Source organism: Pelobates fuscus, chromosome 9 (genome assembly GCF_036172605.1).
Source record: "Pelobates fuscus isolate aPelFus1 chromosome 9, aPelFus1.pri, whole genome shotgun sequence".
NCBI lineage: Eukaryota > Metazoa > Chordata > Amphibia > Anura > Pelobatidae > Pelobates > Pelobates fuscus.
This window is the reverse complement of record NC_086325.1, coordinates 23824382-23896470: the sequence shown is the minus strand read 5'-3', so window position 1 is coordinate 23896470 and position 72089 is coordinate 23824382. Positions and strand designations below refer to the sequence as shown.

At 42.6% G+C, this 72089-nt stretch overlaps 3 protein-coding genes across 3 annotated transcripts in view; all 3 read left to right on the top strand.

Moving 5' to 3' along the window:
• LOC134572532 (class II histocompatibility antigen, M alpha chain) overlaps positions 1 to 10821 on the top strand; it is a 17801-nt gene extending 6980 nt beyond the window's left edge. Inside the window, exons 3-6 of the mRNA XM_063431548.1 lie at positions 350 to 607; positions 2305 to 2610; positions 3740 to 3868; positions 9647 to 10821. Coding sequence (XP_063287618.1) covers positions 350 to 607; positions 2305 to 2610; positions 3740 to 3868; positions 9647 to 9651 — 698 coding nt within the window. The 3' untranslated portion in view covers positions 9652 to 10821. The remainder of the gene's footprint in view (positions 1 to 349; positions 608 to 2304; positions 2611 to 3739; positions 3869 to 9646) is intronic.
• A 3646-nt stretch (positions 10822 to 14467) lies between these two features.
• Positions 14468 to 44296, top strand: LOC134573511 (class II histocompatibility antigen, M beta 1 chain-like). Its single transcript, XM_063433285.1, has 6 exons — positions 14468 to 14776; positions 21210 to 21497; positions 23551 to 23826; positions 24697 to 24813; positions 25222 to 25270; positions 43390 to 44296. The coding sequence occupies exons 1-5, from the start codon at positions 14719 to 14721 to the stop codon at positions 25257 to 25259; spliced, it is 777 nt and encodes a 258-aa protein (XP_063289355.1). The 5' UTR covers positions 14468 to 14718; the 3' UTR covers positions 25260 to 25270; positions 43390 to 44296.
• An 877-nt stretch (positions 44297 to 45173) lies between these two features.
• On the top strand, positions 45174 to 67400 carry LOC134572524 (class II histocompatibility antigen, M beta 1 chain-like). Its single transcript, XM_063431529.1, has 6 exons — positions 45174 to 45564; positions 49266 to 49538; positions 49929 to 50207; positions 55059 to 55175; positions 65176 to 65222; positions 66609 to 67400. The coding sequence occupies exons 1-5, from the start codon at positions 45507 to 45509 to the stop codon at positions 65199 to 65201; spliced, it is 753 nt and encodes a 250-aa protein (XP_063287599.1). The 5' UTR covers positions 45174 to 45506; the 3' UTR covers positions 65202 to 65222; positions 66609 to 67400.
• Positions 67401 to 72089: the final 4689 nt, after the last annotated feature.

Here is a 72089-nt window from a genome sequence, read left to right as displayed (position 1 = left end):
CAATACCATTGGACGCTCAGAAACCATTATCAGTAGAAAAGAAATGCAGGATTGAGGCCGGTTCAATATGCTTACCAGAAGAATTGTTTCTTCAGTTCCAAAATGGTCAATCACAATGTCAGTCATATTTGTAGTTTTATCTCTAACTAGAAGTGAATAAATGGCTGATTTGGCACTTTTCATAGAAAGAGTGAGACAGAGTTTTTGTGTGTGTGTGTGTGTATTGTAAAGCCATTTCATACATTTATTCCTTGTCCACTGTGTTGTTTAGTTTTGTGTCATATTTCTACATCTGTCCCTCTTTCCCTCCACACTACTAATTTCTCTCATTTTTTTTCTTTTCCTCCAGTTGGCCATCTCTTGTCAGACGTTCTGTTTTGCCAGCCTCAAGCCCCACATTTTGGCCTGCTGAAAATGTTTAAAGACGATCAGATGTTTACGTATAATTTTTCTGATCACTCAGCAATCCCTCAAAAAGCAGAGTTCGAGAAGTGGGCTGGCCAGAGCTTTCCAAATCCTACAAATATATCCTATGAACTAAAGCTATGTCAAACATTTCTGGAGGTGTTGACTGAAGTACTGGAGAACATCACACCAGAGGCCAAAGGTCAGACATTCCATACTAACATTCCATAATGCAGTATATGTAATTAACATTTCACACAATAAATATATATTTTTTTAGGAATTCCAATTGCATTATTTTTTTATTCATTTAATATTGTATATTTTAATGTCAAATAATCCAACAAATATATCATTTGTGAAATTTGGTAAAGAACCACTATATGTGCCACCTTCTGCTGCCCTTGGTATTGCTGGCATATCCACCACCATTTATCTTCTTAATACGGCCTCACCTGTTGTCCATGACTGAAGGGGAATGGCATTCACCCCCATTTATCATGGCATAGCCCCCACACTCTGCCCAAGTGTGTGCCCCAATAATTATCATTTAGCCCACCTGTGGCATATCCCCCTATACCTTTACAAGGCCCCAAAACTGCTAATGGGTTGGGGGCTTTATCTGTTCTGTCTCTAATTAATTTCATTTTACAACTATTGGAGTGTGAGCGTGAATAAAACGTTACCAGAGACAGGCCGCCACATTTTACCAAAATAATAATACATACCTCCAAACTTTGGTTCGGCTAAAATCAGGATGGGGAGGTTTTCTTAGGGATCGTCACCAATGACACAAGTTGAATCACTAGTGATGCACCAAACTGGGCTTACCAGGAATGTAGGTGGGTCCACCCACTAGAGGGAAGCACACCACGCTTATGCACAGCATCCTGTCTTGATAACGTTATGGGTGTAAGGATTTTTTTAACACACACATAACCCTTGCACTGTCTTAGTTTTTTTTTTTTTAAGTTAATTTATTATGCAAATTTTACTTAAAATCGATTTTTTGGTGTTCATGAATCAGATTGAAATTTGGTGTTTTGATAAATTTGCAAATCCTACATTATCTGTTGAATTAATATTGATATTAGACACTGAATTCTTAACTTTTTATTTAGTGCCAGATCAAAATATATACAGCATATGTACAAAAGTATCATATTGTCTGGAGACAGATAGATAAAAATGTTAAAGGGGAGGAAAACCAGGGACTGCAGGTAAGCAATAGAGAATACAGATAACAATAAAGGCATCTGGAATCAGGTCCACCACATAGGTATGTAGGTTGACTTTATGGCCACAATTTCTCCAACAAAGTTTGTTATCGGTTTTACCCATTGTGTACCATTTAAACTACATTTTAGCCTCTTGTTCCTTCTAGGTGACACAAATTGAAACCCTTGATGTAGGTTCCCTTAACTCCTCCCAGGTTCCTCCTTCTCAAATCCCCCCTCGGTCCAACTCCCACTGATGCACATATGTTAAATTACCCAAGGCCTTACATTTTAATCAGTTGAGATGGTATATGTCAGAAACGATTGACCCTTTCTGAACCTCCTTCATATAGTTCCTCGAAAAAAGAAAGTTTTCTTTGTTTACGGTTGGGCAGATTTTAGATGGTACTGAACAACTAAATCATATTCTCCTGAAACAACCACATTTCTGCCTGATTTGCAGTAAGTAAATATGACAGTTGCAAATCTAGTTACATCTAGTTACATTCTGTTTAGTGAATAGCTATGATATGCTATTGGTAGTGATAAAAGTATCAAAGTATTTAACCATAAAATATAAAATATAAAAGTATTACCATAAAATATATATTTAGCTTTTACCAATCGGGTACAGTTTCACTAACTCTCCCTTGCATCAACTGTTCCTCTTTTCACTTCACAGCTGATACACAAGTGACCGTATTAACTGCACATCCGGTCACCGTGGGTTCGCCGAACACGTTAATTTGCTTCGTTGGTAATATGTATCCGCCTGTGTTAACCATCACGTGGTATAAGAATGACCAGGAGGTGACAGAAGGGATAACCTACTCTGGGTACTCTGCAGTGCTAGATCCTCACTCCCAGACCTTCAGCCGAAACTACCAGACCTTCTCATACCTAAACTTCACTCCTCACAGTGACGATACATACACCTGCATTGCGCATGGTGGAGGACAAAACGCAACTTCAACTGTTGGATACTGGGGTAAGGACACCACTGGTATATGAAGGGGAAAACTCACAATCCTAGCTCTGTTCAGTTTGAGTTAGATGTACTGAAAAGTCATTAACCAAAAGATGAATATTTTATAAATACTGACTACTTTGTGCCATCAAGCCATTATTTATTCAGATTAGGGTTGCCCACAGATTGCAGATTGAGGTGTTATTTTTCTGTGGGTTTGTGACATTAAAGTTCACTTATTTGGGAGCAAAACATCATTTCATTCATGCAGACTTCTAGATTTTTTCTAGATTACAGAAGAAGAACTATTATTATTAAATATATGACATTAAATAAACATGCAATATATCACCTATTAACAAACCCACATATGATATAGCTATTTCACTCTGTCAGACTGAACACAGTGATTTCCTGAAGGTAACAAACAGGCCAGGAGAAGGGACAGGACTGGGGATAGAGAATGGATGACACACACACACCGCTTACCAGACTGTACAAACAAACACTGCTACATATACTGCAACCGAGACTGTTACACACACACAATACTATACATGCTACTACCAAGACTGTTACACACAAACACACACTTACACACTCTCTGCACAAACACACACATACACTCTGCACCAACACACACTTACACACTCTCTACACAGACACTTACGCACACACACACACACATACATACACACACACATACACACACACTCTACACAAACACTATTACAAAGACAGACACTTACACACACACACACTCTACACAAACACACTATTACACAGACATACATACCTGTACACATAGACATTCTCTCAGCCATTTTCACATAAGCTGCTACACATATACACTCACTACAGACACACACACACTCACTCTATGTGTGTATATACAGCAATCTTTTTTTTATCATATTTAAACGGTCACTTTTTAAAACGTAAGTTGTTCAGGCACTCATGATGTATATCCAGCCCTGGGTAACATGAGTTGTTTCTTCTTTGCATTGTGACATTCTCTGTTTCGGCTATTTAAAGTGACACTGCCTGAACTCCTTTGGGAAATGCAGGGATCACAGCTTCTGTGTGTAATAGTATAACAGGCTGTATGTGGAGCTCGCACACAGTTCACAATGTTTATTGTAATTTCTAGTTGCGGACAGCACCGTCCCATCTGATATACTGGAGAACGTTCTGTGTGGTTTGGGTATTGGCCTGGGAGTCCTGTTCCTCATTGTGGGGATTGTGTTCTTCTACCTGGCTTCTAGAGAAACAAACACTGGTAAGTAGGAATGCTACACTGACTCCTTATTACAATATGTATCCTTTTTTAAAATAACAGTTTAACAACTACATTGTCTCCTCCCAATATCTAATATAATAATACCTGTATCTGTATTGTATAGCTGTGAACCCTGTATTTATCCACTAAAATTAGACAGGTTCACTATTTTACAATAACACAGTCTAGCTGCCACAACAATATACCTGTATGTTTTATTGCATGTGTACAGTCACTAGTTGAATATGTAGCTGTAGTTCTTCTTGTACCTTATTTGACACTCTTTCCTGAAAAGATCACAAACATAATTTAAACCATATTATTGTGACAGGAAGCTGTAAGGTGGAGGTTTGAGACTATTTAACAAAATATTGTATGCCAATGATGTTTATTGATATAGCATTCTGGGTAAAATGTTGTTTAAAGGGACACTCTAACCAAAATACCCATTACAAACCATTTAAAGTCAAACCTCTTCCTAGGGCCCCCTACTCAGTCACATTGAGAATCCAAAATTACTGCTATATTTATTTTCCACTTGACAAGTTTTATTGATTTCAAACAAATATAAATGTACAATATGACAAGCCAGCGTAAAGTCATACAGGTGATTGAGCGATAGTTTTTGTTTGTATCATATAATGTTGCCGATCAATGTAATAAATACAGAGAATACTCAAATCCCTTCTGTATTTTCAATATTAATTCTGTCCAACCTGGATTCTATTGGTGGCTGCAAGTGCTTGGTTTAACCCTCCCCAGCACTAATTATGTGGAGAAAAAGACAGGAATTTATTAAAAAAAAACGGAGTTTGACGGCAAATGGAAATGGAACTGGACATTTCGGAGCAAAATACCCAAAATGGAAAAATAGCCAACCTGGCAATTTTGTTAGATTTTGCCTGAAATTTGCAATTCATGGTTTGTGAAATAAACTTGAGAGTGACCATAACCACTTCCATGTTACTCATTGTAACACATAGCAGCTTCATGGTGTTATAAAGACTAAAACAATTCCTGTACGTTTCCCTACATTTTGCATACTCAGATTACAAAGGAAAAATATGTTAAAAAAAAAATTGTAATACAATCAAGGTTATTCACTATAGTGAGAATTGCCTGGGTTTCAAAGTGAATTCAAAGTGAAATAAAACATTTAGGTCCACATTGTCACATTAGAAAAATCCTCCAAATTAGTTCTGTTTTCAGTTTGGCTACTTTGGCCTTACATTTGAACCATTTGAATTCTAGTTTGAATACCTGCAATTCTCCTTCTGGTGAATATACTTAAATATCAATGGTTGTATGTGCTGCTAACTGCGTCCTTATGTAAATGTGTAAAAAGTGCACGTCCTTTACACTGTAACTCAGCTGATCTGCAATACCTTTATCAACTATGTTCTTCCTTCTCTATGCCTTGACACACTGTACCAAGATCGTTCTAAGACGTTAAGAATTATGTCCTGAAACATGCACATATGGCACTATTATTATACAAGAGGTATAAAGCAAACTGTAGATCAAAATCTGTAAATCCATGTGATGGTCTTCTGGTATAAATATAGAGGAACAACAGGCAATTAAAATGAGGAAGTAACCTATACAGAGATGTCAACACCAAACCGCATGCTTCCAGACATCTGATTTTGTGTCGAAAGATCATCAGCGTGCCATATACAAGTTCTGGTTTATTCACTAAATAGTAGCAGTAAGTAAGCATAATTTTGCAGCATTTAGGCTCAAATACCCTGGTTAGGATCTGTTCCTAGCTCTGCAGTTTTACATTTTCTTTAAAGGTGGTTATTTAATCTAAATGCATTAACTTGGGTGTCAACCCATATATAACGCAGCAATTAGTGAATAAACACTGAGAGTTGGTAAGTGGTGTCCCTCAGGGTTCTATTTTGGGACCGCTTCTATTTTACTAATTAATAAATGATCTTGAAATAGGCATTGAAAGTCATGTATCAGTGTTTGCAGATAACACAATACTATGTAAAGTGATAAGATGTGAGCAGGATATTGCTTTGCTGCAGAGGGGTTTAGATAGACTGGGGGACTGGGCACTAAAATGGCAGATGAAATTTAATGTAAATGCAAAGTTATGCACTTTGGCGTAAAGAATGGACAAGCAACTCATACCCTTAATTGGAGTGAATTAGGGATAAGAAGACACGAGAAGGATTTGGGAATTGTTATAGACAACAAACTAGGCAACAATGTGCAATGTCAGTCAGCAGTGGCTAAGGCCAGAAAGGTTTTGTCATGTATGAAAAAGGGCTGAGAATATAATTTTGCTTCATTAAAAATAGCTGGTAAGACATATTGAATATGCTGTGCAAATTTTGGGCACCTATTCTAAAGAACACAAGTCTAGATAATCACTGAGTTAAGAGGTTTTTGTTTACATATGATATAGATAGAAAGGTGCTGCACCTCTGTAACACCCACCTCTAGCCCACCCATACTCCATTCCTCTCTTCTTTTATTTGCTCTGCTTGGGGACAATTCCACAAACCGGGCAATTCCCTTTTGTGACACCAACACGGTGGATTAATTGCCAGCATGGCACTGCCTGACCAGACAGATATCATTCACTCATTTCCTATACTCCCTAATAGCATTGGCTAGTTGGATACCATAAGAAATGCAGAGCATGCAAAGTGATTGCTTTGCTTGGAGAGGAAAAGGACCGCTTGTGGGAGGTCTCTTCCTGTAAGACGGTCTCTTCTACTCTCCCAATCGCTCAGTTCAGAGTCTACAACAGGGGTGCCCAGAAAGTAGATCCGCAGATATTTTGAATCTACAACTCCCATGATGCTTTGCATGCATTTAGAATGCTTTTAGAATGACAAAGCCTCATGGAGGTTGTAGTTTTAAAACATCTGGGGATCTACTTTCTGGGCACCCCTGTTGTAGACTCAGGGCCGGTGCAAGGATTTTTGCCGCCCTAGGCAAAAGAAAGATTGCCCCCCCCCCTCTCTGCCACGCCCCCCGCCCCCTGTGACGTCGCAATGCCCCATCCATATGATCTGCCATATGAACTAACGCCAGTGCTGCACACAGTGTGTGTTTACATTAAAAAGCCTGCAGGGACAAACTATAGACACCAGAACCACTTTATTAAGCTGAAATGGTTCTGGGGACTACAGTGTCCCTTTAATGTGAGGTAAATTAGAGATTAGTATCACTAATAATATATTAGATTGCCTACTTACAATCAGATGAGGATGGTGATGGGCTCAGGCTGCAGTTTGGTTCCACTGGTCTGGTGTAGAACAGGATCTCTGGAGGCTGTTTGTAACTGTGGTCACAAAATTCAATGTTCTGGGAGAACGGGAAGAAGCTCCATTTTTTGGGGCCCCTTACATAGCTCAAGGTCTGGGCCCCAGGGCCTGACGGTGTGTATGCCCATAAGGCCCACTCATAAGTCCACTTCATGTTCCACCCATGAGTTCGCTCACAGGGAGTGGAGTGTGTAGGGGATGTGTTATGTGTTACTGTAGAGAATCTAATGTGTGTGCTTATGGAATGTAGTGTATAGGGATACCAGTTTGTGTAGGTGATGCAGTGTGTTTGTGTGTAGTGGAAGCAGTGTGTTTTTGTGTAAGGGATAGAAAGCAGTGTGTGTTTGTGTATAAGGGATGTATTGTGTGTGTGTTAGGGATGCATTGTGTGAATCTGTGTTTGTATGCATAAGGGATGCAAGGTGTGTTTCTGTGTATGTAAGGGATGCAGTGTGTGTGTCTTTAAAGGGTTCATTGAGTGTGTGTAAGAGATGCATTGTGTTTCTGTATCTGTGTAAGAGAAGCAGTGTGTGTTTGCATGTGTGTGTAAGGGATGCATTGTGTGTTTCTGTGTATATGTGCAAAGGATGCATTGTCTTTATGTGTAAGGGTTGCATTGTGTGTGTGTAATGGATGCATTGTGTGTTTCTCTGTGTGTAAGGGAAGCATGTTGTGTTTCTGTGTGTAAAGGGATGCATTGTGTGTGTGTGTGTGTGTGTGTGTGCGTAGGGGGGTAAAGAGCTCCCTGTCCTGCCCCCTGTCCTATAGAGCTCTCCCTTCCATCCCTTAGAGATCTCCCCTGCCCCTTAGTGGTCTCTCCTCTCCCCCCCACCTCCCTTAGTGGTCTCCTTTTCTCCCCGACTTTCCATTAGTGATCTCTCGTCTCCCCTTTAGTGGTCTCTGCTCTCCTCTGCCTCCCCTTTCCATTAGTGGTCTCTCCTCCCCCCCTCCCCTCCCTGCAATCTCCCCCCCCCCTAATCTTCTCCTCACCTCCCCTGTAGCGTGGCCGAGCTCCTCTCCGGTCCGCGGTACAGAAGTTTCTGTTTCCTGTACCCGGCCGGACTGACAGGAAATGCACACTGAGTGTGCACTTCCTGTCAGTCTGGCCGGGACCGCAGACCGGAGAGGAGCTCGGCCACGCTACAGGGAAGGGGAGGTGAGGCAGTGCGGCAGCCGCCTGAGCGCTCTTTATAGAGCACTCAGGCGGCTGTAGAATTTAAAGGGCCGGCGATGGGGGCGCAGGGCGCCCCCTCCTATATGGTGCCCTAGGCGGCTGCCTAGTTCGCCTTATAGGAAGCGCCGGCCCTGTGTAGACTCTGAACTGAGCGATTGGGAGAGTAGAAGAGACCGTCCTACAGGAAGAGACCTCCCACAAGCGGTCCTTTTCCTCTCCAAGCAAAGCAATCACTTTGCATGCTCTGCATTTCTTATGGTATCCAACTAGCCAATGCTATTAGGGAGTATAGGAAATGAGTTAATGATATCTGTCTGGTCAGGCAGTGCCATGCTGGCAATGAATCCACCGTGTTGGTGTCACAAAGGGGAATTGCCCGGTTTGTGGAATTGTCCCCAAGCAGAGCAAATAAAAGAAGAGAGGAATGGAGTATGAGTGGGCTAGAGGTGGGTGTTAAAGATGTGCAGCACCTTTCTATCTATATCATATGTAAACAAAGACCTATTAACTCAGTGATTATCTAGATCACTATAGAATTTTGTAATAAGGACATAGTAGCACTGGATCGGAGGTGAGGGAATATCTCACAATATTGCTTTGATTACATCATGTATCTCTGATATTTGATGTATTCAGAGCATTGGGGGTGATTTATGTTAAAAGGAACATGTCATGACAGGATCACTTTAAGTTTGCACGCCAGCCAGGTCGTTAGAGTCTCAGCACATGGAGAGTAAAGAAGCATTTTACTAATGGTGCATAAATTCTATCACAAATCAGAATTTAGGTGTCACATCTCCTAGCGTTCTATCAAATTTCATAACTAGCGTTACATCCCAAACTATTTTGTGTCTGCTGGGCGATTTTAGCATTTTTCTGACTTGTAAGAAACTCTTAACTCAATGATTATCTAGGTGAAGATATGTTATTGTAAAATGAGTTTGAAAGTTTTTACTTCTGCAGAAAAATCATGTCATATGGTATTCAGATAAATGTTTACACAGAATTGTGTATATTTCTCTCACGTTAGTACATAGGTTCTGATAAATGTCAGAAACAAGGATATTATTTTTAAGATTCATTTTAATTCAGACTTTCTATCTCTTTGTTATACTGACATGTGTGAGAGTTGGAGATGAATTCATTCACACACATAGACTGTCTTTTAATTCCTGCACCTTCTCTTTGTAGTAGCTGAATATCTGTGACAACCAATGCATTCATGGTTCTTCTACCCCATAGCAGATTGCAAAACATTTTAAATATGTTGATAACATTGTACATAAACTAATCTTGTCTCTTTTTACCACTACGCAGATTGAGCCAATGGGACTTGACAGAACCTCCTATTTCTAGATGAGTCAGTGTCCTGATGACTGTTATCCCTGAAGGTGTATGCTCAATGATTCTGACCTCAATGGACAAGCCATTATCCACTGTTAGCCAACATCAGAAATGTTGTACTTGATTTCTTGACGAACACGTTCCCGTCCACCAAGCTGCACTGAGTTATACTTTGGACTTTCACACAAACTGTTAATGAATTAAATGAAGGGTAAATTAATTCAGGGATAAATTAAAGGTATTTTAATTCAAAGCATTATGAAATGATGAATAGACCCACACAGTGTGTCTGATATGAGCTTAGCTTTTTAGCAGTGAGTTCATTTTCCCATTTCCACATTCTTCGTGTCTTGCTTTACCGCTGAGTATTTGGGAGAGTGCATGTGAAGATGTTAGTGACACTCACAGATTGTATTGCAGCAGAGATAATATTAGAAATGTATAACATGTGAGATTAAACTGTGACCAGGAGAAGGATACATTATACAGCAAGATCTAGTAAAACGCAGTGGATCTATGGAGGGTGCCATACATCAGGGCACTGGTTTTCATGCTGGTGTGCTCCATACCACCTAAATTATGTGCCATGAAAACATCTGCTTCAGGAATATAAAAAGCTGAAAACAATCCTTTAATATGTATTTTTTAATATGTCATTAAAATTATTCTCATCTGGCAATTAAAGTTAGTACATCAATTTAGCTTAAAGCATGTGCTATACATGTTGGGAATATCTCTCCAGCAAGGATACCAATAAGTGTGACATTTATGAGGGACCCAAAGTAAAAACAAATAAAGTATGCAGGCCATGCAAATATGTTCTCTCACCGATGCATGTCTTGGTCCAAAACAGGCTGAGAATTACTACACTAGTAGTTTCTCTTTACTGTGCACAAACCATTGATAAGGCTGCTCTTGATTGACAGATAAATAACTGAGAGGTATCTATCTATTCATTCCTCTGTGTTTAGAATGTTTATGAATTGTATGTGGATTTCTGACTCGTATGCAAAGTGAAATGTGGGTCTTTACTGAGTGCTTGTGCATTTAGGTGATACTGTCGTGTGTGGATAGATGGTACTACTACTGAGGTATGGCTTATATGCAATTTCCAATTCTTTCATTTCTAATAAAATGGCCTTTGACAATATTGTCTGTCTTGTTTTTGATTGTTTTTTTTCCTGTTGGCAAGGAGCAAATGCTGTACAATATATACACAGGTTAATGGTGAATCGATGGCTTTTAAAGAAACACTTCAAGAATCATATCCAAGTGTTTGAAGTGGTTATGGTGCCAGGAGTGACCTGGCGCTGTCTCAGAGGAAGAATTCAAACAATTTAAGAATGTTTTGACAACTTAACTTAAGGTCCTGTTGGGTCCAGCACCACCCCCATGCAAGAAGCTTACAGTTAGCTACATTAGGCCAACTCAAAGCTCCATCAGCTTTATTCTCTCAGCCAATGAACCCCGTGCGGCCGTAGATAGCTCAGGGACAGGAGCTTCTGGCAGCAGGAATTGTGGCTGGGGGTTCCCAACTGGATCCAGGTAGTTGTTAAATTGATCTCAAAAGGTTTTGATGCTTACTCTGAGAGAGTGCAAAACCCTTTTGGTGCCTTAACCACTATAGCAAAGTTCAAAGTCAGTCAATTCCCTAGGCAATGAGTCTGAGAAAGCCATCTTTGACAAAGAGTCAGATGAGTATGTAGCAGACATGTTAATGACGTGGATGTCACTGTGGGTTTTAAAAGTCATACTTCCATTCTGGGATAAAATATGATGATTTTAAGGTCAATCAATGTCTTGGAGATGTCAGCAAACCAAGCCATTTGATCCTGCTGCGAAAGAAGGATTATGGAGTAGCGGCATAGGGAGGGGTGAATATGTAGAAAGCTAATTTCCACTTTATACCAGATATATCATATAGAGAAAACAAAGTGATGGTTGACCACCAAGACTGTTCCCACCAGCCGGTCCACCCATGGTAATAACCTCAACAAACCAGTAATACTTCCATCCTCCAGATCCACATAAAATTTAAAACAATTAGGGAGTCTCCAACACATTAAGTGAGATGAATGAGAAGTCTAGTAGTTTTTTTCTAAATCAGTTAAAGAAATACCACTTCCATTTTTTGGGCAGGAGAGTATTGAGTACTTCCGGAAATTCTGTTTATGTGTCTTCAATTCACTTTTGATAAATATGTTCAATTTCAGCAGAAATGAAAGAACTAGAATAACATGGACAATTCCCCAGCTTTCACTCCTGTAGTGATGCTCATAAACCATACAAACCTCCAACTGAAGACATTCAAAGATTTTGTAGAGCTGCGCCTTAACCCATCAAATTAATTATCCAGCAGTTCTTGCAGAAGTCTTTCTTCTCTGGCACCTCACATGTCATTAGGCCCAGGGTGGTGGGGTGGTTTATTTATATTCTTTTTTCTTTTATCAAGGATGACAATTGATTGATTCCATAATTGTAATAGATTTTTTTGTTTTATTTAAAAAATAAGGCAAAAAATAACAACTTGCAAGTCATATCCAGGTGAATACATACAGTCAGTTTTCATGCTCTATATCGCTAAACAGTTAATGACCAAAATGAACACAACTGAGCATGTAGACATTTTAATTATGGCCAGACATGACAAACCAGCCCTACTAGGGTGTACTTGGGCAAACCTGGCATATCTCTTGTGCACATCTGTACTCACAGCACATAAATACATACAGCACATAAATACATAATTGTGGTATTTATTATTGGGCAACTTCTTGATGTCCTCATAAACTATAAATATTGAATATTTTAAGTTCCTCTGTACTAACTTTCACTGAGACGCAAGGTCCTCAAATTGTAGGTCTATTCCTGATGCAAAACCTTATGTTAGGCACAGTGCAGTAAAAATCCCCTAACTTCCCACACAACGTATCTGTACATACAACTTCTCCTTTTAGTTTCTCTTTGACAACCAGTGGAAAAATCCAATATCGAGCCTGTCTGACCGGTTAGGTGACTTTAGCAGAAGGAGCAGTTGGCACTGTGCCTTGACCAACCCTGTTACTGACACCCGGAATTAATAAAAGCTGCAGGTGGCATGATGGAATTTGATGTGTCTGACTGAAATATAAATGTTTAAATGGAGAGGGAGGGACGAGAAACTAAGTGCTGACATGAATGAAGGGGAGATGGCTAACATGTAGTGACATGGAGAAGTCCTATTTCTAGCCTTATCACTTTTTGTTTGTTCTTTTATATGTTGTATGTTGATGTATTATCATGTTGTTTTGTAAATAAAATTGTGTTTATATTGATAGTAAATTTGGTGTGCATCCTAGTTTATATGTAGTTATTGGTATTTTGATGCTCAGGGAAGTATACACTGATGGTTGGATATATTTTGAATATATTTTAATTTATTGAATTCTCCTATGCAAACCTTGATTGGGGTGGGATAAAGTGACATGAAGAAGGGTAAGAGACATGGGTGACATTCAAACTGAGGTTATTGGGGGGGGGGGGAGGCGGGGTGAGCAGACATGGAAGAGAATAAAGAAGAGAAACTATTATGAAGGAAGATGCAAGATTCACACAGGAAAGAGACAGCAAGCAAACAAAATGAGTTAACACGAGGGGGTGTGAGCGGATAACTGACACGAGGACAGAATGGGGGCCTGGAACTTCAGAGGGAGAAATTAAAATAGGGTGTCAACATAATATGGCTGAATTGTAAATAGATTATAAAATGTTTTAAATCTTTTTTCAGTCAAAGGGGTACCTTAACCCCTTAATGACACAACTTCTGGAATAAAAGGGAATCATGACGGAATATATCCGTCGTCTGTCCTTAAGGGGTTAAGGACAATAACCACTGCAGTTTGCTGTAGTGAACTGTTCATAAATGGTTTGACACTTACCTGGCTGTATCAGGTGCCGCAATCAGTCTGGTCTGCCTTGCTATGCTGTAGTGAAAATCCATACCTTCACATTAGCATGCCAGCTTTGGACATAATTCATTAACTGAGAGCTGTCAGCTGATGGTCTCAGTCAATGAATATTGTACACCATTGGTATGCATGGGTACGTTATAGCACGACGTTGCAGGCCGGAAGGATTTTGGTGCCACGCAGAGCTAGGTAAGTGTCAAAATGATGTAAATGTTTTGACAGCTTACCCAGAGGCAGCGCCAGGCACCATAACCACCATAACCACAAGGACATGATGCAGTGGTGATAATGCTTACAGAGTATTTGTTTAATGACTGCACTTTATTATATGATTTACGATAATATTTATTCTGTATAGAAGACGTGTCATCATCAACCCTTTTTTTGACAAGTGCCCAACTAATACACAATGGCTTTAGCTTGGCGACTTATTCTTCAATTGTAAAATTAGCTCAGTGACCTTTCCTTGTGATATAATACATAACAAAATGAATTATACATATAACGCTCATTAAACTGTCACCAGTGGCAAAGTGGGTCTCCTCTGCATTGGGGAGGGCAGTGTGGCTACAGTAAAACATTATGTACAGTTTCCTGGGGCCTGATGAAAATAATGATCTCCTCCAAACAGAGTTGAACCCAATGAAATCATACGGGGAACATACGGGGAACAACATTTGAGTTCTGACCAAATAATTAAGACCCAAAGTAGGGGAATGTGGTTTATTGCCTAATACTGATAGTAACTAGCAGAATGTAACAGGTATTAAGAAACATTGGAATTGTAGCTGTCACAATGAGTTTTTTTTGTTTGTTTTTTAATAATGTGTCAATTTGTAGTTGAATACAGACTGGTCACTTTTCTGCACATTGGATAGAGCCATTTGGGCACAAAGATATAGGATACAGACTGGCAGGAATCCAAGTCATGATCAGTTGGACCATTGGCCATTGGCCAGGTATTGGTTCTGTACAGGTGTAGAGACATTTCTATCTGGCAACTGATGATGCTCCGTCTGCTGACTTCCCATTGGCTGCAGTCTTTGTCAGTTCTGAGAACATCAATTCCTGAGTGTTATATTTCTCCAGACTGCAAACATGAAGGGAGGCTGGGCAGTGCTCCTGCTCTGTACCTGTGTGTGCTACTCAGTTACAGGTATTGTATATATTTATAGCTTATTATAATATTAACAGGGAACATTTCTGGGGTGAATGGATGAATAACATCAGCATATTTACATACAGCTGTACAACTTAAATTCATAATATTTAAAACATGTAATATTTCCTGTTCACCTGTCATTTATTGCATGTCAATGCACAGATCAAACATTATGTTGTAGGGTATAGTAGACAGTATAATAATAATATTAATAATAATATGTTTGCTTAATATTAATGCCAATTAACAAAAATGTCTTGCATGGAAATATCTTTCACATTACACATGTATTTATAAATGGCCAGTAAATATAATGTATACATTGATTTAACCCTCTTTAAAAAGAACCAGTATTCCACATTATTGCATAATGTGTGTTTTATTAATGGTGTCAACAAAAATGTTGGTTTAAAAAAACAGAAAAAAACTTTATTCACATCATAAAATTTACAACTCGGAGAACAACTGGCAGTCAGTGAAAACCAATTAGGCAACATTGAATAGCAAGATATTTGTTACATAACATGAGCGGTGCATGGCACTAAATACAAAAACTGACCTCAGGTAGTTACAAATTGGCTTACTGTGCATGGTGACGTCATTATGAAGGTTAAAGGGACACTATAGTCACCTGAACACCTTTAGCTCAATGAAGCAGTTTTGGTGTATAGAACATGCCCCTGCAGCCTCATTGCTCAATCCTCTGCCATTTAGGAGTTAAATCCCTTTGTTTATGAACCCTAGACACACCTCCCTGCATGTGACTTGCACAGCCTTCCATAAACACTTCCTGTAAAGAGAGCCCTATTTAGGCTTTCTTTATTGCAAGTTCTGTTTAATTAGGATTTTCTTATCCCCTGCTGTGTTAATAGCTTGCCAGACCCTGCAAGAGCCTCCTGTGTGTGATTAAAGTTCAATTTAGAGATTGAGATACAATTATTTAAGGTAAATTACATCTGTTTGAAAGGGAAACCAGTTTTTTTTTCATGCAGGCTCTGTCAATCATAGCCAGGGGAGGTGTGGCTAGGGCTGCATAAACAGAAACAAAGTGATTTAACTCCTAAATGGCAGTGAATTGAGCAGTGAAATTGCAGGGGAATGATCTATACACGAAAACTGCTTTATTTAGCTAAAGTAATTTAGGTGACTATAGTGTCCCTTTAATGTCAGGGACAATTTTAATTCAGCTAAAGTACAGATAATATAAATATCTAAGGCATTTTGAAACTCTGTAGTTCCTATTTTATGGTTTCATTGCATGCAAAGAAAATAAAATAAACAGAACAGAAATTCAGACAATCTCTGTTCTAATTAACACCTTCAATACCACACCACTTGCCATGTCACAATACATTGAACTTTTTTTTTATGAGAAAGTAATGTTAGGATAATATGAAGTAAAAATTAACATCTTTATTAAGATTTAGACAGCACCCAGTGCCCATGGGTGGGGGAGGGGGAACAGTACCAGCACTTTCTTTATAATTTACAGGCCCCATCTCCACACAGTGGGGCCATTTTAGTGACTTGCTCCCAGTGATTAGTTTTATTAACAGTGAGCAGCCACTTGCTGATCACTGTTTAGTAGATATGTCAGTGGGTGTTTTAAACCTCCCCATTGTTCAATGAATGTCATATTGACTGTTTAGTTGATAGGCTCTTGGGGGCATAAGAGAGGTTTTATTTATTCCTATAGCCTTTTTTTATTTTTGTGATGGAGCTCCTGTACTCCGATCGAGTACATCTGCCTAGCCTGCTTCCTAGCTGCTTGCCAGAAACCTGAAACGTTTCAGACCCCATTCGCGAGAGCTTGGCTGAGATCCTGACTGGCTGCAACACTCCTTTCATGTAGGTATCATTCCCTCTGCGTATTCTGCTGCAACCCTTTTTCCAGGCAGGTATCGACCCCTCTGCCTATTCCGCTATAGCCCTTCTTCCAGGCAGGTATTGTCCCCTCTGCCTATTCCGCTACAGTCCTTCTTCCAGGCAGGTATTATCCCCTCTGCCTATTCCACTACAGCCCTTCTTCAAGGGAGTTATCAACCTCTCTGCCTATTCCGCTGCAGCCCTTCTTCCAGGCATGTATCGTCCCCTCTGCCTATTCCGCTGCAGCCCTTCTTCCAGGCATGTATCGTCCCCTTTGCCTATTCCGCTACAGCCCTTCTTCCAGGCAGGTATCGTCCCCTATGCCTATTCCGCTGCAGCCCTTCTACCACGCAGGTATCCACCTCTGTCTGCATTGTGATTGCTATCACTTGGGGCTCTCGGGCCTAGAGCTCTTTATTTATCCAGGGTTAGAGGGGTTGTGCAGTCAGCCAACAGGTCTGAAGACTGTTACAGGGATTCCTAGAAATCCACACAGGACACCAAGTTCCAAAAGGAACTAACATACAAAACCTTATTTTTCTCAAAACTGGCCCAAATGCTCCTTACATGTAACTTATTGTAACAAGTCAATAAAAATACAAATAATCAAATCATATCAGACAACATACAGGGACTTACAATATTATAATTACATATTTATAAAAGGGGTGGGGAAGACATAAATTAACACAAAATATCTCTCCTGCCTGCAGAATTAGCAATATGTAAATCTACCTGAATATGTAAATTAAAAGCCTTGTTATTCAGGCAGTGCATATAGCTGTTGCTACCATCAAAGGGCAGATATTAAATGCAGTAATTCAGCTTTTGTAATTATTACACTTGTGGACAAATTCCTTTCAGCTGCACTAATCAAATACCTGTCAGTCTGTCTTCCACCTCCGGCAGGTCCTCTCACAGCCCTGGCTGTCAGAGCGTTGCCTTCAATGCAGCACAATGTCGGGGCTCACGAGAGAGGTAGAGGACTTGCCGGAGGTGGTAGCCGGAGTTTCCTGGGCCCACCTTTTCACTATTCAAGCCAGCAAGCTGGTAGCTTGTGCTGTGCCAATGGACCACCAGAGAATATAGTGTCACCCCCCCCCCCCCTCCTGGTCACAGCTAAGAGGCATGGAGGAGGGAATAAACTTAAATATAATTTACAATTAAACTGCTCTCCCCCCACAGAACACAACCCTGTCCTATCACACAAATTTATAAACACACACACACACACACACTGCGCCCACTATGCAAATACACATACTGCATCCACTACACACACTGCATCCACTCTACACACATAGTGCATCACACACATACACTGTATCACTGTGGGCGGACCTGGGGGTGGCCCCGTGGGCAGATTCTGAGGTTGGCCCTGTCGGAAGACTTGGGGTGGGCCCTGTGTGCAGACTTGGGGGTTCACACTATGGGAAGACTTGGGGGTGGGCCCTGTAGGCGGATGTGGGGGTGAGTACTGTGGGAAGACTTGGGGGAGGACCCTGTGGGGAAACTCAGAGGGGGCACTGTGGGAAGACATGGGGGAGGCCCCAGTGGAAAGACATGGGGGAGGGCCCTTGGGCGGACTTGGTATTGGGCCTCGTGGGCAGATGTGGGGGTGGATCCTGTGGGAAGACTTGAGGGACAGAGGTGGCCCTGTGGGTGGACCTCGGGCCCAGGGCCGGCCTTAGGCCATTAGGCGCCCTGTGCGAAAGTCTTCACGGCGCCCTCTTCCACCAAGTTGCCGGTATACAGTCACACACACAGGCACAGGCAGAGAGTCAGACACGCTCAATTGCAGGCAGATAGTTAGACACGCTCAGTTACAGGCATGCAGGCACTCACACACGCTGATAGGCACACTCTCAGTTAAAGGCAGATAGTCACACATACAGGCACAGGCACACACAACGGCACAGCTACAGCGACACACACAATTGGAGTCATACACAGTTACAGTCACACACAGTTATAGTCACACTCAGGCAGAAAGTCACACACACAGGCAGACAGTCACACACACAAAGGCATACAGTCACACACACAGGCAGAAAGTCACACACACACACACACACACAGGCAGACAGTCACACACACACACACACAGGCTGACAGTCACACACACAAACACAGACAGTCACACACAGACAGACAGTCACACACACACACACACACAGAGAGGCAGTCACACAGACAATCACACACACACACAGGAAGGCAGACAGTCACACAGACAGTCACACACACACACACACACACACAGGCAGTCACACATACACACACACACACACACACACAGGCAAACAGTCACACAAAGGCAGTCAAACAGTCAGTCAAACACACAAGCAGGCAGGCAGTCACACACATACACACACACACAGGCAGTCACTCAGACAGACAGTCACAGAGGCAGGCGGGCAGTCACACACACACAGAGGCAGGCAGTCACACAGACAGACAGTCACACACAGGCAGTCACACAAACGCACAGGCAGGCAGTCACACAGACAGACAGTCACACACAGGTAGACAGTCACACACACACACACACACACACACACACACAGAGGCAGGCAGTCACACACACAGACAAACACTCAAAAAACGGCAAGCAGTCACACACAGGCAGGCAGACAGTCACAAACAAAATATATCAAAACGGTATGTGGGATAAAGTGCAAAAATAGTGCAGGACAGCCACTCCCAATAAGGGATCACTCCCAATCCCTAAACCGTAATACAAGTATACAAACAGTATAGTACAAAGACATATACCAGTGGGGGGCGCCACAATCACAAATCGTGCGTATATTTACCATATATATTGCATGGTGATCATATGAAAAGAGGAATAAAAACATACATAGTGAAGTATTTAATGACTTAAAACATAAAAAACAGCAGTAAAAATATACACTCACAAAGAAGGTGGCACAAAGAGACTTATGTCTAGTTGTGCAAAAACGCTTGTCAACCTCTCATGGGTTAAAAATCACTTTGAATAAAGTTCCAATGTCGATGCCTCTTAAAGTAGTCAGCCAGGCAAGGAGATGAAGGAGTCTTTAGGGAGGTGTTGACAGGATTGAAACACACAGTTGACAGTCACAAACACACACAGAGGCAGGCAGTCACACAAACAGGCAAACAGTCACACACAGTTACAGTCATACTCAGGCAGAAAATCACACACACACAGACAGTCACACACACACACACACACACACAGGCAGACAGTCACACACACACAGACAGACAGTCACACACACAGGCATACAGTTACACACACACACACACACACACACAGGGAGGCAGTCACACAGACAGTCACACACACAGGCAGACAGTCACACAGGCAGAAAGTCACACACACACACACACACACACACACACACACACACACACACACAGGCAGACAGTCTCACACACACACACACACACACAGTCACACACACACAGACAGACATAAACACAGGGAGGCAGTCACACAGACAATCACACACAAACACACACAGGAAGGCAGACAGTCACACAGACAGACAGTCACACATATACACACACACACAGGCAGTCATACATACACACACACACACAGGCAAACAGTCACACATACAGTCAGACAGTCAGTCAAGCACACACACACACACACACACAGGCAGGCAGTCACACAGACAGACAGTCACATACAGGCAGACAGTCACACATACACACACACACACACACACACACAGAGGCAGGCAGTCACACAAACAGACAGTCACACACAGGCAAGCAGTCACACACACACAGGCAGGCAGACAGTCACAAACACACACAGAGGCAGGCAGTCAAACAAACAGGCAAACAGTCACACACAGGCAGGTAGTCACACACACAGACACACACACACACACACACAGGCTTACCTCTTTCCATTATGGCTGGAAGGGGGAGTGGATGCAGTTCCTGTGCAGCAGTTACCAGGGGGCTTCTGGTATTTAGTAGCTCCGCCTCTGCCTCGCAATAAACTCTTCCCTGCCGCTCTTTAAGCTAAGCCCCCACTGCCTCAATTTTTTTTTTTTTTTTATAGACCCGGGTGGAGAATAATTAATCCTCCACCCGGGTACCTATTTTAGCTCCCCTGACACCGGCCATGTGTGAGCTGTGGTGGCCATAGGGCGCCCCCTGGTCCATGGCCCCATGTGCGGCCGCCCAGCTCGCACACCCCTAAGGGTCACAGGCCTTGAGCTGTGTAAGGTGCCCTAATATCTCTGATGACAGTCCTGGCATCAAGACGCACCTGATATACAGGAACTAGAGGGGAACTGTTCAAATGAGTTCACATTAGTGGTATTAGTACCAGCATGATAAGGTTTTAAATAACGCCATAGACCCCTTTGATGTCTTATGATGTCTCGCCTTGTGAATATAACCATTATACACGGGGTTATACACTAAAATAAGAATTGAAAGTGAATTTCATTTTGAGGTCAGAGTATCTATACTGGAAGCTCCCTAACTGTAACCAGTTTACTTTCTCCCTGGAAACTATATGAGAAGACATTGCAGTGTTCTTTGTTTGCAGGGTTCGTGCTGGAGGAGATCACAGACTGCTATTTTGGTGACGAGGGGACAAATGTTACGTTTAATTATCGACTGAACTTTAACCGTCAGCCCATAGTGGTGTTCTCCAAGGATGACAGGATGTTTTTACCATCGGAAAACTGCATCCTTCAGCTGAGGAGAGTGGCAGATGATATCTGTCTTACACTCAACCATGGTAAAAAACACATGGTGAAATATATAGAAGAGAAGGAGAGAAAGTGTGGGAAGGAAGTGGCAGAATATTGGGGAAGCACCGTGCAAAGAACTGGTAAGCAATATGAAATGTAACTACAATGAATACATAGTGAATTATCTATCCATCCATCTATTATCATCTATCTATCTATCTATCTTTAACACTCTCTTACTCTCCATCCATCTATCTGTCTGTCTATCTACCTCTCTTTCTCTCCATCCATCTGTCCATTGTATTAGTATTACAGTACCCATTAGAGCAGGGCTAGGAAACCTTCAGCACCTCTGACGATGTGGACTACATCTCCCATAATGCTCTTACAGCCACAACGCTGCTAGTCCACAACATCTGGAGTGGTGATGTTGCCTACCCCTGCACTAGGGGGAATGACCTGAAAACATCTCTTTATTAATCAGTTAGTGCCAATGCTACTTCATGGGGTGGCTATTACACAGGCCAGAAGCTGATTTCTGAGGCAACATTTTTTATGATAAAACTTGTATGTTAGTAAGTCTATTAGTAAGTCATAGTTCATCTAGTGCTTCAAATGCCTCTTTAATAATTTTACGAAACCCTTATATATACACATCAAAAAAGTTCTAATGAACGGTGATGTAAGCTGGAACTGCAATTAAAAGGACACCATAGGCACCAAAAACCACTACAGCTTAATGTATAGATTCTAGGGCATGTAGCTTGCTAATTAGCAGTGTAAATGCTGCCTTTTCTGAGAAAAGGTTGTATTTATACTGCTACCTTAATCTACCACAAGTAGCTGTCACTCTGATAGCCACAAAAGAGACTTCCAGGTGTTGGTCCTGCAAGGATTGCAGGACCTATATATAGCATCTCCACTCTTTGCATAGACACAGTGAAGACCCACACCCGCTTTGAGGTGCATGGACTTAATTAATCTCTATTAGGAGATGCTGATTGGCACAGTGAGGAGATATGTTGCCCATGCACACTAGCCTCTCACTGCTTTCCTCATTAGAATTGGTTGAAATTATCAGGATTGATAATCACTGCTGGGGTGGCAGGGCTGCTGTGGCAATGGCAAAAAAATAAAAGCAAATCTCTTTATTTCATTAATCAAGGGGGGGGGGCAGAAATTTAAATCATTCCTAGCACAATATAGCATTAGAAATACATGCTACAGTGTTACAGAGGTACATAGTTATATAGTTCTTGCTGTTGATCCAACAAGGTGAAAAACCCAGTGTCAAGCGCTTCCAATTTTGCAACAGAATATACAAAATTCTTCTTGATTCCAGAATGACAGTCAGATCTCTCCTTGGATCAATAAGATATTACCCCACTAATTAAAATTATATCTCTAAATGTCATGTTTTTGTAAGAATTTTATCCAATTGTGTTTAAACATCTGTACAGATTGAATATTTGCACAGACTCAGCTTGATATTAAAAGACAACTTTCTTCATATTTTTTACTTATCTTGTGTTGTAAAATGTATTACTCTTAAATAAATATCATATATATATTTTTTTTAAAATAACATGAATTTATATATATTTAGAACACATACAACATGTGAAAAAAAATCGTCACGTTTCATTTAATAAAAAAAAAAAAAAACAAGAAGTGAAAACTTGATGACGGTGGTCTCTTAAGCTCTAAGTTGTGAGGAAGTTGGGGTGTTTACACTTCCCATTGACAGCAGTATGAATTGGTGTGTCCAAAACACATATTGTGTTTGTATCTACCTTTTTAGAGCATACTGTGCAATAACTAGTAAGCACCAAGTCATATACCCAAACCCATTCACTTAAGTATCCACATAGCACAGGTATTAATAAGAATTAAAATTCATACCTTCTCCAAATTTCAAATGGGTTTGAATAAAGTCACGTGTTGCTGCTCTTCAATTCAAAAGAAGGACAAAAAAAACACACTGAGGGGATTTATAAATATATGATTTAAAAGAAAATAACTTGTCATTGACTTATAAGGAGTCAGTAAGGAAAAACTAGAGAGAAATGAAGGGGGGGAAAAAGAGCAAATTAATTGACTTAACATTACCGTATGACTTGTTTTGGTTTTGTCCCACTGTTTTTTTCTCTAATACAGTTTTCCCACCATCTTCTTCTCTCTGTTTGTCTACAGCCAAGCCCTCCATGAAAGTTTTTATCCCTGACACATTTCGTGGCCAGGCTTCACACACTCTTGTTTGCCAAGTTTGGGGTTTTTATCCCAGTGATATTATTGTGAGCTGGCTAAAAAATGATGTTACTGTAAGTAACATGTCAATGGCTCTCCCAAATGGGGACTGGACATACCAGACCAAGGCCGAACTAGATCTGATAGATTCCTTGCCTGATGATGAATACCAATGTGTCGTGCAGCATCCCAGCCTGGAAAATAAGATGACAATAACTTGGAGTAAGTGTAAAATATGAATATAAATTGATTAATCTAACAAATTTAACATCTTGCTAAGCCATATTAACATTATAAACATTGCTTGCCCCAAACAGTCCTATTGTGCTTTTTTGCCTTTTCTACCTCGGTATACACCACTTTTGGCTTCTTTCTTTCATTGCATGATTCTTATGTTGTGTCTGGTTTCTTACTGATGATTTGTAATGTAACATTTTATTAAAGCCTTTTCCTTATCTTATCAGCTTCACAAACTTCTAGAAACTTATAGCTTCTCTCATGAACTTACAGCAAGGTAGCACTGTCTTCAAAGCCCATTGGTTGGTGTATATTAGATTGGAGGACGCTGATCAGTCACGTTCCTCCATCCCTCTATTTCCCAACAGAGTAGAGAAGGAGATGGGACCTCCTTCAGCACAGGAGTGGTTTTCTTGAACAGATTAGGCCCTTGATTTAGCAAAGCTAGAGAGGAAAGGCCTGGGTTCATTGGTCCCTAAAGCATTGGAAGACAAATCTAGGGGCCCATTTAATGAAAATGATCATGTGAAAACGAGATCAGGGTTGAAGGCAGCAAGTTAACTCCCAGTGATATAGTTTTTAATGGAATTTTGATATAATACTTCCAGGTGCTGCAATTATTCCTGTGGGACACTGGGAAGTATGACTGATACTCAGCCAAGATTGTGTTTGTGGTTGTTTTTATTCTATTGTAAGGACAATACAAGGTTACATGCTGTTATACAATCTGGGCAACTTGAATGTTTTGTGTAAAACATGCCTTTTCTGGTTCAATTATTGTTGCCTTTTATTTTTCCTATAATTCTGGATCTTTTTCAGATGTCTAATGTTTGTATATCTTTTTTTTTTCTTTAGAACAGGGATTTACCTCAACTCAGATTGTCAAAATCTGTATTTCTTCAGTAATATTTGCTTTAGGATCAATATCTGCCATAACAGGACTTTTATACCGGACATTTTTCAAGCAAAGTGGTAAGACAACAGTATGATATATCTCAATATGCGCAGTAGTTTGCTTTGGACTGTAGAATTGGTATTACGGTGGTCAAAGAGTGTCCAGTCCAGCGGTCACATGAAAACATAAAGCAACAGAAAAACCTAATAATATATTATCTCTTTAATTTCTTCTAGTAAATATAAAGTCTATAACTACTGCTATTATGTACATAAAATGAGGCAGAGAAAGACATCTGTACCACGAGTATTCCCTGCTGCTGAATTCTTATTACTTGGGGCTCTGGTTAAAACTGCACCCCTTGCAACCTCCATTGTGTTACCACTGATTGTAGGATACACCCCATATAAGTTTAGTTTGTAGATATATTGCAGTATTTGTGTGAATCAACGTGTGTCTCACTACATTCTTCTCTTTACCTGTAGGTTACATTCCAATCCAAGGATACAATGATGTGGACTAACATTACTTCAGGTAGGAGTTAACAGAGCTTAACTAGTGATTCTTACTAGCAGGAAATGTGATCCGAGTCTGAGGAGGTAGCAGGGTATTCTAGAAAATCATGCAAATCCATTTGCTTGTATCTTTTATCATTTTTCAATGAACTCTCTAAGCACCAAATCATCTTCATCTTAATAAAGCAGGTTTGGTGCAAAAACCCTGTCCATGCAGTCTGGCATTAAATAAAGCACTGCTATTTCAGAGAAAATGCAATACTTACAGTTTGCCAAGAATACGCCTCTTGTGGATGTCAGGCTGACAGACACGAGAAGCATGTCCTCGTTGAATATTCTCAATTCAGTGCTTCTCTGTGAGAAGCATCCAGTTGCCTAAGTAACAACTGCCACCTCACTTTTTTGACAGAGCTGCTGTTTCGGCGTTACCAGTTATACAAGTCACGCATGCTTCCTATAGGCCTGCCCACCCACCATCCCTATTTCATATCTCACATTGTTGGCATGTTTTGTAATAAAAATAATACCTGCCTACAGGGTTGCTGTCGGAACACTGCCAGAGAATGATATTTAAAAACAAACTCTAGCAATGCTATACTTCCATCACGTTCAGCCTTTCTCACATATGTTTTTGCTGATGATCCAAAAGAAGGCAAAAAAACCCATTCTGAAGCGCTTCCAATTTTGCCACAAACTAGGAAAAAATTCCTTCTTGGCACCAAAATGGCAGTCAGATATCTCCTTGGATTTAGCAGCCATTACCCCACTAATTAGAAATTATATCCCTGTATGTTATGTTTTTGCAAGTATTTATCCAATTGCAGTTTAAACATCTGTATGGCCTCTGATAAAACTACCTCTTCAGGCAGAGAATTCCATATCCTTATTGCGCTTACTGTAAAAAAAAACCTTTTCTTTACTTTAGACTAAATCTCCTTTCTTCCAGCCTAAATGTGTGACCTTGTGTCCTATGTATAGCCCTGTTTATGAATAGATTTCCAGATGGTTTGTACTGGCCCCAAATATATTTGTATAATGTTATCATATCCCCTCTGAGGCGCCGTTTTTCCAAACTAAAAAGATTTTAAAAATGTAACCTTTCTTCATAACTAAACTGCTCCATTCCTTTTATCAATTTTGTAGCGCGTCTCTGGACTTTTTCTAGTGCCATGATATCTTTCTTTAGAACAGGCACCCAAAAGTGCACAGCATATTCAAGGTGTGGTCTTACCAGCGATTTATAAAGAGGCAAAATTATATTTTCATCCCGAGAATTTAGGCCCCTATTTATACATGACAAAACCTTACTGGCCTTAGCAACTGCAGATTGACATTGCATATTGCTGCCTAATTTTTTGTCTATAACAATTCCCAAATCCTTTTCATGTGTGGTTATCCTTAATTCACTACCATTTAGGTTTTAAGTTGCTTGTCCATTCTTTACCCCGAAGTGCATAACTTTGCATTTTTCTACATTAGATTTCATCTGACATTTGAGTGCCCTGTCCCCCAATCTATCTAAATCCATCTGCAGCAAAGTAATATCTTGCTCACATTGTATTACTTTACAGAGTTTGGGTCATCTGCAAACACTAAAACGTGTCTTTCAATGCCTATTGCAAGATCATTTATAAATATGTTAAATAGAAACGGTCCCAAAACAGAACCCTGAGGGACACCATTTACCACTTTTGTCCAGTTTGAAAATTTACCATTAATGACAACTCGTTGTACTCTATCCTTAAGCCGATGTTCTACCCAAGAACAAGAATATTCATCTAGACCAATTTCTTTTAATTTGAACACTAACCTATTGTGAGGAACCGTGTCAAATGCCTTGGCAAAATCCAAATAGATCACATCCACTGCAACACCCTGAGCTATACTTCTACTTACTTTTTCATAGAATGCAAATAGGTTAGTTTGACATGACCTATGATTTATAAAACCATTCTGATTATTGCTAATAAAGTTCTTCCCAATGAATTCCTGAATGTTATCCCTTAATAGTCCTTCAAATACTTTCCCAGTCACAGAAGTTAAGCTCACAGGTCTATAATTTCCAGGCGATGATTTTGAACCCTTTTTAAATATAGGAACGGCATCTGCCTTCCTCCAATACCAACATAACAAATGCATTTGATAGATTTTGGCCTCACTGTGCTTTTGATCATATTCAAATAAAAAAAAGGTTTTGCAGCTTTGTGCAGCACGACACTGTACCTTTAAAGACACTCCCTCTTTTCACAAAGCAACTTCCTTATTAGAAACTTTGAGTATGTACTCAAGAACTGAGCTACTGACATCACCTGCTGTACAGCCAATCACTGTCCTTTTATTATTCACCTTAGCACCGCTTTGAAATACTATACAGATAATAAGTGGACAATAAATGCACACCTCCCAACTGTCCCTGTTTACGTGGGACAGTCCCTATTTTGGACCCAATCCCTCTGTCCCTCTTTTCTGTCCGAATGTCCTTCTTTTCTAGGTGTTCCATATTGTTGGTGTGTCTGAGTTTATAACAAAGCTCCACAGCTATGCAGTAATGTGTCTTTAACCCCTTGACGACCGATGGTGGTTCAGGACCGTCATTGGAAATATCCACTTGAGGACCGATGACGGTCCTGAACCGTCATAACGGTCTGGGGGTACTTACCTGATCGCCGTCGGTCCACCGGCAGTGATCAGTGTTCCTCCCGGTCCAGGGAGACTGCCTGTCTGCCCAGACAGTCTCCCCGCGGCAGATCAGGACCCTGCGGCCACATGATCGCTCAACCGCATGACCACAATAGGTGCCTCCGTATCTGCCTGCAGGGGGACTGTCTGTGCTTACAGGCAGTCTCCCTACAAGTGGAAAATCATAAATAAAGTTAAAAAATAGCAATCAGTGTAAAAAAATAAATAATATATGTAAATATATATATATCATATATATAATGTCATACTAAGTGTATTTTTATATTTATATATACATATATTATTATAAAAATACACATATAACTAAATTACACACGTATATATATAATTGTGATATATTGTATATATATATTATGATAAAATATAACTAATAAGTAAATAAAAATAAATACAAAAATGTAAAAATAATTTTTAATAATTTTAAAAAATTATATATATATATATATGTAATTTTATTCTAACGTTATTTTGATATTTATATATATATATATTTATGTCAAAATACACTTAGAATGAAATGATATATATATATATACCGTATATACTCGAGTATAAGCCGACCCGAATATAAGCCGAGGCCCCTAATTTTACCCCAAAAAACTGGGAAAACTTATTGACTCGAGTATAAGACTAGGGTGAGAAATGCAGCAGCTACTGGTAAATTTCTAAATAAAATTAGATCCTAAAAAAAATATATTAATTGAATATTTATTTACAGTGTGTGTATAATGAATGCAGCGTGTGTGTATGAATGCAGCGTGAGTGTATGAATGCAGCGTGTGTATGAGTGCAGCGTGTGTATATGAATGCAGCGTGTGTATATGAATGCAGCGTGTGTATATGAATGCAGCGTGAGTGTATGAGTGCAGTGTGAGTGTATGAGTGCAGTGTGTGTGTGTGTGTGTGTGTGTGTGTGTTGCAGAGCCTTGGTGGGGGATGGGCAATTTTTTTTATTATTATTATTATAATATTTTTTTATTATTATTTAATATTTTTATTTATTTAATTAAATTTTTTATTATTTTTGTATTATTATTTAATTTCTTTTTTTTTTATTACTACTATTTTTTTTTTTCGTCCCCCCTCCCTGCTTGATACATGGCAGGGAGGGGGGCTCTCCTTCCCTGGTGGTCCAGCATTGGCAGTTCAGTGGGGGGCTGTGGGGGCTGTGAGAGATGTTACTTACCTCTCCTGCAGCTCCTGTCAGCTCTCTCCTCCTCTGCGCCGTCCGTGCAGCTCCCTCTGTCAGCTCCCAGTGTAAGTCTCGCGAGAGCCGCGGCTCTCGCGAGACTTACACTGGGAGCTGACCGAGGTGCTGAACGGACGGCGCGGAGGAGGAGAGAGCTGACAGGAGCTGCAGGAAAGGTAAGTACAGCTCTGCCAGCACCCCTCTCCCCCAGTCTGTATTATGGCAATGCAAATTGCCATAATACAGACTATGACTCGAGTATAAGCCGAGTTGGGGTTTTTTAGCACAAAAAATGTGCTAAAAAACTCGGCTTATACTCGAGTATATACGGTATATATATATATATACATATATATTTGTATAAATAAATAAAAATTATACGAAATATACATATGTCCATATACATAATTACATAAATATACACGTAGACTTCAAATATATAAATATGTATATATATTTAAATTCTACGTGCATATTTATGTAATATTTTTACATAATTAAGTAATTTTATTGATTGCAATTTGAGGGACATGCCTGACAAAACAGGACGAAAGTCCAGAGAATTTAATTTGCTAGCACTGTTTTTACCCATGTAACTTTCTATGACACCCTAAAACCTGTACATGGGGGGTACTGTTTTACTCAGGAGACTTCGCTGAACACTAATATTAGTCTTTCAAAACAGTAAAACATATCACAGCGATGATATTGTCAGTGAAAGGGACATTTTTTTCCATTTCCATACAAACGGCACTTTCACTGATGATATTACTGCTGTGATATGTTTTACTGTTCTGAAACACTAATATTTGTGTTCAGCGAATTCTCCTGAGTATAACAGTACCCCACATGTAGAGGTTTTCTAGTGTTTTTGAAAGTTACAGGGTCAAATATAAGGCTTGATTTAACTTTTTTTTTTTTCTTTGAAATTTGTCAGATTGGTTATGTTGCCTTTGAGAGCGTATGGTAGCCCAGGAATAAGAATTACCCCCATGATGGCATACCATTTGCAAAAGAAGACAACCCAAGGTATTGCAAATGTGGTATGTTCAGCCTTTTTTAGTAGCTACTTAGTCACAAACACTGGCCAAAGTTAGCGTTTCTTGCATTTTTAACACGCAAACAAATATAAATGCTAACTTTGGCCAGTGTTTGTGACTAAGTGGCTACTAAAAAACACTGGACATACCCCATATTGAATACCCTGGGTTGTCTACTTTAAAAAAAATATGTACATGTGGGGTGTGATTCAGAGATTTATGACAGATAATAGTGTTACAATGTCACTATTAATACCTTTAAAAAAATATATATATTGAAACAGCAATTTCCTACTTGTACTTATAGCCATTAGTGATGTCGCGAACCCGAAATTTTCGGTTCACGAACGGCGAACGGGAACTTCCGCAAACGTTCACGAACCGGCGAACCGGGCGAACCGCCATTGACTTCAATGGGCAGGTGAATTTTAAAACCCACAGGGACTCTTTCTGGCCACAAAAGTGATGAAAAAGTTGTTTCAAGGGGACTAACACCTTGACTGTGGCATGCCGGAGGGGGATCCATGGCAAAACTCCCATGGAAAATTACACAGTTGTTGCAGAGTCTGGTTTTAATCCATAAAGGGCAGAAATCACCTAACATTCCTAAATCGCAATGGATATAGATTGACACCTGACATATGGATTGACACCTGTCCTCAGAGCCCCTGATGCACACGGACACAGAGCAGAATAGGGACTGTTCCCCTTACATAGGGTCACTTGGCAGGTATGGATTGACACCGGTCCTCAAAGCCCCTGATACACACTGACACAGAGCAGAATAGAGACTGTTCCCCGTCCTTAGAGACCACGATACACACTGACAAAGAGCAGAATAGAGACCGGGGGTCAGGTAGCGTGGACACCCAGCACAGGTCGTTCTCCTTCAGCCTTTTTATACGAGGGTCCCTCAACAGGCACGACAGCATGAAAGACCACATTTGCACAAGGTTGGATGCCGAGCTACTCATTTCCCGTTCCTCCTCCTCACTGATGTCAATGAAGGTATGTTCTTCCCCCCAGCCACGTACAACACCACGGGTACCAGATAGGTGACAACGATCACCCTGGGATGCCTGTTGTGGTTGGTCTTCCTCCTCCTCCTCCTCAAAGCCACATTCCTCCTCTGACTCCTCTTCCTTACAATCCTCTTCCAGCGTTGCCGCAGGTCCAGCAAGCGATGCTGATAAGGCTGTTTCTGGTGGTGATGGTGACCACAACTCTTCCTCTTCCTCTTCACGCTCATCTACGGCCTGATCCAGCACTCTTCGCAGAGCACACTCCAGGAAGAAAACAAATGGTATGATGTCGCTGATGGTGCCTTCGGTGCGACTGACTAGGTTTGTCACCTCCTCAAAAGGACGCATGAGCCTACAAGCAATGCACATGAGCGTCCAGTAACGTGGCAAAAAAATTCCCAGCTCCCCAGAGGCTGTCCTAGCACCCCGGTCATACAAATATTCATTAACAGCTTTTTCTTGTTGGAGCAGGCGTTCGAACATTAGGAGTGTTGAATTCCAACGTGTCGGGCTGTCGCAAATCAAGCGCCTCACTGGCATGTTGTTTCGCCGCTGGATATCGGCAAAGTGAACCATGGCCGTGTAGGAACGCCTGAAATGGCCACACACCTTCCTGGCCTGCTTCAGGACGTCCTGTAAGCGTGTGTACTTATGCACAAAGCGTTGTACGATCAGATTACACACATGTGCCATGCACGGCACATGTGTCAACTTGCCCAACTTCAATGCCGCTAACAAATTTGTTCCGTTGTCACAAACCACTTTGCCGATATCCAGTTGCTGCGGAGTCAGCCACTTTTCCACCTGTGCGTTCAGGGCGGACAGGAGTGCTTGTCCGGTGTGACTCTCTGCTTTAAAGCAAGTCAAACCCTAGACGGCGTGACACTGCCGTATCCAGGATGTGGAATAGTACCTGGGGAGCTGGGGGGGTGCCGTTGATTGGAGCAAGACGCAGCAGCAGAAGAGGACTCAGCCGAGGAGGTTATGGAAGAGGATGGAGTAGGAGGAGTAGAGGAGGTGGCAGCAGGACTGCCTGCAAGTCGTGGCGGTGTCACCAACTCCTCCATGCTTGGCAGCAGTCAGCAGGTTTACCCAATGCGCAGTGTAGGTGATATACCTGCCCTGACCATGCTTTGCAGACCAGGTATCAGTGGTCAGATGGACCCTTGCCCCAACACTGTGTGCCAGACATGCCATTACTTCCTTTTGCACAATCGAGTACAGGTTGGGGATTGCCTTTTGTGAAAAGAAATTTCGGCCGGGTACCTTCCACTGCGGTGTCCCAATAGCTACAAATTTTTGGAACGCCTCAGACTCCACCAGCTTGTATGGTAAAAGCTGGTGGGCTAATAGTTCGGACAAGCCAGCTGTCAGACGCTGGGCAAGGGGGTGACTTTCTGACATTGGCTTCTTACGCTCAAACATGTCCTTGACAGACACATGACTGTGGGCAGATGAGCGGGAACTGCTCAAGGCGGGAGACGGAGTGGCGGATGGTTGAGAGGGGGCAAGGAGGACAGCAGTGGTTGACGTGGCTAAAGATGCTGGACCAGGAGGAGGATGGCGGCTTAGAGTAGGCGTGCTGCTTGTACTCATGTGTTGATCCCATAGGCGTTTGTGATGTGAGATCATGTGCCTACGCAAAGCAGTTGTACCTAGGTGGGTGTTGGACTTCCCACGACTCAGTTTATTTTGGCACAGGTTGCAAATGGCATCGCTGTTGTCAGAGGCAGACACACAAAAAAAATTCCACACTGCTGAGCTCTGCAATGACGGCATTCTGGTGGTGGACACAGCATGTGTTGATTGGCGTGCTTTCGGGCTGACCCTGGATGCCGATGCATGCTGTCTGACTGTGCCACTAGCTCCTTGCGACGACCTCCCCCTGCTTCCAACTCGCCTCCTCCTCCTCCTCTCTGTCTCCCCATCTGAACTTTCGCCCTGTTCTTCTTCTTGCCGAGCGGGCACCCACGTGACATCCATGGACGCATCATCATCATCAACCGCTTCACTTGTATCTGACAACTCAGCAAAGGAAGGAGCAGCGGATACAACATCATCATCAACATCACACCCTACGTCCATGTGTGTAATGCTGCCTGCCTGAGACATATCCCTGTTATCTACATCCTCTGGCAATAATGGTTGCGCATCACTCATTTCTTCAAACGGATGTGTGAATAACTCCTCTGACATACCAAGTAAAGCGGCTGTGGTGCTAGTTTTGGTGGTGACGGCAGGCGGGTGAGTGGTATCTTGAGAGGTGCCTGAAGCTAAGCTGGAGGAGGATGGTGCGTCAAGGTTCCGAGCGGAGGCTGTAGAAGATTGGGTGTCCTGTGTTAGCCAGTCAACTACGTCCTCAGAACTTTTCAAGTTCAGGGTACGTGGCCTCTGAAAACTGGGCATTATTCTAGGGCCAAAGGGAATCACAGCACCACGACCACGATGGCCCCTGCGGGGTGTCCTGCCTCTGCCTGTCATTTTTTGGGGGATTAGTGGTACTATGCGTGCAAGCTACTGTGAGACCAGATATGAGTGTCAATGTGCAATGGCAGAGGTCTGCAGAGTACACGCTGTAGGCCTGACACACCCGCTTGAAGACAACTAACTGCTATTCAATCTATAACAGTGAAGAAAGTTTTTTGGTTTTAAATGCACAAAATTGTGACACCATATATTAGTGGCAATGTGCACTGGCAGGGTTCTGCAGGGCACACGCTGAAGGAAGGCCTGACACACCCGCTTTAAGGACACTGACTGCTATTAGCTTACACTGGAAAACGTTTTTTCTTTGTAAAAGCACGCTACAGAGACACCAGATATGAGTGGCAACTGTCAAAGTACGCTGGCAGGGTTCTGCAGGGCACACGCTGAAGGCCTGAAACACCCGCTTTAAGGACACTGACTGCTATTAGCTTACACTGGAAACCTTTTTTTCTTTGTAAAAGCACGCTACAGAGACACCAGATATGAGTGGCAACTGTCAAAGTACGCTGGCAGGGTTCTGCAGGGCACACGCTGAAGGAAGGCCTGACACACCCGCTTTAAGGACACTGACTGCTATTAGCTTACACTGGAAAACGTTTTTTCTTTGTAAAAGCACGCTACAGAGACACCAGATATGAGTGGCAACTGTCAAAGTACGCTGGCAGGGTTCTGCAGGGCACACGCTGAAGGCCTGAAACACCCGCTTTAAGGACACTGACTGCTATTAGCTTACACTGGAAACCTTTTTTTCTTTGTAAAAGCACGCTACAGAGACACCAGATATGAGTGGTGGCACTGGGCAAATGGGCACAGTATCCACTGAGCCTGACACAGACGCTGGCAGACAACTAACTGCTCTTCAATCTATTACAGTGAAAAAAGTTTTTTGGTTTTAAATGCACGCTATAGAGACACCAGATATTTGTGGCAAATTACACTTGCTGAGGTTGGCAGAGCACACGCTGAAGGCCTGACACCCAGACGCTTGCAGACAACTAACTGCTATTAGCTTACAGTGAAACACTTTTTTTGTTTTTAAAGGCACGCTATAGTCACACCAGATATGAGTGGTGGCACTGGGCAAATGGGCACAGACGCTGGCAGGCAACTAACTGCTCTTCAATCTATTACAGTGAAAAAAGTTTTTTGGTTTTAAATGCACGCTATAGAGACACCAGATATGAGTGGCAAATTACACTTGCTGAGGTTGGCAGTCACAGGGGAGGGCGGCAGCCTTAGGCCTGGGGGGCAAAACCAGTCAAGTGGCCCATTGCGCCACCAAATCAGTTCACCATCCATGCCCACCTTTTTCTGGTTTTATAACGGATATTGATGTTATGCTAATCAGTAGCTCTTTGCCATACCCGCTCCTTCACGGCTCTGACTTTCAATGTTGTCAGAGCACAGGCTGAGAATCTCTGAGCCTGTGCTCTGACTCACTAACTGAGCGCCGGAACCACGAGGGAGAGGATATGATCTGACTGCACCTACTGCTGGTGCGCACCAGTGGACCACCAGCGAATCGTTTAAATTAAATATGCTGGTGTACCCAACTTGTGAGCTGTGTTGGCCGCCGGGCGCCTCTGTTGTCATGGCACCCTGCGTGACCGCACAGCTTGCCCACCCTAACGGCTGGCCCTGCTGACACACACTGATGTTACTACTTAGACATCCCTCAATATTAATACAGAGATGAGAGTAAACACCAATAAACTGTGGAAACAGAGCGGATCCCCCCAAATTTATAAAGGTTTGCTTAGAGGATTTATTCAAGATTAAATCATGCCTCCTCCTCTCTCTCCCATGCGCTGCTCTGTAGGCTGGGAGGAAGTGAAGAGTAATCACAGTCTCCCAGCACAACGCCACCTGTGGCTGCATGGGGAACAGCTATTTAATGTAATGCTTGCAGGGCGGCCAGCTGCCGCAGAACCTCTTTGTTTCCGTCTCTGCAAAGGGCTCTAGGCACTGCTTGTTGTGAGTGTGAGCCACTGTAAATTAGGGGCAGAGGGCACTTGCACTGCGGTCAAGACGGGTCTGGGCAGGAGAAGAGTGCAGTGCAATCAGTGCACTCCCCTCCTGTGGGTCACCAGTAGACTGGTGCACCTGCCCAGGATCAGAGCCGGTGCAAGGATTTTTGCCGCCCTAGACAAAATATAAATTTGCCGCCCCCCCCCATGTGACATCACAATGCCCCACCCATATGATCTGCCATATGAACTAACGCCAGTGCTGCACACAGTGTGTGTTTACATTAAAAAGCCTGCAGGGACCAGCTATAGACACCAGAACCACTTCATTAAGCTATAGTGTCCCTTTAATGTGAGGTCAATTATAGATTAGTGTCACTAATAATATACTAGATTGCCTACTTACAATTAGATGAGGATGATGATGGGCTGCAGTTTGGCTCCACTGGTCTGGTGTAGAACAGGACCTCTGGAGGCTGTTTGCAACTGTGGTCACAAAATTCAACGTTCTGGGAGAATTGGAAGCAGCTCCATTTTTTGGGGGCCTCTTACACAGCTCAAGGTCTGGGCCCCAGTGCCTGACGGTGAGTATGCCCATAAGGCCCACTCATAAGTCCACTTATATGTTCCACCCACCCATGAGCTCGCTCACAGGGAGTGGAGTGTGTAGGGGATGTGTTATGTGTTATCTCATATGTGTGCTTATGGTATGTAGTGTATAGGGATACCAGTTTGTGCAGGTGATGCAGTGTGTTTGTGTGTAGTGGAAGCAGTGTGTATTTGTGTATAAGGGATGTATTATGTGTTTCTGGTTGTGTGTGAGGGATGCATTGTGTGAATCTGTGTTTGTATGCATAAGGGATGCAAGGTGTGTGTCTGTATGTGTGTGCATTGAGTGTAAGAGATGCATTGTGTTTCTGTGTGTATGTAAGAAAAACAGTGTGTGTGTTTGCATGTGTGTGTAAGGGTTTGCATTGTATGTTTCTGTGTATGTGTGCAAATGATGCATTGTCTTTGTGTGTAAGGGTTGCATTGTGTGTGTGTGTGTGTAATGGATGCATTGTGTGTTTCTCTGTGTGTAAGGGAAGCATGTTCTGTTTCTGTGTATGTATAGGGATGCAGTGTGTGTTTCTGTGTATGTATAGGGGTGCATTGTGTGTTTCTGTGTATGTATAGGGATGCATTGTGTGTGTGTGTGTGTGTGTGTGTGCGCGCGCGCGTAGTGTTAAAGAGATCCCTGTCTTGCCCCCTGTCCTATAGAGCTGTCCCTTCTGTCCCTTAGAGCTCTCCCATGCCCCTTAGTGGTCTCTCCTCTCCCCCACCCTCCCCTAGCGGTCTCTTCTCACACTCACCCACCCTCCCTGTGCTCTTCTCATCCCCCCTCCACCCTCCCTGTGTTCTTCTCACTCCTCCCTCTGTGTGTTCTCACCCCCCCTGTGTTCTTCTTACCCCCCCTCCTCCCTGTGTTCTTCTTACTCCCCCCCTTGTTCTTCTTACCCCCTTCTTCTTATTACTCCCTCCTTCTTCTTACCCCCTTCTTCTTCTTAACCCTCCTACTTCTTCTTACCCCCTCTTCTTCTTCTTCTTACCCCCTCCTTCTTCTTCTTACCCCCTCCTTCTTCTTCTTACCCCTTCCTTCTTCTTCTTACCCCATTCTTCTTCTTACCCCCCTTCTTCTTCTTACCCCCTTCTTCTTACCCCCTTCTTCTTCTTACTCCCCCCTCTTCTTCTTACTCCCCCCTCTTCTTCTTACCCCCCTCTTCTTCTTACCCCCTTCTTCTAATTACTCCCATTCTTCCTTCTTCTTCTTACCCCATTCTTCTTCTTACCCCCCTTCTTCTTCTTACCCCCCTTCTTCTTACCCCCGTCTTCTTCTTACTTCCCCCTCTTCTTCTTACTCCCCCCTCTTCTTCTTACTCCCCCTTCTTCTTCTTACCCCCCTCTTCTTCTTACCCCCCTCTTCTTCTTACCCCCCTCTTCTTCTTACCCCCTTCTTCTAATTACTCCCCACTCTTGTTCTTACTCCCCTCTCTTCTTCTTACTCCCCTCTTCTTCTTACCCCCTTCTTCTAATTACTCCCCACTCTTGTTCTTACTCCCCCCTTCTTCTTCTTCTTACCCCCTCTTTTTCTTATCTCTCCTCCTTCTTACTTCCCCCTTCTTCTTACTCCCCCCTCTTATTATACCCCCTCCCCTCTTCTTACTCCCTCTCTTCCCTCTTATTACTCCCTCTCTTCCCTCTTATTACTCCCTCTCTTCCCTCTTATTACTCCCCCCTCCCCTCTTCTTACTCCCCCTTCTTCTTACTCTCCCCCCCATCCCTCTTCTTACTCTCCCCCCTCCCCTCTTCTTACTCTCCCCCCTCCCCTCTTTTTACTCTCCCCCCTCCCCTCTTTTTACTCTCCCCCCTCCCCTCTTTTTACTCTCCCCCTCCCCTCTTTTTAATCTCCCCCCTCCCCTCTTTTTACTCTCCCCCTCCCCTCTTTTTACTCTCCCCCCTCCCCTCTTTTTACTCTTCCCCCCCTCCCTCCCCTCTTTTTACTCTCCCCCCCCCCTTCTTCTTACTTCTTCCCCCCCTCTTCTTACTTCCCCCCCCTTCTTCTTACCCCCTCCCCTGTAGGTGGCCGAGCTGCACTCCGGTCCGCGGTCCCGGCCGGAGTGATAGGAAGGTGCTCAGTGTGCACCTTCCTGTCAGTCCGGCCGGGTACAGGAAACAGAAACTCCTGTTCCGCGCGGAACAGAAGTTTCTGTTTCCTGTACCCGGCCGGACTGACAGGAAGTGCACACTCAGTGTGCACCTTCCCATCACTCCGGCCGGGACCGCGGACCGGAGTGCAGCTCGGCCACCTACAGGGGAGGGGAGGGAGGGAAAAGCAGCTGCAGCCGTCTGAGCGCTCTTTACAGAGCGCTCGGCGGCTGCAGCATTTAAAGGGCCGGCCCGCCGCGGCCGGTCCTAAAATAATTTCGGGCGGCCTGGGGGGCAATTGCCTCCCTGCCCCCCGGCCCAGCCCGCCCCTGTTGGCAGAGCACACGCTGAAGGCCTGACACCCAGACGTTTTCAGACAACTAACTGCTATTAGCTTACAGTGAAACACTTTTTTTTTTTTAAAGGCATGCTATAGTCACACCAGATATGAGTGGTGGCACTGGGAAAATGGGCACAGTATCCACTGAGCCTGACACAGAAGCTGGCAGGCAACTAACTGCTCTTCAATCTATTACAGTGAAAAAAGTTTTTTGGTTTTAAATGCACGCTAAAGAGACACCAGATATAAGAGGCAAATTACACTTGCTGAGGTTGGCAGAGCACACGCTGAAGGCCTGACACCCAGACGCTTGCAGACAACTAACTGCTATTAGCTTACAGTCAGTGGCGGATCCAGGGGGGGGGCAACGGGGCAATTGCCCCCCCCGAGAATACCGACGGTCTCCCTCTCCCTCCCCTGCCAGCCCTTAAATGTGCGTGCGGACCGGAGATCACAGATCTCCCTCCCCGGTCCGCAGGCACTGTGCTGGCGGCCGGCGGGGGAGGGAGGGAGTTAGAGGGAGGACCCGGAGGTCAGGCTGCAGCTCCTCCGGGTCCTCCTCTCGCGAGATTTGGAGCGTTGCCGCGGTTACCACGGAAACGCTCCAAATCTCGCGAGAGTGAACTCTCCCCACTGGGACCATCAATGAATCGCCCACCGGACCACCAGGGAAATGTCCCCCCTCCCCCAGTAAAGGTAAGAAGGGAGGGGGGACATAGAATATTTATTTAAATAAAATATAAAAAAAAAGACCCCATACCCTTATATCACACACACTGCCCCCCATTACACACATACTGCCCCCCATACACCCACACTGCCCCCCATACACCCACACTGCCCCCCATACACCCACACTGCCCCCATACACCCATACTGCCCCCCATACACCCATACTGCCCCATACACCCACACTGCCCCCCATACACCCACACTGCCCCCCATACACCCACACTGCCCCCCATACACCCACACTGCCCCCCATACACCCACACTGCCCCCCATACACCCACACTGCCCCCCATACACCCACACTGCCCCCATACACCCATACTGCCCCCCATAACCCATATTGCCCCATACACCCATACTGCCCCATACACCCATACTGCCCCATACACCCATACTGCCCCATACACCCACACTGCCCCCCATACACCCACACTGCCCCCCATACACCCACACTGCCCCATACACCCACACTGCCCCATACACCCACACTGCCCCATACACCCACACTGCCCCCCATACACCCACACTGCCCCCCATACACCCACACTGCCCCATACACCCACACTGCCCCATACACCCACACTGCCCCATACACCCACACTGCCCCCCATACACCCATACTGCCCCCCATACACCCATACTGCCCCCCATACACCCATACTGCCCCCCATACACACACACTGCCCCCCATACTGCCCCCATACACCCACACTGCCCCCCATACACCCACACTGCCCCCCATACACCCACACTGCCCCCCATACACCCACACTGCCCCCATACACCCACACTGCCCCCATACACCCACACTGCCCCCCATACACCCATACTGCCCCCCATACACACACACACTGCCCCCCACACTGCCCCCATACACCCACACTGCCCCCATACACCCACACTGCCCCCATACACCCACACTGCCCCCATACACCCACACTGCCCCCCATACACCCACACTGCCCCCCATACACCCATACTGCCCCCCATACACACACACTGCCCCCCATACTGCCCCCATACACACACACTGGCCCCCATACACACACACTGACCCCCATAGACCTGTACTGCCCCCATACTGCCCCCTCATACACACACACTGACCCCCATAGACCTGTACTGCCCCCCATACTGCCCCCTCATACACACACACTGCCGCCCCATATACACACATTGCCCACACTCACACATACACTGCAATACTCACACACACACACTGCAACTGTTACACACACATACTGTCCCACACATACACTGCATCCCTGACATACACTGCCGCTCTCACACACGCTCACACACTGTCCCCCTCACACACACACTGCACCCCTTACACATTGCACCACTCACACACACTACTGCTCCAATGCACTACTACAGCCCCATTTCCCAGCAGACTTCAGGTAAGTTGTCAAACTGTTCTTAAACGGTTTGACTACTTACTCTGGGAGGGGGTCCCGGCACTATAGACACCATAACCACTACACTGAGCTGTAGTGGTTATTGTGTCTGGATTATTTCTTTAAATAATCTACAAGTGCCCCTCCCGAGATCAGGCTCTGGATCCGCCACTGCTTACAGTGAAACACTTTTTTTGTTTTTAAAGGCACGCTATAGTCACACCAGATATGAGTGGTGGCACTGGGCAAGTGGGCACAGTATCCACTGAGCCTGACACAGACGCTGGCAGACAACTAACTGCTCTTCAATCTATTACAGTGAAAAAAGTTTTGGGGTTTTAAATGCACGCTATAGAGACACCAGATATGAGTGGCAAATTACACTTGCTGAGGTTGGCAGAGCACACGCTGAAGGCCTGACACCCAGACGCTTGCAGACAACTAACTGCTATTAGCTTACAGTGAAACACTTTTTTTGTTTTTAAAGGCACGCTATAGTCACACCAGATATGAGTGGTGGCACTGGGCAAATGGGCACAGTATCCACTGAGCCTGACACAGAAGCTGGCAGACAACTAACTGCTCTTCAATCTATTACAGTGAAAAACTTTTTTTGGTTTTAAATGCAAGCTTAAGCTATTGTGACACCAGCAGTGAGTGAGTGGTGGCACTGGGCAAATGGGCACAGTATGCACTGTGAGCCTGACACAGAAGCTGGCAGGCAGGCAACTGCAATTACATTACACAACAACAACAAAAAAAGCAGACTGATGTTCTAGCCCTAAAAAGGGCTTTTTGGGGTGCTGTTCTTACAGCAGAGATCAGATGAGTCCTTCAGGATTGTAGTGGACACTGAATACCCTAGCCTAGCTATCAATTTCCCTATCTAATCAGCAGCAGCTACACTTTCCCTCCTCTCACTATGCATGCAGCTTCAGAATGAATCTAAAATGGATGCTGGGAGGGAGGTGGGAGGGTGTGGAAGGGAGGGTCTGCTGCTGATTTGATGGAATGTGTCTGCTGACCTTGAGGCACAGGGTCAAAGTTTGCTCAATGAAGACGAATAGGGGGCGGATCGAACCGCCCATGTGTTCGCCTGCGGCGGCGAACGTGAACACGCTATGTTCGCCGGGAACTATTTGCCGGCGAACAGTTCGGTACATTACTAATAGCCATATAACTTGCAAAAAAAAGCAAAAAAGCAGGTAAACACTAGGTCTTTTTAAACTCTGGACAAAATTTTGAATCTATTTAGCAGTTTTTTTCATTAGCTTTTGTAGATAAGTAAAAGATTTTTCAAGTAAAAGTCCAAAAAGTTTTTTTTTTCAATTTTTCACCATATTTTTTTTTTCCAGTAAAATATATGACATGATACAAATAATGGTATGTAAAGCCCTTTTTGTCCTGAAAAAAACAATATATAACTTGTATGGGAACAGTAAATGAGAGAGCGGAAAATTACAGCTAAACACAAACACCACAAAAGTGTTAAAACAGCTCTGGTCCTTAACGTACAACATCGCAAAAACAGGCCGGTCCTTAAGGGGTTAAACTACATCAAAACCAAAATAAATATTTTTTTTAAATAAACAAAAAAATGGGTTTAGAAATCAGTCTGTATAAATAAGATACATTGTTCTCGTTCTAAATTACATTTTAGTTACATAAAATGTTAGCAGTAAGTCACATACTGTCTCAGAACAGCCCTGCCCCTGGCCACATCTCCACACCCCTAAAATTAAAGTGCCCATCTTTGTCCATTTAAATGTTGAGAGGTGTTGTGAATGGTGGTGAAGGCGGACTCAGGTAAGCAGTTCACCTCACACTGCTCTGTCATTGGCTGAGCTGAGTATGCACTCAGAACACATCAAATAGTGCAGGGTTATGCTGCAAAAAAACCTCCAAAAACCTTTTTTTTTTTTTTTTTTAAAGCACAGCTACAGAGATTTAAACACTACATGAGACCAAATTCTATCAAAACCTATCAAATACACTTAATTTATGCTGGCTCTCAAAGTGTTCCTTTAAGTATGTGAAAAGAGATATGGAGTAATTTAAAGGACCACTATAGTGCCAGGAAAACAAACTCATTTTCCTGGCACTATAGGGTCTTTAGGTCCACCACCCCACACCCTTAGGGTCCCCCTCCTGCTGGGTTAAAGACGGGTTAAAACTCTTCCAGCGACTTACCTGTCTCCAGCGCCGGGCTCGCTCGGCGCTGGGGAACTCTCCTCCTCCTGCCGACGTCAGCGCCGAATGCGCATGCGCGTCAAGAGCTGCACGCACATTCAAACCGCCCATAGTAAAGCATTACTCAATGCGTCTTCTCACTGTGATTTTGACAGTGAGAAGCACGGAAGCGCCTCTGGCGGCTGTCAGTGAGACAGCCACTAGAGGCTGGATTAACCCTAATGTATACATGCTATGTTTACAGCTGCAGGGTTAAAACTAGAGGGACCTGGCACCCAGACCACTTCATTAGTGGTCCTTTAAGGTTATTTTGTGCTCAATAACTAAAGCAGGTTTCTATGTATCTTTTATATATGACATTACAAGCATATCTCTGTATTCTGCAGGTCACTATGGAATCCCCAATCACTGGATGAAGATATCTCTGTATTCTGCAGGTCACTATGGAATCCCCAATCACTGGATGAAGATATCTCTGTATTCTGCAGAACACTATGGAATCCCCAATCACTGGATGAAGATATCTCTGTATTCTGCAGGTCACTATGGAATCCCCAATCACTGGATGAAGATATCTCTGTATTCTGCAGGTCACCATGGAATCCCCAATCACTGGATGCAGATATCTCTGTATTCTGCAGGTCACTATGGAATCCCCAATCACTGGATGAAGATATCTCTGTATTCTGCAGAACACTATGGAATCCCCAATCACTGGATGCAGATATCTCTGTATTCTGCAGAACACTATGGAATCCCCAGTCACTGGATAAAGATATCTCTGTATTCTGCAGAACACTATGGAATCCCCAATCACTGGATGCAGATATCTCTGTATTCTGCAGGTCACTATGGAATCCCCAATCACTGGATGCAGATATCTCTGTATTCTGCAGGTCACTATGGAATCCCCAATCACTGGATGAAGATATCTCTGTATTCTGCAGGTCACTATGGAATCCCCAATCACTGGATGCAGATATCTCTGGATGCAAAACAAGTCCCTCTGATGCCACAAAAATGAATAAAAAAATACACTCATAGGCAAATCATGCTCAGGCCACATAGCTTGTCTCTCACGTATATGGATTTTCTCTGTGTTCTGCTGTAGTCGTGATCAGGTGTGAGTAGGCTCACCATCTTTCACGGAAAGAGCTCCAGGATATTTCTAAATGGGCTATATCTAGAGGGGAGTGTCTGTGCGTGTGGCCTTTATAAATGGTTTTCCAATGGCTGGCAAAGTGTCTAATTTAGTTATTTTTGGGTGCAATAAAGCTCAGTATAATACGGTGATTTTTTTTTTTTTACTAGAGAAGACCTAATAAAGTCTGTTTTCGATTGTTGCCATGCATGTGTTGGCTTTGTTCATTTTCAAATTTTGTTTTTGTTGCTCTCCCCCTCTCTTCTTTGCACCCCTGTTTCTCCTTCCCACTGTTAATCCTAATTACTATCCCTAATCCTAAATACTGCCCTTACTTAATGTATTCCTCTAAATGCCTAGTTTAACCTTAAATACTGTCCTTCATCCTAACAACTGCCCTTAATTTCTATACTAAATGCGCTTAACCCTAAATTGTATCAATTTTTTTACTTTACATAACCTCCCCTCTGCATCTATTCCTACAAAGAAATAATGTCCTTAAAAGAACACTATAACCACAAAGCGTTGGCTTGTTGAAGTGCTTTATGTGTATAGAGTGTGATCTCTTTTTTTCAATTTATATTGAAGTTATTGTTGAGGTTTTCGTTTGCTTCTGTTAGCTCCTCTAAGCTAATGGACGCAGCAGGTGTGCTTGGCTACAGTGTTCCTCATAATACCTCTCAGTGAAATTTACAGCTCATTGTCATTTTACGGGTACAGAAAATGGGAAGGGCTTGCAATAGCTGCAGACACTAGATCTGCAGCTATTGATAGCAAGTTTTTCATGTACCCCCAAAGAAAATGCAAAAGAAATACAGCTATTCCTGCGCACTTCCCCCGAGGTTAGATCACTGTGTGCAGAATGAGAAATTTAGCTCCTATGTATATACTTAGAATAATTATTCGAATACCCCTTACCACCCAGTGAGACAGCGATAATGGGCCCAAAGCTTCTAGAGTTATGGAAGATACTTGGAAATTCAAAGGAACAGGTTCCCTTTTCCATCTCCTTGATATTGAGGGTACTTTTTGAATGAAAAGTTGTCGTTATGGGTGTAACTGCAAGAACGTAGCCAACAGCCAAGTATAATTTAAGAAGCACTTCCTCTAACCGTGGGACTTTCCCGGACCACGAATGTGTTAATCACAAACATTTATACACAGCTCAGTCAAATTCCCCTGCCATTAATAAGTATATAATTATGTACAGAGTCTCCTCCTGCACAAAATGCCAAACTCAGCTTGAACTCCCTCTTCCCAGTAACTGATGATGCAATTCCATGCTGCTTTTGTCATTGGCTGCAAGCTTGTTCAATTCTAGTAAGTTTGTTCTTGGGTGTTAATGTTAGCTGGAGTCCAAAGATGAATGCTGGCTGGACGGTTCTGCTGCTCTGCGGCTGTGTATGCTCCTTAGTAACAGGTACGGTTTGTCTATATTAGTTACATTGTTTTGTCCAGATTTTATCACATGAAATGTACTTTTGTAAACCACGTTTTAAGTGTGCATCTATGTTACCATTAGCATCTAAGTGTTTAAAATAGAATAACAATTAGTTCTGGCTTGTGTTGCCTCTTCAGAGCTCCAATTGTTGTATCTTCACAGTTGTTCACTCACCTACCTGTAGCTGATTTCTCCACTGCATATTCCTTCTTCCAAGGATTCCAGGATTGTATTTGTCTCTGGCCATTTCCATTATTCTGGCGTTTAAGCCTATCAAACAGCATTACTTGCTGGTTCTGAAAAGAAATAAAATAGAAATTCATGTGATTTCTCATAAACGGCGTCACTTTTCATGTGCCAGCAGGAGAATATAAAAACGACAAATATATATATATATATATATATATATATATATATATATATATATGTATATATATTTTTTTTTTTAATGAATGTAATAATTTATTTAACTTTTTTTAATTTGTAGTTTATTGAGATTTTTATGAAACAGTCATGACATTTTTGATACAGTTACATTTTGGAGCATGGTGTACACATTGACAGTCTTCAATTATTTGTCAGCTGGACTTAATTCGAGTCACTGCATACAATGTATCCTGCTGCCGTTATATTTACCTCCTGAAGTCTTGTAACATTGCATAGGAAAACATCTTTGTCACAGTTTTGAGTACGCACATACATTGGCTTTGTCACATAGTTGACATCTGGACTCACTTGCCAGTACATTATGCATCGATGTTATGCGTACATATGTTTACCACGTGCATTATTGTAGCATTGCTCCTTAATATGTCATTGTCAGAAACAAAGGATAATAACAGAACAAAAATACAAATATAAAAAGAAACTTAAATAGCAGAGGTATAATACATATCTAGGCTGTGTAACTTACAGACACTGGTGGCCTCCCAAGAGGTGGTTTAGTGTGTGTTTGTGGAGGGGTGAGGGGGGTCGAGGCCCAGCAGTCTCCCAAGAATCATGTGTTTGGGTCTGCCGTCAGTCATGGTTGACTTGTGCACTGTCCGTTTGGGCCTGTTTTTCCCAGTTGCTCCAAGTCTTCTGAAAATTTTTGTACTGTATTGGAGAGCTTATCCACTTTTTCTCTATACATAAAATTGTTGGACTTTGTCCTTTAGCTGAGTGTGAGACAGGCAACTCAGAGATTTCCAGTTTGCCACAATTAAGTTTCTGGCCGCTAGTATGATTATATCGCTATCATCTGTTGGCGACTACTGTCAAGGTGAGCATCGGGTAGTAGTAGTAGCAGGCACTTGGGGGTGGTTAGGTTGAAGTTTGGCTCACCCAACAAGTCCAGCAATAGTCCAACATACTCCCATAGGCATAGCCAGCAGATTCACTCACATGTCGACCAGATGTGTATCAAGGTACCTTCCTCTGACAGGCACCTCCAGCATTTGGAGGAAAAATTTATTTTACTTTTTCACGTTTGTCTTTCCCACGTAAGTCATGGCCTAGCCCTAATACGCTTTGCCGGAATAACTTCCTTTTTAACCCCTTAAGGACACATGACGTGTGACATGTCATGATTCCCTTTTATTCCAGAAGTTTGGTCCTTAAGGGGTTAATTAGTGGACCATAAAGAAAATTAATTATGTATTTTGTAAATCCTAAACACACTGTTCAGGTTTATTCACTTAACCAGGAAAGGTAGATATTATGACAAATTTCAGGGAGAATAGCTATCTTTGTGTCATAATAATTTTAGGCGTTCTCTGCTTCCATACCCAGCCGTACTGAATAACAACACCTGCTACATAATGACGTTAAACAAAATAGTTGGGCTGGAAATGTTGCTGAATGGTGAAAACCGCTAACTGAATATTTTTCTTCCTTGTGTCTAAAATTTGCAGATTTCTGTGTGTTTCCTGACAATTCATGGCGGAGAGAAAAACTAAGAGGCTTATTCGCTAAACAATGAATTGCAGTGAATTAAAAACCAAATTGCTAAATTCAATTTGGAAAACAAAGTGAATTTTCCAATGCAGATGTGTTGCCCTACGTTGTCCAGTTTGTTTGTCCGGTATCTATAACTGGCTATTTAGTGAATAAATCCTGCTTGGGTTTAGTCGCCAAACCAGGAGTTGCAGGAATCTCAGAAGAAAAAGCCAAACAGCTGAACTGTAAAAATAGCTGATTTAGGACTTTACAGCACAAACATTTAAGTTTAGAATGTGTATTTTTTTATGTTAATATTCAGTTTTGATAATACATTTCTGTGGCTATTTTAGTTGGCTTATGTCTAAAAGGAAGTCTATGTGCACAACTCATCCCTGGAGGTTTCAAGTTTTCACTTCTCATTTTTGAAACGTTTTTAAGAAACTCGATTTTTTCCCCCCCAAATGATATATATTAATTTTCTTGTCTGACTGAGCAGCCATATTGGATCAGAGTCTACTGTTATCTGACTGCTGCTCAACCTGCTGCTGCTAAGTGCATACAGAGCAGTTAGCAAGTTAGGTTGAGCTGCAGTAAGTCAGACAACAGAAGAGTCTGATTAAACATGGCTGCTCGGCCAGATAAAAAGTAACATTTTCACACACACACACACACACAAAAAGTCAAAGTACATAATTTAAAAAAATAAAAATCATTATGTTTCATTAAATGTAATAAACATTAAAAAAATAAGATGTGAACATCTGATGATCAAGAGTATAATATTCTACATAGTGTAATATTGTATGGAGCATTTTATTCACTAATAAAAAATTGTACATATGGTAAGTATTGGTAGATTACCAGCATTCAGCATACCCAAACCTTTTTTTTTTTTTAAATCACTTCGATTTATTTATTTATTCGCCCTTTCGGTTGCAGAGATATAGATATTTTAATTTTTTTAAAAATAAATCCTCTCTGCTTCTGGTAAGGTATCCCTTTCACTTCCTTGTATTGTGGTTGTCATGGTGTCAGCCATCTTTTGTATCATATAAGGGAAGGTTTATCCATGGTACTTCCAATCATCCAACCTAACCTTCCAATCTAGAAAGTACCAAACACACACCTTAGGATTTAGCTGTAGTGGGCTATGTGCCATGGCCACCTAGTTGGCTGAGGATATGCAAACTGCAGTCCACAATGGCTGCCGATCCAGAGGTTAGCCATCACCTTGAACCCGTGAATTCACTGAGAGCCCTTCCTCTGTAGGGAATTAAATGTGTACATATAGGATAGGGAAGGAAGCCCTGAATTAGCACCACAGAACCCTATAGAATTTTATCTAGAATATGTTCCTGACATAGCCTCAAAATTAGTATTATTTAGTTATAATAATTATATATATATATAGAGGACCAACATATCCTGGAGAGCTGAGCAATTGGGGTATTAAAAGGTAACCAGATACCCTCTATATTATTGTGACTGTTTATCTTATTGTTATTACTCCTACAAAAATGGGGAAATTTGTGTCTATTTTTCTTCAGTGCTACTTATTTTTTTTATTTTTATTTTAAACGTGCAGGCTTGCATACATGTATTCTCAGCTGGATATCAGTTTATTTACTGTTTAAAATCTTGTGAATGTGTTATATTCTTGATGTTTCAATGCACATCAAAAATATAGATTTAATAAAAAAAAGAAAAAAAAAGAAAGATACTCATTATAGAAATTAATTATACTATTTGTTTTCTTACAGGGTTCGTGGTTGAGGAGCTAACACTCTGCGAGCCTGGTAATTCCAAAGGGGGAAATGTTACATTTAATTATTTTATAAACTTTAACCGCCAGCCCATAGTAATATTCGACCAGGATTCAAAAATGTTTGTTCCCAGCGGGCAGTACCGAGTGGCTGCTGCTATCAGTTACTATCTTAACATAAACACGAGCATGGTGGAGAACATGCAAGAAAAGGAAAAAAGGTGCAAGATGGAAGTGGTGGAATATTGGGAAAGCACCGTGGAGAGAACAGGTAAGTGTTTTTACACATAACTATGTAGAAAGTACTTATTGTGGTTTATCTACCCTTTCTGCGTAAAATTATATGTTGCGATCATTCTCTATAAAAGGCCTAAAAAACTGTAACCATGCTTTAGTCATAAGAAAACATCATGCGAAGGTATCTCTAGAACTCTCAGCTATTGAGGCATTGACTCGAGGATCAATCAGGAAAAACACTGTTCAGGCGTAGTTTTTATACAATAAGATTTGCATACATATAAAATAATGTCTAATCTATAGTTATATTAATGCTATTATTATTATATCATTGTTTTATTTCGTTTTATGATTTGTCCTTGCCCATCTCTATTTTTCTCACTGACTTCCATTTTTCCCACCATTTTCTTCTGTTTGTCCACAGCCAAGCCATCCATGAAAGTCTTTCTCCCCGACGCATTTCGTGGCCAGGCCTCACACACTCTTATTTGTCAAGTTTGGGGTTTTTATCCCAGTGATATAAGTGTGAGCTGGGTAAAAAATGACAGGATTGTGCTGAGTAACACGACAGACGCTATCCCAGCTGGGGACTGGACGTACCAGGTTGTGGCCAAACAAGATCTGAAAGATTTGTCACCTGATGATGAATACACGTGTGTTGTAATGCATCCCACCCTGGATGAAGTAATGACGATGAGTTGGAGTGAGTGTAAAATACCCGCACTGGTCTGTAGGACAAAACTTATAGTTTATAAAATTATTAAAAGTTTGGTAATTTTACAATATTATAGAATTGATCTTATGGTGCAGTAATATCAATGAGAATATTCCCCAATTGTAATTATATATATTTAAAGGAGTGCCTACCTTTCACTCCAGACCCTAAAACCATTCTTTGTAAATCTTTTATATTTCCCACCTTGATATTTTCTTCTCTGACTCTATCGCTAATATTTTTTGTTTTCTGTGATTTCTTTGTGGCAATTTCTACTTGACAAAAAGGTCTGGAACAGGAGATAGTGGGTAAACTCAAAGCCAATTACTAGAATAATTCTGAAGTAGTTTCAGTATATTTCTTGGAATAGAATGGAAATTGCCACATTCCTGTGCTCTGTGCTATCTTAGTATGAGCCTCTATTAGTGTGCTCCATGCTATCTTAGTATGAGCCTCTATTAGTGTGCTCCATGCTATCTTAGTATGCGCCTCTATTAGTGTGCTCCATGCTATCTTAGTATGAGCCTCTATTAGTGTGCTCTATGCTATCTTAGTATGAGCCTCTATTAGTGTGCTCTGTGCTATCTTAGTATGAGCCTCTATTAGTGTGCTCCATGCTATCTTAGTATGCACCTCTATTAGTGTGCTCCATCTATCTTAGTATGAGCCTCTATTAGTGTGCTCTGTGCTATCTTAGTATACGCCTGTATTAGTGTGCTCTGTGCTATCTTAGTATGCGCCTCTATTAGTGTGCTCTGTGCTATCTTAGTATGAGCCTGTATTCGTGTGCTCTGTGCTATCTTAGTATGAGCCTCTATTAGTGTGCTCTGTGCTATCTTAGTATGCGCGTGTATTAGTGTGCTCTGTGCTATCTTAGTATGAGCCTCTATTAGTGTGCTCCATGCTATCTTAGTATGCGCCTCTATTAGTGTGCTCTGTGCTATCTTAGTATGAGCCTCTATTAGTGTGCTCCATGCTATCTTAGTATGCGCCTCTATTAGTATGCTCTATGCTATCTTAGTATGAGCCTCTATTAGTGTGCTCTGTGCTATCTTAGTATGAGCCTCTATTAGTGTGCTCCATGCTATCTTAGTATGCACCTCTATTAGTGTGCTCCATCTATCTTAGTATGAGCCTCTATTAGTGTGCTCCATGCTATCTTAGTATGCGCCTCTATTAGTGTGCTCCATGCTATCTTAGTATGAGCCTCTATTAGTGTGCTCTATGCTATCTTAGTATGAGCCTCTATTAGTGTGCTCTGTGCTATCTTAGTATACGCCTGTATTAGTGTGCTCTGTGCTATCTTAGTATGCGCCTCTATTAGTGTGCTCTGTGCTATCTTAGTATGAGCCTGTATTCGTGTGCTCTGTGCTATCTTAGTATGAGCCTCTATTAGTGTGCTCTCTGCTATCTTAGTATGCGCGTGTATTAGTGTGCTCTGTGCTATCTTAGTATGAGCCTCTATTAGTGTGCTCCATGCTATCTTAGTATGCGCCTCTATTAGTGTGCTCTGTGCTATCTTAGTATGAGCCTCTATTAGTGTGCTCCATGCTATCTTAGTATGCGCCTCTATTAGTATGCTCTGTGCTATCTTAGTATGAGCCTCTATTAGTGTGCTCTATGGCATCTTAGTATGAGCCTCTATTAGTGTGCTCCATGCTATCTTAGTATGAGCCTCTATTAGTGTGCTCTATGGCATCTTAGTATGAGTAAACAAAGAGAGAGAGAGGAGGAAGCTAAAGGAACACTCTAGAAAGGGTTAACCCATAAGCAAAAGCATAAATACACAAGGGGTGAGTGTCCTATCCATAAAATGTAACTTTAAATGGTTCTATTAAAATGAATAAGTGCAAAAAATAAAATATCAAATTTATACAAAAATTCATCAATATGGTAATTTACCAATATATAATTGATAGTTAATAAACTTGGAATACTCCTATGTCTGGATATTCTAAAGCCTTTTCAAAAATCCTAAAGATAAGGTTGTAATGAATTCAGGGGGTTAAATACCCATAGTTCAGGTTTGAAAGGGTTAAATATGTGCAAAATTGGGAGGTTCTGTTCAAAAGTTTTCAGAAACCTATTCCCAAGTAAGTGTGCAAAACCTTAGTTTTGCAATCCACAGTGGACAGATAGATAGCTATTAGTAAGCCATTACTGCCAGAAGCAAGTCATTATTTTGCATTTTAATTCTTCCATGCAATGTAGCAATTGCTAAATGGATATTGACTAATCTTCTGTGATAGTATCAGATTAGAATAGACATTACAAAAGATGTATCAAAATGTATTCAGTGAATAGCCAGCTTTAAGAACTGTACTAAAGCTGCCTCTGTGGATGAAAAATAGAGAGAAACCGTAATTCCTGTGGGGATTGTAAAACAGGAGGCTAGCTTTTAAACGAATAACGCTAATAGTGAGGAGGCTGAAAATATATGTATATCCCCCCTATTGTCTACAGAAAAGCCATTACGGTTTCTGAAAGAGAAATACTCGGGACCTGAGTTTAAAAGAGGTCTTTATAGTTCCAAAGAGTAAATCTCAAATGATTATGGGTTCTCGAGTTCCCCTGACGCATGCGTTTTGCCCACAGCTCATCAAAGGGGAGCCGATGTGTGGGAAAAGACCGGAGTTATAAAGGTAAGAAAATGTCCTGATAGGTGAATTCAAAATCGTCACAGTTCTTTTAACCCCCTGAATTCATTACAACCTTATCTTTCGGATTTTTGAAAAGGCTTTAGAATATCCAGACATAGGAGTATTCCAAGATTATTAACTATCAATTATACATTGGTACATTACCATATTGATGAATTTTTTTTATAAATTTGATATTTTATTTTTTGCACTTATTCATTTTAATAGAATCATTAAAAGTTACATTTTATGGATAGGACACTCACCCCTTATGTATTTATATCTTAGTATGAGCCTCTATTAGTGTGCTCCATGCTATCTTAGGATGCGCCTCTATTAGTGTGCTCTGTGCTATCTTAGTATGAGCCTGCATTAGTGTGCTCTGTGTTATCTTAGTATGATAATCTATTAGTGTGTTTTATATCTTATTAGGAGCCTGTATTAGTGTGCTCTGTGCTATCTTATTATGAGCCTCTATTAGTGTGCTCTGTGCTATCTTAGTATGAGTCTGTATTAGTGTGCTCTGTGCTATCTTAGTATACGCCTCTATTAGTGTGCTCTGTGCTATCTTAGTATGAGTCTGTATTAGTATGCTCTGTGTTATCTTAGTATGAGCCTGTATTAGTATGCTCTGTGTTATCTTAGTATGAGCCTCTATTAGTATGCTCTGTGCTATCTTAGTATGAGCCTGTATTAGTGTGCTCTGTGCTATCTTAGTATGAGCCTGTATTAGTATGCTCTGTGTTATCTTAGTATGATAATCTATTAGTGTGTTTTATATCTTATTATGAGCCTGTATTAGTATGCTCTGTGCTATCTTAGTATGAGCCTGTATTAGTGTGCTCTGTGCTATCTTAGTATGAGCCTCTATTAGTGTGCTCTGTGCTATCTTAGTATGAGCCTCTATTAGTGTGCTCTGTGCTATCTTATTATGAGCCTCTATTAGTGTGCTCTGTGCTATCTTATTATGAGCCTCTATTAGTGTGCTCTGTGCTATCTTAGTATGAGCCTCTATTAGTGTGCTCCATGCTATCTTAGTATGAGCCTCTATTAGTGTGCTCTGTGCTATCTTATTATGAGCCTCTATTAGTGTGCTCCGAGCTATCTTAGTATGAGCCTCTATTAGTGTGCTCCAAGCTATCTTAGTATGAGCCTCTATTAGTGTGCTCTGTGCTATCTTAGTATGAGTCTCTTTTAGTGTGCTCCAAGCTATCTTATAATACTAGAATAGTTAAGCAGCAACCCTAAGGAAGGGGAATCCCTCCTAACCCTTCAGATAATAAGAACAAAAATAAATACAAGTAAAGGGCTGCACAACATATAAAAGCTAATAAAGTCCAATTAGCAGCATAAAATTTCATACATTTTATGTATTTTATTAAGAGCACTATTGTCACCTTTCTGTATTTGTTCTGATATCTGGATGCCCTACGTAACTGAGGAACACTCACGCTTATATCCTTGAATGGGGATTGTACCACTTATAGCGCTACACACTAGAGCTTGTCTGAGCTCTAACACACGTGAGTGTGTTTGAAAAAAGAACCATAGGATACAATTTCCAGACGCAATAATTCCTCCACCTTCCAACATCCACTTGATATCTACCTCTGATACAGAGGTATCATTCTAATACTTTGTGTACTGGACTTTTTTTACGCTGCTAATGGGACTTTATTAGGTTTTATATGTAGCGCAGCCCTTTACTTGTATTTATTTTTGTTCTATGCTATTTTAGTATAAGCCAGGGGTAGACAACCTTCAGTACTCCAGATGTTGTGGACTATATCTCCCATAATGCCCTTACATCTAAAATGCTAGCAAAGTGTCAGGGGAGGAGTAGTCTACAACATCTCGAGTGCCGAAGGCTGTCTACCCATTCTATAGGCTATCTTAGTGTGAGGCCTATGTTCCAGTGCACAGGGATATAGGCCTCATATAGAACATCGTAATATTAGGCCTCTATTCCTGTGCTCTGTGCTAGCTTAGTATGAGGCCTCTATTCTCTCCTCCTGTGCATTTCCTGTAGATGTTTTGGATGTATAAAACGGGGTGTAAATTCATTGCTTAGAATTTGGAGAGATGTTGACACACATCCTCAATCCCAGTCCTTTGAATTTCTTTTTTTTTTTTTTAACATTTTCATTATTGCTCTTATTGATTTTGTCTAATGTATTAATCTCTTGTTCACAATTTTTAGAACAGGGATTGACCTCATCCCAGATTATTAAAATAAGTATTTCTTCGGTAATCTTCGGTTTGGGATTCATAGTCGCTTTAGCAGGATTTTTCTGGTGGACATATTCAAAGAGAAATGGTAAGTAAACCATGTATTATCTATCTAAACCATTCAACACTTCAATATAGGTTTATAACTATAATGAGAACAATATATATATATATATATATATATATAGATATATAGATGTTATTGTTGCAGAGCCCTCCATGTACACAGCTTAGAGACAGACTGCTATCAGTGAGATAGACTCGTAGCCTCCATACTTGAGAAACACGTAGCCTCTCTATCTGAGGAAGACACTCAGCCTCCACACATGAGATATAAGCACAGCCTCTGTACCTGAAGAAGACATGGAACCTATATATCTCAGATAGACATACAGTTTCCATACCTGAGATAGAAATTCAGCCTTTATATCTGAGTTAGACGCACAGCCTCCAAACCCAAGATAAGCATGCATCCTCCATGTGACGGAGTGCCTGTACCCAGAGTGGTACCTCCACTGTAGGTTCTCCCAGTTCCTGTAGTAAAACAGTGATTATAACTACCGCATGCCCAAACATCAGTCGAGAATTGATGAAGGGTACAAGAACTGGTTTATTCATCCAAAAGCACATTCATTTATACACAGACCCCAACATGGGGTCTCCATTCATTAACACTTAAGCCTGCCCTGGCGTCTCTGTGTCTGGGAGGTAATTGAGTTGATAACCGGTAAACTAATGAACTCCCAGACACAAGGAATACAATTCAGAAATATCCTCAAAATATTCCACAAACAGTATGGAATCCCCACAAGTCATATGTCATTATATCTCCGTGGTGAATCGGAGTTCCCTGGTGGTTTCGGGGAGCGATTGCTCAATTCTTGGGATAGAAGCTTCCTTCCTCAAAGTGCTTTTTTAAGTCACTGGGAAAGGGATCAAAATATAGGTGCAAGATGACTGGGGAATCCTGCAACAAGTGGCCGGGCCGGAGTTCCAGAGCGGTTGTAAGTTGGTCCCGCTGATAGCAGGGCCAGATTAAGAGCCAAGTGGGCCTGGTGCTGACAATTATGATGGGGCCTAATTACATAATCTTATTGACCAAAAACACTAAAACAGTCATACCTCCCAAGCATCATGTATCTGATGGAGTTGGTGTTGGAGGGAAACTCAAAGGATGCAGCTATAAGAAAACACATACTCTATGCTAATCTCTCTCTAATTTATGCTTTCATCTTTCAAGTAACTCCATACCCCCTAACAGCAATGTCCGGTGAAGCAGGAAGTCAAAAGGGGCGAACATGCCCATAAAGGGTGCATGTCTGTCCAAAGAATTGGAAGGCCAGCCTGGCATCAGTGTCCTTATGTATCACAGTGTCAGTGTCCCCATGTCGCCCAGTCCCCTAGTCTCCCAGTGTCTCAGTGTCCTCATTTCTCCTTGTGTCCCCATGTCTCAGTGTTTCCAGTGTCACTAGGATACTAGGAGACACTGAGTGTCATGTGGACACAGTGAGACATGGGGACACTGAGACACCAGGGGACACAGACACCAGGGTACACTGGGAGACATGGAGACACTGGGAGACATAGGGACACAGGCACTGGGAGACTAAGGGACACAGACACTGGGAGACTAGGGGTCACTGAGACACTAGTGTCAGGGTACCTGAGGTCTCTACCTCCGAAAGAGGTAGAGACTTAGTAGTTTGTCCTTCCGGCAGGGCTGCTTCTCCCATCCCTCGCGGCTCTCCTAGTCACTCACACGCCGGCCGCGAGGGATCCGTCCCCTTTTATAACGTCACGCACAGTGCTCGACGTCATGACGTCAGTCCGGACCGACCTGTCACTCAATTGACTGGAAGCCAGTCAGGACTCGTCGGAGACGGGCCTACTCACTGATCCAGGGTATTTAACGCTGTTTCTCCCATTCACTCATTGCCCTGTCGTGGTTCTAGTCAGCCTAGTCACACAGTGCTCTTGTATTCTCTTGTCTTTTGGTTCTGACCCGGCTTTGTTATTACTTACCTGTCTTTCTGTTATCCTTGACCCGGCTTGTCTCTCGCTTACCTGTCTTCTCGTTCCCTCGACCTCGGCTTGTCCCTGACCATTCTATACGTAGTATTACGTTAAGTCCGGCCATTCTAAGGTCCGGTATACGTATCTGCTACTCTTTGTACTCTGCGTGTTGGATCCCTGACCCGATCCTGACATTACGACAGGGCCATGGATCCTGCAGGTACAAATTGTCAGCTTGGTTCTCCTGATCCTAGGTTTGACGCCATGGAGCATAGGATGGATCAGATGGCACTAGCACTACAGGCGCTGCTATCACGTCCTATTAATCCACCTGAGGAGATGCGTAATACGTCTGTTCCTCCTGTGGGTTCAGGGCTAGAGGTAGCTACTGTAGGTGCTTCTTCCCGAGTTACCCCACCTGTACGTTATGCTGGTTCTCCTGAGAGGTGTCGTGGCTTTTTGAACCAGATCAGTATCCATTTCGAGCTACAGCCCCGTTCCTACCCTACTGATAGGGCAAAAGTGGGATTTATTATCACCTTACTCATTGAGAGGGCTCTGAGATGGGCTAATCCGTTGTGGGAGAATGATAATCCATTAGTCTATAACTATAATGCCTTTGTAGCTGCTTTTAAAAGAACTTTTGACCCCCCTGGCAGGAAGGTCAATGCAGCTAGATTACTGTTGCGCCTTAGACAAGACAACCGAACACTTGTGGATTACGCACTAGAGTTCAGGTCTTTGGCGGCAGAGGTAAAGTGGAATGAACAGGCCTATATAGACGTATTTTTAAATGGATTATCCGATGTAATACTTGACGAGGTAGCGACAAGAGAGCTTCCCGAGAACTTGGAAGACTTAATTTCCTTTATCTCTCGCATTGACGAACGTCTAAGGGAGAGGCAGAACACTCGAGATAGAACCGGTAGATCTTCCTTTAGACTAGCGCCATCATTTCAAAGTCCTGAAACCAAAACTCCACAGTTTTCAGAACCTATGCAGTTAGGCCTTACTCGCCTGTCAGAGGAAGAGAGACAGTACAGGAGAAGGGAGGGACTGTGTATGTATTGTGGAGTCAGAGGTCATTTACGTTTGAACTGTCCCAGTCGTCCGGGAAACGCTCGCACCTAAGTTTCTCTAGAGGACAGACCTTGGGTGTTTCGATTTTGTCCTCTACTCATAACTACAAAGAACATAGACTCCTATTACCTGTCTCTTTAACTTGGGAGAGGGGAACCTTAGAGACTATGGCATTGATAGACTCCGGAGCTGCTGAGAGCTTTATCGATCAAGTTTTTCTCACCAAACACGCTATCCCATCCCAGTTAAGGAAGACACCCTTGGCTGTTGAAGCCATTGATGGTAGACCTTTAGTTGAGCCTGTGATTTTCCGGGAAACCACACCTCTTAACTTAACTACTGGTATTCTACACAAGGAGGAGATATCTCTACTACTCATTTCATCTCCTTCTGTTCCCATAGTCCTGGGATACTCCTGGCTTAAGAGACATAACCCCGTTATAGATTGGAAATCGGGGGAAATAGTTTCGTGGGGTCAGGATTGTCAAGAGAGTTGTTTAAAGAAAGTGTCACCTCTCTGTAGTGTTAACACACTTAATAACTCTACCGACTCTACTAAAATACAGATACCGTCCTTGTATCTAGATTTAAAGGCGGTATTTGACAAAGGAAAGGCTGATACCTTACCACCACATAGGCCTTTTGATTGCAAAATTAATTTACTTTCTGGTACTATGCCTCCCAGGGGTCATGTATACCCTTTGTCTACGAATGAGAACTTAGTCTTAGAGGAGTATATTCGTGAAAACCTAGACAAAGGATTCATTAGGAGATCCTCCTCTCCTGCTGGGGCTGGATTTTTTTTTTGTTAAAAAGAAGGATGGTTCTTTAAGACCCTGCATTGACTACCGAGGTCTGAACAAGATAACCATTAGAAATGCCTATCCGATTCCCTTGATCACCAAGCTTTTTGATCGATTAAAGGGTTCTAAGATTTTCACTAAGTTAGACCTTAGAGGTGCTTATAACTTGGTGAGAATTCACCACGGACACGAGTGGAAGACTGCGTTCAATACTTGATATGGGCACTATGAGTATACTGTAATGCCTTTTGGTCTCTGTAATGCCCCGGCGGTATTTCAGGATCTAATTAATGAAGTTCTTAGGGAGTTTCAACATGACTGTGTTATTGTATACCTCGATGATATACTTATACATTCCAGGGATATTGAGACTCACCACGGACAGGTCAGAAGGGTTTTACACAAACTTCTTCAGCATGGCTTGTACTGCAAATTAGAGAAATGCAGCTTTGACCAATCCCAAACTACCTTTCTTGGTTACGTGATTTCTGGAGAGGGGTTTGAAATGGATCCGGAGAAGCTCCAATCCATATTAGATTGGCCTTTACCTAAGGGTCTCAAGGCTATTCAGAGATTTATTGGTTTCTCTAATTACTACAGACGTTTCATTAAGGGATACTCCTCTATCATTGCTCCCATCACCAATATGACCAGACAAGGGGCTGATACTAAGAATTGGTCTACTGAAGCACTTCTGGCTTTTAAGACACTCAAGGAGCTGTTTGCTTCCGCACCAATTTTAGTTCACCCTGATACTACACTGCCTTTCCTACTCGAAGTTGACGCTTCTGAGACAGGTATAGGTGCCGTTCTGTCCCAAAGGTTGGGTGTGGATAAACCATTACATCCATGTGGGTACTTTTCCAAAAAATTATCAGGTACTGAGAGCAGATATGACATTGGTGACAGGGAACTCCTAGCGGTTATCATGGCCTTAACCCCTTAAGGACCAAACTTCTGGAATAAAAGGGAATCATGACATGTCACACATGTCATGTGTCCTTAAGGGGTTAAAGGAGTGGAGACATTTATTGGAGGGGACTTTGCATCCTGTTACTATTTTGACAGATCATAAAAACGTATCCTATATTGGGGAGGCTAAACGATTATCATCGAGACAGGCTCGTTGGTCTATATTCCTCACTCACTTCAACTACATACTCACATATAGGCCTGGTTCTAAGAATTCTAAAGCTGATGCCTTGTCTCGCCAATATGAACCTTCTGCCATATCTGAGCCGGTTTTGTCCTCTATAGCAGTGTTCCCCAACCCCCGGGCCGCGGACCGGTACCGGTCCGTGGATCAAACGGTACCGGGCCGCCCAGGGGTGTGCGAGCCTGCCAGCTAATGCAGGGCTGGCATTGCTCAAGTGCCAGCCCTGCAATGTGCCTGCGGACCGGAGGGGAGATCAGAGATCTCCCTCCCCGGTCCGCAGGCACGGTGCTGGCAGCCGGCAGGGGAGGGAGAGAGGACCCAGGAGCTCTTACCTGCAGCTCCTCCGGGTCCTCCTCTCGCGAGATTTGGAGCGTTGCCGCGGTAACCACGGCAACGCTCCAAATCTCGCGAGAGTGAACTCTAGCCCTGTAACTGGGCTAGAGTTCATCTCACCACCACCGGACCACCAGGGAATCCCCACCGGACCACCAGGGACTAAGAAATGTCCCCCCTCCTCCCAGTAAAGGTAAGAAGGGAGGGGGGACATCAATATATTATATTTAATTAAATAAATTTAAAAAAGCCTCCCTACCCTCCTTACTCCCCATACACACACTACACACACAGCCCTACACACACTGCCCCACAAACACTGCCCCATACACACACTACACACACAGCCCCACAAACACTGCCCCATACACACACTACACACACTGCCCCCACACACTGCCCCCATACACACACTACAAACACTGCCCCATACACACACTACACACACTGCCCCCATACACACACTACACACACAGCCCCCAAACACTGCCCCATACACACACTACACACACTGCCCCCATACACACACTACAAACACTGCCCCATACACACACTACACACACTGCCCCACAAACACTGCAACCATACACACACTACACACACTGCCCCCATACACACACTACAAACACTGCCCCATACACACACTACACACACTGCCCCACAAACACTGCCCCATACACACACTACACACACAGCCCCACAAACACTGCCCCATACACACACTACACACACTGCCCCACAAACACTGCCCCATAAACACTGCCCCATACACACACTACACACACTGCCCCCATACACACACTACACACACTGCCCCCATACACACACTACACACCCAGCCCCACAAACACTGCCCCATACACACACTACACACACTGCCCCACAAACACTGCCCCATACACACACTACACACACTGCCCCGCAAACACTGCCCCCATACACACACTACACACACTGCCCCGCAAACACTGCCCCCATACACACACTACACACACTGCCCCACAAACACTGCCCCATACACACACTACACACACTGCCCCACAAACACTCCCCCATACACACACTACACACACTGCCCCCAAACACTGCCCCCATACACACACTACACACACTGCCCCATACACACACTGCCCCCAAACACTGCCCCATACACACACTGCAAACACTGCCCCCATACACACACTACACACACTGCCCCACAAACACTGCCCCATACACATACTACACACACTGCCCCCAAACACTGCCCCATACACACACTACACACACTGCCCCGCAAACACTGCCCCCCATACACACACCGCCCCAAACACACACACACTGCAACTCTCACACACACTGCCACCCTCACATACACACTGCACCGCTCACACACACATACACACAATTTTGAGTCTATGTCTTTATGTGACTGTGTTTGTGATTTTCTGACTATGTATGTGTCTGCGTGTTTTTTTAATATATGTGACTGGTTTTTTTTTTTGTCTTATTAAATCAAAACAAGTGGGCCACGGAAAAATTATCAAATGTTTACCGGTCCGCGGCGATAAAAAGGTTGGGGAGCACTGCTCTATAGTACCCAAGTGTAACATTATCGCTAACACTACTCTCAAAATCCACTCTCCGCTGCTTGATCAGATCAGGAGCTTGCAGCATCTGGCACCTAGACTGACTCCTGCGTCTAGACATTTCGTTCCTCCTGAACTCCAACTGGAGCTCTTACAGTGCCTTCACGAGAGTAAGGTGGCTGGCCATCCGGGCGTCCGCAAAACATATTCCTTGATCTCTAAGGATTTCTGGTGGCCTTCGTTACGGAGGGATATTAAGGATTTTATCGGAGCCTGTGAGGTCTGTACTAAGACTAAACTACCGCATTCGCTTCCTTGTGGCCTTCTACAGCCTCTGGAAGTTCCAGAGAAACCTTGGTCCTGTGTGGCGATGGACTTTATTGTGGATTTGCCTGTTTCGAAAAGGCACACTGTTATCCTCACGGTGGTTGATAGATTTACCAAGATGGCACATTTCGTACCTTTACCTAAACTTCCGACTTCTCCTGAATTGGCGGAGATATTTGCTAAAGAAATTTTTCGCCTGCATGGGATACCTTCTGAAATCACTTCTGATAGAGGCTCCCAATTTGTTTCACGTTTCTGGAGATCATTCTGTTCTCAATTAGGCATCAAATTGAATTTTTCTTCCGCCTATCATCCTCAGTCTAACGGAGCTGCCGAACGTACCAACCAAAAGATTGAGCAATATTTACGTTGTTTTGTTTCCGAACACCAGGACGATTGGGTCGGTTTGATTCCTTGGGCGGAGTTTGCGCACAACAATCTCGTTTGTGACTCTACTCATTCAAGCCCCTTCTTCATGAACTATGGCTTTCATCCATCTATTCTTCCCTCGGTTTCGCCTTCCCAAGGAGTACCGTCGGTTGATGTCCATGTTGCCAATTTGAGGAAGTTGTGGGATCAGACTCGACAAATTCTTCTACACAATTCTATGCTGGTTAAGAAACACGCTGATAAACGTAGAAGGGCGGCTCCGAATTTTGTTCCAGGCGATAGAGTTTGGTTAAGTACTAGGAATATTCGGCTTAAAGTTCCTTCCATGAAATTCGCTCCCCGTTATATTGGTCCCTACAGGATCTTGACTCGAATTAACCCAGTGGCGTATCGTCTAGCTCTCCCAGCTGCTTTACGCATCCCGAACTCCTTTCACGTTTCATTGCTGAAACCTCTAGTCTGTAACAGATTCTCCTCCACGATCGCCCCTCCTCGCTCTGTTCAGGTGGAGGGTCAGGAGGAGTATGAGGTTAACTCCATTATTGATTCTCGTATCTCCCGGGGGAGAGTACAATATTTGGTTGACTGGAAGGGTTATGGTCCTGAGGAGAGGAGTTGGGTACCACAAGAGGATGTTCATGCTCCTCGCCTTCGCAGGGCGTTTCACTCCCGCTTTCCATCTCGCCCTGGTTCCTTCCGCCCGGTGGGCGTATCTGAGAGGGGGGGTACTGTCAGGGTACCTGAGGTCTCTACCTCCGAAAGAGGTAGAGACTTAGTAGTTTGTCCTTCCGGCAGGGCTGCTTCTCCCATCCCTCGCGGCTCTCCTAGTCACTCACACGCCGGCCGCGAGGGAACCGTCCCCTTTTATAACGTCACGCACAGTGCTCGACGTCATGACGTCAGTCCGGACCGACCTGTCACTCAATTGACTGGAAGCCAGTCAGGACTCGTCGGAGGCGGGCCTACTCACTGATCCAGGGTATTTAACGCTGTTTCTCCCATTCACTCATTGCCCTGTCGTGGTTCTAGTCAGCCTAGTCACACAGTGCTCTTGTATTCTCTTGTCTTTTGGTTCTGACCCGGCTTTGTTATTACTTACCTGTCTTTCTGTTATCCTTGACCCGGCTTGTCTCTCGCTTACCTGTCTTCTCGTTCCCTCGACCTCGGCTTGTCCCTGACCATTCTATACGTAGTATTACGTTAAGTCCGGCCATTCTAAGGTCCGGTATACGTATCTGCTACTCTTTGTACTCTGTGTGTTGGATCCCTGACCCGATCCTGACAACTAGGGACACTGGCTGGGAGACATGGGGACACCGGGAGACATGGAGACACTATGTCCCTAGTGTCTCCATATCCCAATCTGTCTCCCAATGTTCCTATGTCTCACAGAGTCCCCATGTGTCTCAGCATCCCTATGTCTCACAGTGTCCCCTAGTGTCTGTGTCCCCATGTGTCCCCTAGTGTCTCAGTGTCCCCATGTCTCCCTGTTGCCTTTCCCCCCATCCTTCACTTCCCTGAGCTGCAGACTGGGAGCCGCTGTCTGAACTCTGTGCTGTGTAGCTGCTCCCCTGCGGATCAGTGAGTAGAGAGAGGCAGGGAGGGATATGCTGTAACTTCCTATCCCTGCCTCTCTCCACACACAGTGACCTCTACTGGCTGGTGCTGGTATTGCAGAGTAATCTCTGTTTATACTGAGAACAATATCAGCATTTGTATTGCCGGTATTACGGCAATACCGGCACAGCCAGGCAGCCTCAAATGCCAGCTGTGCTGGTACAATACCAGTCAGGTGGCAAACCCAAGAGTAGTGTGTAAAAATAAATAAAAAGTTTTTAGTTTTTTATAAATGGGCCTATTCCCTGGGCCTGGGCCTGGGCCTGGGCCTAGAGCTGCAGCTCCATCAGCCCCTATGTTAATCCGGCCCTGGCTGATAGCGTCTGGATACTCTGGCTCTCATGGAAGGGAGAACAGGGTAGGCAACTGGACAAGGAGGTAGGAGATCAGTGGATCATAGTCCTTTATCAGTGAGTTCATCACACTCTGTAACTGAGACACACAGCCTCCACATCTGGAGAGGACACACAACTTCCACATCTAGAAAGGACACACAGCCTCCACATCTGGAAAGGACACACAGCCTCCACAACTAAAAAGGACACACAGCCTCCACAACTAAAAAGGACACACCGCCTCCACACCTGGAAAGGACACACAGCCTCCACAACTGAGAAAAACACATCACGATCCTTACGGCCTTAGACACCACCAGCTATGTTACTGTCCCCATACCTGAAATTGACACAGAGACCCAGTTAAACAGACACAATATTATATGTCAGGGGAACATTGTCTTATTATATTCTAATATGCACCACGTTTTATAGATTTTCATCGTGTACTTGTCCATATCTGTAGGGTACGTTCAAATGGACACACAGTGAAGCCAACTAAACTTCTCTCAGGTAGGCGTGAACTGAGATGTACTTTGTGTGAGTTGATAAAGTGTTTCTACAGAGGGATAACAGAGGGATGTTTATAAATAATTTTTAGTAAAGCAGAGCAGAGTTATCAGACATCCATGAGGACATCCAGTGTTAGCTAAAATCCCATAGGACAGCACTGAATAAGTGCTTTCTTATTGGTTGTCATAACGTGATCGCATCGCTTGTCGCACATGCGCATTAGATCCCCGATGTCAGGAGAAGCAAAGATGAAGCCTGACCCAGCGTTGAGGGATATCGGCGCTGGATACAGGTAAGTAACAAAAGGGATTTTAACTCCTTCAGTGCTGCCGAGATGAGGGAAGGGGGTTCGCGAGCAAAGGGGCACTAGAGACTAGGAATACAATTTTTTTTATTCATAGCCTATAGTTTCCCTTTAAGCTAAAATTGTTTTCATTGTTTGGGCGACTATAGCATCTCTTTAAAGTGGCCTTTTTCCTTTTTTGCATAATTGCATTGTTCTTCTATTTTATAAATCTTGTTGATATTCATTTACATTTTCAAGTTCAAATGGTGTAAATGTAGGAGCTACTTTCCCGTAAGACTGTACTTTCTTAAAGCAGCTTAAAGCATGCTATAGTGGTTATGGTGCTAATAATGCGATGGTGTGGCCCCCCTTTGTAAATAATAAAACTGTCTACACTACGGCTACAGAAGAGCTGGAAGCCCTTTTTCTGAACTAAACCCAGTAGTCTGGCTGCCAGTGATCAGAAGCTTCGGACTCTCCTGCAGCTCCAGCAGAGGTAGGGAGCGACTCCGGCAGTCCACAGGTAAGAAGTTTAACTATTCTAAAATGGTTTGACTTATTACAATAGGGGGTAGTAGGTAAGAGGGCAATCCCGGCACCATAACCACTACAGCGGACTGTACTGCACTGAAAATAGGGCTTTATTTATATGTATGTGTTACAAAATATCTCCATAGAGCCTATAATATATTATTATTTATAAAATATTTTACCAGGAAAGATACATTGAGATTTCTCTCGTTTTTCAAGTATGTCCTGGGTATGTCAAAATGTATTTCAAATGATAATGAAAAAAATAAAACAGCTTTCATGTCATTTCTAAATGTAGCTTTTATTCTGTGGACATTTAGCATTTAACGCACTCCTGCTATTGCAGAGGGGCAACATTTTAAAAACAACAGATTTATCGTTTCTAAACAATATGATTGTAGTCAAGTTCTGCAACAGACAGATTAGCAGATGAGAACCTTTGATTGGAAGAAAAAGTATATTTTACATGGGGGAAATCGGTTTGGTCTTTTCTGCAAATGGACGTCTTATTTAAGATGTTCTTCAGGTCTTTTTAAATAACATTTTAGTAATTTCTCCTCCTTCTACAGGTTACAGCACGCTCCAGTTCCAGTGACCAAATGAAGACATGTCTTTGCTGGACTCCTCGAGTTTTGTTTATATCAGAAGTTGTTTATCGGAGGCAAGGACCGCCCTCCATCTACCATGTATTTAAAAATGTCACGCAATGTCTAGGTCTTCAGTATATTTTATGTGTTCTCAGTCAGAGGAATATATTCCTCTCACTCCATACAAAATAATCTAAACTACACTCACTGACTCTGATCTCGGGGAATGAACATAGGATGCACTCATTGACTCCTGTGACACCACGTCATTTTTCTCTCCAACTAATATGTCCTCACTGACTTATCCTGGTCTGTTACTGTCTGTCTGAGACCTTGGGCTGGATTATCTTAGCAAAGTGAGGGTTTTACTCCGGGTGCTGAATAGTAATTCTTCCATTGACGTCTACGGGAATATTGCTGGTCAGTAAGCAGAGTAAGGGTTCTCTGCTGTGTGTAATGTCAAGTAGATCTTTCTCTGATTGTTATCAGATTGTGCGTTAATCTGTCACTCAAACACCTGGTGTTTCTCCCTTGTGTGGTTCTTCCCTTTATTCCTTTCTGGAACCAATAACAGAACCGGTTGGACCATCTAATCTGACAGCAGATCTAAAATGATATATGTGTATATATGAGCTCCTCGTAATTAGCAAGGTATTTGCCATGAAGAACACAGAATATAAACCCAATGAAAGGTTGTGTGTAAATAATATTAATTTTCTGTTTTGATTTACATGATGTTAATAATTAATGTAATAAACTGTTAAATGCTCTCGATTTCTCTGTGAGGGAACTAACTGCTGCCTGTGAAACACGGTGGATCTGGCCTTATTTTAAAGGAACATTCTGAAACCCTAAAACAATTTAGCTTGCTAACGTGCCTTATGTGTGAAATGTGTCCTTTTGTTCGTTTTAGAAAATGTGAAAATTTCTATAGAAATTTTCACTTTTATAAATTAACCCCCAGACAACCGGTTCAGTAACTTCCTGGTTTGGTTAGCTCAGTGGAGCTAAACTCAAGAGGCAGCAATTGCTCAGAGCACCTCCCTTGCACAGACTTCTCATTGAGCTGCATCGATAAGTCTGGGAAGATGGGACGGCTTCCAAAGGTTGTAGACAATAGATCTGGAGCTTTTGTAAGCTGTTGAAACATATACCACGAATGCAAAACTCATAAATAAACACATGCATGTTCCATTGGGGGTATATCTACTAAACCATGATTTAAAAATGTGCTGTAAAGTGTCCCTTTAAGCCATTGGTAAGCGAACTAGCCATTTAGCTCCACTTAGGACTAAATTGTTACTTAGTTCGCGCTCAGTAGAGCAGGATTATGTATTTGGAATTATTCAATGCTGTTATAATTATCATTGTTTGTAGAGTAAGCAATCCATTAAAGCAGATCTGTCAAAAGGTCTTTGCGAAATAGGCGAAAACGGGCAGATTGAGACTGCGGTATCCCGCATAGAGAAAGCCTGAATCACACAGCTGGATTTGGACAAATGTTGACAGATGACCTTCTCATGTTATCAAATTTTGTCAACCTCAGTTTTTACTATAAGACAAAGAAGTCCCTACTTTGTCTCATGGTATCGTTGGATTGTGTCGGAAATTCCTGGCACTATAGGGTTAATAGGTCCCCCCCCCCCCCTCAGGGCCCCCCTCCTGCTGGGCTGAAGGGGTTAAAACCCCTTCAGCCACTTACCTTAATCCAGTGCCGGGCTTCCTCAGTGCTGGTGACCTCTCCTCTCCCTGCCAACGTCCGCTCCCGAGTGGATCTGAAGGCACATGCGCGGCCAGAGGCGTGTCCGTTCAAACCCGCCGATAGGAAAGCATTACTCAATGCTTTCCTATGGGGATCTGAGCTGACGCTGGACTCCGTGAGGATGTCCAGCGTCATCTCAGTGTGATTTTCCCACTGAGAATCAGGGAAGCGGCTCTAGTGGCTTTCAGGAAAACTACGGGGACCTGGCACTCAGACCACTTCATTGAGATAAAGTGGTCTGGGTGCCTATAGTGGTCCTTTAAGCTTTCACTGGTTAATAATTCAGTCCTTCCTAACACTGTGATTCATTAAAGAGTGAATAGTCAGGAATGTGTTTTTCAGTTAAAAGTGAAATTAACATTTTAGGCCAAAATAGACAAATTAGAAAATTTCTCCAAGTCAGCTATATTTTGAATTTGGCTATTTACCCTAAAAATGTGAAATTCCCTTGAATTTCTGGCAATATACACTTTGGTGATAACCAGACTTAAATACTTGTTGCTTTTGAAGTATTTTAGATTTTTGTGTCTACTTTTCATTATTTTGGGGTTATTCACCAGAGGCCCAATAGCCAGTACCAAATGTGGCAAAACCACGCGGCTGCATACAGGGCCATATGGACTGCAGAATCCAGTCATGGTTCACATTGTCCAGTCGGGTCTGAACTTGGTCCATGTTTCTGTCAGACCAAACACGCTTGGGTTCCTGAAATACAGACCGAATGCTTCAAATTCAGGCCGAGATGCATTCCATACGGGAATGGATTTTAACAAAGTCAGTGATTTTAACAAAGTGGTCAAATAGTTAAAACCCCTCAGCAGCATGAGGGTTTATCATGTGACAGCTGGCCAGGGCTTAGTAGCCAGCCACCACTTTATAAAAGTTAAAAAATAAATAAATAAAAAGCCTATAAGGGGGTCAGTAAGATCCCATATTAATATGAGGGAGGCTTTAGCAATTAAGTAATTTGAGATGTTTCAAAGAGCTCAAAGGGTGACAGAGCTGCTTTAAGTAATAGAGGATACCAACGTTTTCTTCCACAACAACCTGTCCTCCTTTCGTCTGAGGCTTTAGCCTCCAAAGCACCCCAGCACCTATGCATCATCAAAAACCACAATAAAGTCAATGCCTGGTTTTGCTGTAGAGTAAATAATCCAAAAATGAAAAATAGAAAAGAGAATTGTAGAGTGACATTTAAAAATAATAAAAAAGGAACATATTTCATTATTGCAACTGTGAAAGCATAGCTCCCAGCACATACACATATTAATATACACATTATGTCAGAGACGGAAGCCGACGATCGGATATAGAACAGATAAGCGAGGAACCTGAGAATAGGTACCTCTCAGTAGATTACTCTTTATATTAAAGACACTTTTTTTTTTTTAAATAATACACAATATACTTTTATTTTTCTTAAAAAAGAAAAAAACTAAAACATATATACTTCCAAATAGCAAACTGTATATAGTGTGACAACAACGTGATTAAGAGAAAAGGCTCTTGTGGTTCATAAACTGGTTTATAAATTGTTTCTTTAACCCCTTAACCCCTTAAGGACCAAACTTCTGGAATAAAAGAGAATCATGACATGTGGCAATTGTACAAGTTTAGATCAAAATGTAAACAAAACCTTGAATTTGCACTATAAATCTATTCAACCTTAATTCACCTATTTCATTTTAAATGCACCTACACTTATATATCGTTTTGTTCAGGAGAAACAGGGCTTTCGTGTCAAATCAAATATTTATATAAGAAACATAACTTAATATAAATGAAATATTTAAAAAATGTGAGAAATTAAGACTTTAAAAAAAAATAGTTCTGCATGGCAATTTAACTGTGACTGTCATAATACTGTTAGCTGTTACTGCAATAAAATACACATATTTGTATTCAGCGATGTCTCACAAGTATATTGAGCCTTAGAAGCAAATGCTCACATTTAGATTGCCGGGTGCTTCTTTCTAATGTTTAAAATCTCTTTATCAGGTGAACGATATTGGTGGTGAATACTACTAGAGACAATTGTTTCTTACTGTTTTGAAGTCTTTTTTAATTACTCTGTCCTGAAATGATATGCTGTCTACATACAATAAAACGATAATTTATCTACCCTATGCCATCTAAAATCTATGCAAATTGCCCCCTCTATTCCAAGAAGCAGGGATCTAACTCAAAGAAGATAAAAGCATTATTTCCTTCAGAAACATTGTATCGAATAAATGATATCAAATTGTTACTTTGTAAGTAAACGCCACTAGCTGAAGGAGAGATTGACATTTAAAGAAACAATTTATAAACCGCTTTATGAGCCACACGAGTTTCTTCACTTAATCACTTTGTGACACTATTTATACACAGTCTGCTTTTTGGAAGTAAATATCTTTTTGGGTTTTTAAGAATAATAAAAGTATATTGTGGTTTTAATGTAAAGGGTAATCTACTAAGAGGTACCTTTTCTCAGGTTCTTCTCGTATCTATTCTAAAGTATTAAATTAGGGTTATCACCCTTTCCAGATTACCAAGTAACCCCTTATTGACGTCTACACACATAATATGTTGGACTGTCTCTCTCTTTCTAAACAGTCTATAGGCTACAATAATGTTGGAATCATAGGCGTGCGCAGCCTATTGCATTAGGGTGTGCACCCTAAAGCACAAACACACGCCGCATGTGTATGTGTGTGTGTATATATATATATATATATATATATATATACACACACTGCTGTGTGTGTGTGTGTGTGCTGTTAGTGTGCTGTGTGTAAGGGTGCTGCTGTGTGTGTGTTTGTTAGGGTCCTGTTAGTGTGCTCTGTGTGTGTGAGGGTGCGGTTTGTGTGATGTGTGTGTGATGTGTGTGTGATGGTGCTGTTTGTGTTATGTGTCGTGTATTTGTGAGGGTGCTGTTAGTGTGCTGTGTGTGAGGGTGTTGTGTGTTTGTGAAAGTGTGGTTAGTGTACTGTGTGTGAGCGTGCTGTGTGTGGGTGCTGTATGTGTACTGTATGTGTGTGGGTGCTGTTTGTGTGAGGGTGCTGTATTTCTGTAGGTGCTGTTTGTGTGTGGGTGCTGTATGTGTGTGTGTTCTGTATGTTTGGAGGGATTGTGGAGGTGGGGGCAGATTAGTAAATGTCCCCCCTCCCTTCATACCTTATGTAGGGAGGGGGGATCCTTGCTGCCATGTGCCATCCCTGGTGGTCCAGTGGAGAGTTAACTCTAGCCTGCGGGGCTAGAGTTAACTCTCGCGAGATCTGGGCGTTGCCATGGCAATGCTAAGATATCGCGAGAGGAACCTGGCGGAGCTGCTGTCTGGAGTTCCCAGGGTCCTCTCCTGCCTCCCTCCATGCTGCTGTGGGCCGGTGAGGTAGATCTTTGATCTCCCCGCCGGCCCATGGAGGCTTAGAGCAGAGCCGGCACTCAGATAGCGCCGGTTCTGTGTGAGCCGACAGGGGAGAATAAAGTCCTGGGGAATAAAGTGTGGGAACTCTCCCAAGATTCCCCCCACCAAAAAAAATAATATACACTCCAATGCATTTGTGTGTGTGTACACACACACACTGACACGCATACTCAGACACACACACATTCAGACACACACACTCATACATTCACAGACACACATATACACACACATTCATATACACACAAATTATTATTTTTTTATTAAAAAATGTCCACCCAGCCTCCCTACCTGG

Bases quoted from the DNA above. Each gene is read 5' to 3' on its own strand.
- LOC134573511 (XM_063433285.1), top strand. From the start codon at position 14,719: ATGAAGGGAGGCTGGGCAGTGCTCCTGCTCTGTACCTGTGTGTGCTAC. The intron at 21,498-23,550 runs GTAAGCAATATG...GTTTGTCTACAG, and splicing joins AAGCACCGTGCAAAGAACTG to CCAAGCCCTCCATGAAAGTT. The intron at 23,827-24,696 runs GTAAGTGTAAAA...TTTTTTCTTTAG, and splicing joins TAAGATGACAATAACTTGGA to AACAGGGATTTACCTCAACT.
- LOC134572524 (XM_063431529.1), top strand. From the start codon at position 45,507: ATGAATGCTGGCTGGACGGTTCTGCTGCTCTGCGGCTGTGTATGCTCC. The intron at 45,565-49,265 runs GTACGGTTTGTC...GTTTTCTTACAG, and splicing joins TGTATGCTCCTTAGTAACAG to GGTTCGTGGTTGAGGAGCTA. The intron at 49,539-49,928 runs GTAAGTGTTTTT...GTTTGTCCACAG, and splicing joins AAGCACCGTGGAGAGAACAG to CCAAGCCATCCATGAAAGTC.